Source organism: Amblyomma maculatum, chromosome 2 (assembly GCF_055883805.1).
Source record: "Amblyomma maculatum isolate TAMU_Amacu chromosome 2, ASM5588380v1, whole genome shotgun sequence".
In the NCBI taxonomy this organism is placed as follows: domain Eukaryota; kingdom Metazoa; phylum Arthropoda; class Arachnida; order Ixodida; family Ixodidae; genus Amblyomma; species Amblyomma maculatum.
In genome coordinates this window covers 75,687,505-75,759,593 of record NC_139345.1, presented here as the reverse complement: position 1 = coordinate 75,759,593, position 72,089 = coordinate 75,687,505, and the positions used below count along the sequence as shown (strand labels likewise).

The window sequence follows — 72,089 nt, the reverse complement described above, 5'->3', positions numbered from 1 at the left end:
GTGTATTGGTGCAAGCTTTTTCCTTCCAAGTTGCGACAGCTTGTCTTTTCATGTTACAATTTCTTATGCATAACGAGTAGCACCTGAAACAAACCTTTACATAAAAGTGCAGCAAGTCAGCAGAGCTGACATTAGCTAGAACCTGGAACAAAATTCCACACAGCAGAGAGATAAGCTCACCTCTGGGCACCCTCTCAAAGGTGGTGATGAGGAAAGGGTCCCCCCTGGAGAGCACGCTGCCGAACTCCGAGGCCCACGTGTCCCCACAGCTCTCAGCCAGGGCGCTGAGCACCGCCATGGAGAGAATGGTGCACTGCCAGCCATTGCTCAGGTCGACCAGCTTCTCGTCCATGCCACAGTCGAGCATGTAGAGCAGCGCAAACTCGGTGGCAATGCCACCATTGCACAGGACCTGGACCCAGTTGCGCTGCCCTCCTGCACGATTCGTAAACTGTGAGGACTGCTCCAGCCACATGTCTCACATTCTTTAACGTACCACAACACCCTGCTTCAAAGACAAAAAGCATCAGAAAACGAAAACTAAAAATCATGAAACGATTTTTTTTTCTATACATATATACAGCTACATGCCAGATACTATCATGCCTTACGACCCTCAATATGTCAAGATTAGACTAGTTATTGTACCACAAGTGCTCATAGACAACAGCTGGGAAAGATATAGCAATACACTTGGTACATAGCAGAATGTGCTACTTAATGACGTAATTAGCCTTTCTATTAGTAATTTTTTTTTGGCATTACAGGTTTACTTTAGTTATACATTTTGTGTTAGCACTGGTATGGCTTCATGCATAATATGAAAGCATTTTGTGTGCACACACTGCAAGCTCATATAGGAAGCAATACACTCAATATATTGCAAGACGTCTATTTGCCATATGCACATTTATCCAGATTATACCCTAACTAGCACTGGCTATGTTTGTTTTCTCTAACAGCATCTAAATATATAATTTGGGTTCTGCATTCTCGGATTTTATTTCAGGAAAAAATTTCGAGGGTGCCTTTCAGAGTTCATTCCTCATTAGAAATTTGAAGATCCAGGAGTTTCATGTTAAAAAACCTGGTAGGTTTTATTTAATCAGTTCCAAGTTGAAAGCAAATGCATTTTGCTGCTCAAGTATGTGATGCCATATACACTTTATTAAATATGTAAGTAATGACAACAGCATTCCATGATACTTTACATCTTGTGAAATACAAATGAATGATTTCCATTTTTTTTTTTTTTTTTCATTACGAACTTTAGAAATATGTTTGCTAAGTGCACAGAACATCAAGAACACCCTCTGGACACCTGCACTGGATATAGGAAAAGCTTGAAAATTAAACAGCAGGAAGGCCCAGTCCAGGATGCTCAATGCACTGAATGCTCAATGCAGTGCACAAGAGCTCTTGCACTGAATGCTCAATGCAAGAGCTCTATAGCAAGACAGAAAAGAGTGTCAGTTTCTCGCATAACAATGCCAAAAAGAAAATGGGTTGTGAACCATTCATTGAAAGTTTGTATTCTTGGAATAGTGATTTCTGTATAGCCCAAAAGAACTTAGCGCAAATTCTCGGACAAAGACACAGAAGAGGTGCATACAAATGACAAGCGCTTGTGTTCAACCCTTTACATTCGAGGTGATTCCGCCACAGCAAGATTCAGGTGTATTGTTTTTAGTCTATACCCCTACCACCCAATGCACTGAAGTTTGCTTGTCGTATACAGTCTCCTTTAAACAAAGCATTGCAGTCCTGCCAAAGGGTACCGATTTTCACTAACTCTTTGGCTCCTTCTCTCACCTCACTTTGTCCTATCCAAAATGAGGCATGAGCAGATCACTCGTGGTAAAATGTCCACAAGCAAACTATAGCCTTGAGATACGCAGTTGGACTGTTTGTCTGAGCACCAGCAGTAAATAGACACAACGGCGGCCAGCTTACAGAGCCACGGTAAGAAGTGCGAAGACACATTACATTTTTAGCCCTGTTCTTTTGCCCTTAGATGCACAGTATGTCCAAGGACACCATGCACCAAGATGTTCCAAAAGCCAGAAAAAAAGAAACAGTATTTTCAGACCAGGCTCTCGACTAAAGGTAGGAGTTTTTCAGATAAATTCAATTACAAAAAAAATTTTTGCTGGCGAGTACATGTTTTTTGGTTAAATCTAACCAAAAATGCAGAATCCAACATATTGTATGCAGTTTCAACATCATCAAGCAATTTGTTTTTTTATATTGATAGAACAAAAAGCACTCAACATGCCATATGAAAAAAAAAAAAAAAAAGAGTATCTGCTTTGCATGCAGCTATGAAAAACCTTGAGTAAAAGCTATGATGTTACCATGCAGGTGATGCATGTAGCATCTTTATGCCAGGGACAGTCATGTGCAAAAGTGGAGAGACCATGTGAACTATTACGATTACTGTGTTTCCATATAAAAAAAAAAAAAGAGAGAGAGACATGTCTGACCGAGATACTTGGGAAAGGAGGCAAGCATATCAGGGGAGCAACTTCAGAAAATGCTGGCATGAAGTTTTGTCAAATTCACTTGGGCTCTCGTATTTTTTGAAAGACCCTATACGTCAGGTACAGTTTACTTCCGAGGTGTAGTGATCAGCGTTACATGCATCTGTATGTCAGAAAAGAGGCAGCATGTCATATTTGAGCCTGGCTGACATTGAACTGCTAGCAAAAAAGAGAGCCAGACCTCATTTGCTCATGACTATATGCACTGTCTTGCTTCACTTACAGAACACGCTGCATATCCCGTTTTCATTGATGTAATGGAGGATTTGGCATCCAGCAACCTTTTTATTTTTCGCTAAACATTCAGCATCTCAAAGCATAGCTGAGTCCTCCTAAATTGAATTCTGCAGTACGATTTCTTATTCCGATGAATTAGACCATGGAAGCGAAATTGAGAGGGGAGTGAAAACTGAAGAATTTTGAATGCGCGGGCAAACCAAATAATCGTTGGTAATATATATGGATTCCTTGTGGTGGCACTGGGAATAGGTTATAATTAACATACGTCGGATCAGACAGCAACAGCGATATAGAGTTAAGATATGTGAAGCTAGGAGATCGAAGTAGTGAACAGAGATCTCATAAGGTTATTCACACACACACAAGGAAAAATTATGTGGCACATGAGAAAATGTTGCACTCTCCCATGCAGATAACCGAACCGCCTGCTCACCTTCTTAAAGTTAAAGTTAAATTGGTTCACAGGAAGGGAAAGGCGCAGTAACTGTCACACTTGCTCTGTGGACACCCGAACCGCGCCGTAAGGGAAGGGAGGAAGGTGGGAATGAAAGTGGAAAGAAAGAAAGAGGAGCCGTAGTGGAGGGCTACGGAGTAATTTCGACCACCTGGGGATCTTTAACGTGCGCTGACATCGCACAGCACACGGACGCCACTTCGTTTCGCCTCCATCGAAACGCAGCCGCCGCGGTCGGGTTCGAACCCGGGTACTCCGGCACAGTAGTCGGGCGTCTTACCTTCTTTGTGGTCAGATTCAAACTTCTTCTTCAGCTCAGACCTAAACTTCGTTGCTTGAGACGATGAAATAAAGAAAGCAAAAAGGCTTGCAAGAAACAGGTAGCTGCTTAAAGTCAGGATGAAGCCGACTACCATACCTGAAATAAAATTACGAAGAAATAACTGTAAAACCACTGGAACGTGAACACAGCTATTAAAATAAGAAGACCAACGTACTTACCACATAGTGCCCCTGAAATGTCAAGACTTTTCCTCTTGTATCCCCAAGACGATATAAGAATTGGGATGAACGCGGAAAAGAAAAACCGGAGAGGTGTGGGCGGTGCTATACCTGAAACCAAAGCTAGCGTAAGCACTAAACCAGTACCGTAGGCAAGTCTGCACAGACTATTTCCACCTCGAAAATTTAAAACGTGGCCAGAATAATTACAGATTAAGGTGCATTCGACACCAGTGCGTTCAGTTGTCTAGAAGAGATGACTTACTTTCTGTATACCAGGACGAAACCACTGACAGAGACCAAATGGCCAAAGACGCGGGTAGTGTCACAGCAAGAAGGATAACTAAAAACATGTTACGAATAAACAATGGTTTCGAACGTTACACGATCATTCGTAAGAGCGTCACCAAATACATCGCAGTGTTCAGACCACGACTGCAGAAGTTGACAGCCGCGAAAACGAAAACAATCGCGCTCGCCGCCACACGCTCGCATGCAAGCTGACAACACAGCGACCCGCAAAACGTAAGCAGCAGCTATGTTAAAGTGAGCTAGAATGGGGTAGTGGGCTCACGGGGGCTCCTTCCCTGACGCAGTCTGTGTTACATGCACTAGGTGGCGCCACCGCAGACTTCAATGTAGCGCTCTGCTGGTTGAGGGGTTGCGTTCTTGCGACCGCGGCCTTCTCGCTTTAGAAAAACGCACCGTCTTCGTCCACACTTTTTAGATTTGCATGTGGCAGCTATGCAGAGGTTGGATATATTAGCAAGTTGTGCTACTACTAGTGCTATACGATGAACTAAGAGGTTTCTAACTGCAAACGCGTGTCCGATTTCTCTCCGGAGTCCTTGGCGAAAAGTGAATTAAGGCGCTTGTATGAAAATGACTGCTGCGCTCGATTGCCCAATTTTCTGAGGTTTGTGATTCACGGCCGCGATGATAAAGAGTACAGAGACACGTAGGTTTACTTGTGTAACGTGTAAAGCTGTATCCGTATTCCTAATTGGCCGCAGCTGTCAGCACCTTTTTGTCGCGCCTGCCTTCTGGATCGTGAATTTTAATTTACTGTCGACGCTGTTTATGGAAGAAAGGTACATAAAAATTGCCACAAGTCATTATTGAACACATCTTAAAAGTTTGCAGTTGCGCACCCTCCGTCCATTATCAGCAGTTTAATCTGAAAATTTTCAGGTAACTGCACAATTGCGAATTAGCTATATTCGTGTAGACAGTGTTCTGATCGATAGGGAAGGACCTGACAGGAGCTCTACGAGTGTGAAAACAAGCATTTAGTAGGCATCTCGGGTTGATGAACGGCGGCTCCACTGCTAGCTTCCTTGACAAAAAGTACACCCATGTTAATCTTAACTGATGAGAAAGGCGAGGCGTATATGTTGTAAGCATCCGATTTCTCACGGTACTACTCCGAGTGCATCAACTAATTTGCTGCCCGAATGCAGTTTATGGCAAAAAAAAAAAAAAAAAAACTCCGTGAACATATATTTTCGAGAACTTGCATGTATACGGCGCAAATTTAAGAAGACAACACAAGAAAGAAAAGGACAGCGCATTCACATATCGTTCTTTTATTTATTGTGTTGTCGTCTTTGCGCCGTGTACAGTGGTTTTCAAGTCATGAATGATCGCCCCACATGCCGTCATTTTTCGAGCTTGCTCAAGAAGCAAAAGCTGAACTGACAATAGCTGAGTTCCCATTGTCGCGGAACTTTGCGCCGAGTAAGCGGTTAGCAGGCTTGTATACAAGCTTCGCAATTCAATTTCATTAGACTCTGTTTAGCAACATACTATACCCAGTATTGTGAAATATTAGCCTATAATCACGCACTTCAGCTATAATATGCTGGCTGTGGTCAGCAGATATACCAGCGTATTCTTGACGCTTAGTAATGCGTTGAATAAAGTTGTTTCCTAACTGGTCCTCTTTTTTGTTCACATTCGTGTGTGCTTCCTTGATGCAGCATGTCGACAATCCGGCTAGTTGGCCCTGCTTGCCCTTCCCCTGGCTTATTGTTTCCACAAGGCCATAGAATGAAATACAACTGAAAAACTAGGCTGGTGTACGTGTCAATGATGTGATCAAGTCATCGTGTATTCATATCCTTTAGGGAGTATTTATATTCGCCCCCATTATTTTCCGAGAGCCACATAGCTTTCGATTAGTGGCGCCTTTCCCGTAAGCATGTCCGGCAGCCTAGCACAATGGTTTTGTCATCGTGGTGGCTTCTTCGTATCAGAAGTCACATCGCCCACCGCAAAACAAAACCTCCGCAATGGCAAGAATACAGCAGCGAAGGGGAAGGCAGGCAAAGGCAAACGGCGGGCGGCACGCGGTGCCGCGCGCTGCTACATTGAAGGCGGCGGTGGCGGCCCCCTGCGGAGGCGCGCAGAACTAGAATCTGCTGACATAGGCGGCGTCATCGCAATGTATGGCGCCGGCTGAGGAGTGAGCCCACTACCCAATTCAAGCTCACTTTAGCTATGTGCCTAGAATATACTTGCTAGTGTGCCGTGCGGAGGGGGCGAGACTAAAACCCGCCATGAATAGGGTTTTTTCGGCTAAAATTTTGTCCCTAGATTTCCCCAAACGCATTGAACGCCATGTTTTTACAAAGTACCTAAATGCTGACTATTATGTGCCTAGTTGAGTCTGAATTTGTCCCCAGATTCGTGGCGGGCTGGCGGGCTTTTCGGCTCTTTCCTCGTTTCCAGAGCTTTTGAATTGACGAGCTGTGGACAACGCCGTCGTCGGCGCATTCGGGCAGTGTTTGTAAAGTCTCTCAGTTTATTGGCGTGGTTTTGCTGCAGCGGAGGTAGTGCAACGCACCCTTAACATTAAACCATTCAACTGCAAAAGTCGGACGTTCGATTCATGGGTACCGAGCAAATTTGCGATGTCTGCATCAACGATCTGACATCGGCCGTCGCTTCTCACGTAAGCCATTGTCATTGCTGTTGCTTTTTGACATAGTGCGCTGAGTGCAGCGGTAGGTGGGTGTCGTGTCCATTTTTGTCCGCGAAATCAATGCGAGAGGTGTCATTTAGCAGTGAATTAAGCTAAACAGCAACCTGGTACTTAATTGTTTTTGAGCTTGCAGATATGACAGATCGAAATTAGCGTGCAATTTGTCAATTACTTATATCTCTGTGGCATGGATGCCACCTTCTAGCTTTGGAAAGCAATCTGAAGACGGTGCAAAACTCGTGTGTTTTATCAGAACATGTATGGATATATAAGCAGTATAGCAAAAATGACTTTGGAAGGAATTAAATTGTTTCCAACAAAGCTTTGCGCAAATACATTTTTTTTTTTTTTCTATCAGGAGCTTGCGACAGCGCAACACAACGTAGGCACTATACTGTGTCAGCTTGCTGCTTATCTGCTTATCTGATTCTAATTTAAGATGATTAGCATTACCAGCATTTGTTGTTTTAGTGGTTATTTTATTACATATACAAAAGGAAAGAAAAGATGTTTGCCAGCCCCGGTATCTGATATCTGAAGCACCTGAACAGGGGCGGTGGAATTGAAGGGATAGCGAGGAAGGGGTAGAGGAAATCAAAGAGGTGAACGAGAGGGAGAAAGGACAGGGTAGGTAAAAATAAAAAATATATATATATATATACACTATGACACAATATACAGTAGTTCGCTTGAGGCCCAGAGTAACGAATGCAGCGAGCTGCCAAAATGCGGCCAGGAAGGTAGCTTGCTTAACTTCCTTCAGGTCACTTGCAGCTGCCTTGTTACTGTATATGTGTTAGTAGACTATAAACTTTGGCTGACATCTCATATGCAATGCTGCTTGGTAGAGCACTCACTTCATTTCAGTATTTACATATGTCCATGCCATTTTTTGTTTTTACTGTCAGGAGTCTTGGAGATGCAGCCGCTCATTTATTCTGGACAACTTTCGCATCCTTGGCTCCCTACATGTACAGTACATGTACCAAGGTATATATATCTGCATTATATTCAGTATTTTCATTTTATTTTTCAGTGCGTGAGTATTGTTTCTGCTATGGATAGCAATTTGTTAAGTGACTGAAAAACATTTATAGCTACAATTAAAACATATGAGTGTCAATCTGTGAGGCCACATTGTTGCCATTGTCGTTGGTATTGTCTGGACATGCCACACCCTATACCCAATGAATTACCTGTATAGTCATTCCACCAAACTGAAATTGAATCTGGGTTGCAATACACACTTATACACTATAATACCCCAGCACTCAACCCAACACTACGTCTCGCCTCGTAACTGCCACACTTGTTGGCTGCTTACTGCACCGAGCTACTCCAGCACTTACTGTTAGCACTACACACCCATATATTTTTTTTTATTTATTTATTTATTTCAAATACCCTAAGGGCCTTTGCGGGCATTACATAGGGGGGGGGGGATTCATCAAATAAACACAAATAATATACAATACAAGCAAAGAAAAAGCTGTAAGCAGAAATAGGCGCATAAAAAACCATGAACAATTTATGCAGTGACATCTAGATGCTAGAATCTAAGATAGAAGACATCTAGAATGGGAGCAGTTAAGGATAAGAGTAGATGGAGAATACCTCAGTAATCTACGATTTGCTGATGACATTGCCTTGCTAAGTAACTCAGGGGATGAATTGCAAATAATGATGACCTAGACAGGAAAAGTAAAAAAGTAGGCTTGAAAATCAATATGCAGAAGACTAAGGCAATGTTTAATAGCCTAGGGAAGGAAAAACAGTTTACGTTAGGTAGCGAAGCACTGGAAGTAGTAGGCGAATATATATCTATTTAGGACAGGTAGTAACAGCAGATCCGGACCATGAAAGGGAAATAACAAGGAAAATAAGACTGGGATGGAGCACATTTGGCAAGTACTCCCAGATTATGACTAGCAGTTTATCGGTATCGCTCAAGAGGAAAGCATGCAACAGTTGCATCTTACCTGTACTTATCTATGGGACTGAAACGTGGAAGCTAACAAAGAGGGTTCTACTAAAGTTGAGGACAACGCAGAGGGCTATGGAAAGAAAAATGGTAGAGATAACGTTAAGAGATAGGAAGCGTGCAGAGTGGGTCAGAGAAATAACTCAAGTCACTGACATTCTAATGGAAATCAAGAAGAAGAAATGGGCATGGGCAGGACATGTAGCGCGAGGAAAGGATAAGTGATGGTCGCTTAGGGCAACAAACTGGATTCCAAGGGGAGGAAAGCGTAGCAGGGGGCGGCAGAAAATTAGGTGTGTGGATGAGATTAAGAAGTTTGCAGGGGTCAAGTGGATGCAGCTCGCACAGGACCGGGTTAATTGGAGGAATATGGGAGAGGCCTTCGCCCTGCAGTGGATATAGTCAGGCTGAGGATGATGATGATGATCTAGATGCTTAAATTAGCATTACCTCATGGTATAGACATCTGCTCACTTGTCCTTGTTGTCATCCATGGCTTGGGCTTGCAACCTCAGACTGCTTGCTCCTTCCACCCTCGTAGGATAGTCGTGCATGGCGTGTGAGTGCCGTACATATAAACCAGTATCCTTCAATGCTCTAACCTCACCCAGTATTATTGAGCACTAGACTGGCTTCAGCATTTTGCGCTGCTCTAGCTTAAGCATCTGTTGCGAAATTAAATATTAGCAGCCACATTCTCCTGATGTTATTCTTGCTTTAAATGGACATCAGTATACAGAACAACAGAATGATGATGGGAAATCGTATTTCCACAGATACAACACAAATGGAGTTTTAGGCCTCAGGAAAGCTTGAAATAAATATTTAACTTGATCTCAAACAGTTCAGGCCTGCCATAGTCAAGCCCCCACTTCGCTAAAAAAAGAAAAGCAAACAAACAGCAACTGCACGCTAAAATGCAAATGCATATGGATACATTGACGTCATTTGAGAGGCTACACATTTCACGTTCATGTGACGCAATCGTGCGCAGCCACTGTCACTTCCTTGATACTGTCCAGACCTGTACCTGCTCATTGTGCCTTACGTTCCCTATTCCTGTGAACTGTTTCAAAGCTTTCTCCTTGTCAGCGGCTTGTGTCACCTTCTTCCCACGCTTACAGCCACTTTTTCCCTTGCATGCGACATGCTTGATTCCATGACCTTGAAAAGGCTATAACAAGTTCCTGCATGCACATGGAAGCAAATTTGTAAATATGTTGTAAGGCACAATGCTTTGGTGTTATACTGCTACACTTGTCTGTTTATTTGTTTATCTGTTATGTCTGGGCAAGTTCTGTTATGTCTTTTTTTTTTTTTTTTTTTTTTTTGTCCTGCTGTTATATGTGCTTGGTTTTTCCATAACCACTTCTCTTGATGTCATACGACTCGAGATGCTTGGGGCATTAAACCCCATAAACCAGTTACCAACCAACCGTCTCTTGGCACTAGCCTGATTTCTTTTATTCCACAGTTTTTCAGTGGCAAGAAAGCATTCTGTCATCAGTCTTTCCTTCCTCCATCCTTTTGATCGCTATGTGGTTATTTCTTTCCCTGTATCATATAAGGGGGACGCTCTCCCATGTATAGATAAATCAGCAACCGTGCGGTACCCGCTTATTGCAACATTCTTAACAAACCATATTCACTGCAGCTTAAATGTGGTGCTGTCATTATATCATAAGCAGAACAGGCCTCTCGGCACCCCTGCTCCTGACCTGAAGCTCCGGATTCTACACGGCCTACCCCGACGTGAAGCAACTTTGCTGTGCTGCCTGTGGGTTTCTGTAGCATTCACAAATTCTCATTCGTTTGTGATAGGTATGGATAATAGCCCTGCATGTGCAACCTGTGGGTCTGACAAGACTATAGGCCACATTCTTTGCGAGTGGACCACATACAATGCGGAAAGACAGTTTCTCTGCCCTGCACTAGAGTGTCTATATGGACACCCGCTGACAGAAATCAAGAATATATGCCATTGGCTACGGCAATCGTCTGCGGTGAAGACCTCCCAGGCACTGCTCTGCTTCATGAAAACCACGGGCCTGATCGGTAGACTGTGATTTTGCTGTGATATGGCTGTGATGTGACAGTGCTGACTTCATATTTCTGTAACTTTCTTTTACACATCACTTTTATATCCACTTACCCCCTTCCCCCAGTGCAGAGTAGCAAACCGGTTTCTTCTTCGGTTAACCTCCCTGCCTTTCCTCCTCTTCCAACACCCCTGCCTATAGTTACTCAGAACTTGCCTGTGCAATGAACCTAAACCTGAAGTTGCAAACCAAGATGATGTGAAAAGCAACATAAAGTACTGCAGTTCATGTTCAAGACTTTTATAGAGACTCCAATTATAGTTTGATTCAATGGCAAGTATCCGAAGGCTGTTTGCTATGCAGCACGCACAGTGTGGATGTTCTTGATTACATACAGCTCCCAAATTTATTAAACTGTCAGCACATAGAAACGAAAGAATGCGTCATTTCAAGCATTTAGTCGAGTATCGAGCACACTGGTGATACGTTCATGTTCTCCTTCTTTCCCCTGGCGGTCCGCGAATGGAATGGTTTAGCCGATGAAGTGGTTAATTGCTCATCACTAGATTGGTTCAGTTCACGGCTGGAAATTGTTCCTTGAGTACCCTAGAAATGTGTAGCCTGACCTCTGTACAAATATAGTGAAACATGTGTCTTCAGCGTGATTGTATTGTATCGTATCCTTCTTTTCCATTTCTTGTTCCACACTGCCATATAGAATTATATATAAATTAGACAAGTGTGGATTGCCAGTATTCCTGTCATTTGCTGTTTCTATATTATGCCCCAAACCTGCAACAGCCTCCAAAAGGAGGCTAGCAGTATGTATGAAATAAAATAAACCAGTTTAGAAAGCTTGTGCCTTTCCTTGCTTTTTGGACGGAATACAAGTTCTCGGGCCATACAAGATCTGCAACTGCTATGGAGGGTCGCACGGACAAGCTAGGCGCTGCCCGATCAGTTCATGTTTCATTGTCAGCATATTTTATGTATATACTGAGGGATACCCCCCCCCCCCCCCCCTTTTTTTTTTTTCTCACTGTGGCTAAGGCCAGACAGGAAAGGAAAGAGGACAGGCCACTAAAGGATAAATTTAAGAGAAAGTGTCAGGTCACTAGGGGTGAGTTGGCTCATTTTCCAAGGCTAGGGAACAGTGGCCTATCTTACCTTTTCTACCTAGCCTTGGCCACACTGCCATAAGTTGTCTCCGAGTGTAATTGAAGTCGAAAATGACTATTAGTGGGATTTGTTTTTATGCTATGTATGGCGTAAATTTTTTTCGTAGCCAAACTGAATCTCCCTTTCATGCCTGGCGTCTGCAAATCAACTCGTCGAATTTGCGCCTGATTTAAGCGAAAAACGCCACCCTCCTGCGCAAATTAAATTTTCAAAATTCGCGGCCATTATCATCATTATTGTTTTTGTAGCGTGTCGCGCCATCTGTTGTGTATGTACACCAAAAAGAGAAAAAAAAACAAAACATTCAAGATGGCTGCCTCCATGTTTTGCGCTGAGATGCATAAGTGACCGTCTTTTTTTGAAGATTTCTCGTCCTGAATGTTTACCCATAACAAAGTTTCACGGTCCTCGCTAATAAATAACACGTCCCGCATCCAAGGTGCTGCTTTTTCTTGCAGGTAAGGACATAAGACGTCAAAGGGCCGCCGCACGTCTTCGCGACGGCGCAATTGTTCCCGCTATACGAGATGTTGCGTTTTGTTGCGCCGGTTGTTTTGCGCTTTATGAAAGTTACATCTTTGTGCTTAGGTTCAGAAGTGTGCACCTAAGTGCCAAGGAATGGGTGACGCCGGGACTAAGGAGGTTGAATCAGGACAAAGAATGTAGGCTTTTCTCTGGCTGTCCAAACTCTATTCTGATCTGCTTACCGCTGTTTTTGCCCGAATTCCATCGCTTTTAATATAATTTATTAACCTTTTTTCCTCGCCCAGCACATTGATGAGCACTGTGGCTACGTAGGGCCCATCGCGCGGTATTCGAGGGAACTGCTTTTGATGGCATAGAATGCCACCACGGTAGGCAAGATTTCTCCTTTGGCTACTACTCTTGTCTGCACCCCTCGCTCTGTTGATGACATTCGAAACGGCACCGCATTTTCATTTACCTTATGGAATGAAAAACGCAAGCGGTTTAACTACTACCGAGACACTTTTTTGAGCGACTTTTATGCTTCTGAGTGTTCTTTGCTAGAAGCTCTCCGGCACCGATGCTTGCTGCTTGTGCTAGTGGAACGGTAGAAGTAGTGGCGTTCACGGTTTACATTGCTTGAAAGCAGTTTGTCTAGTGAACACTTCGCAGACTTGCAGCTTGTGTCAGCAATACGGCTATTTAATGCAGCAAAATAGAAAAATATTAATGCCATTGTCATGAGGCGAGCCCAAGCTTTTAAGAATGGAATTATCTAGGGGTTGCATAGCGTTTGACCCAACAGACAGATGACTCCACAGGCTGAGAATATTTAGTCAGCCATTTCCTTTCCTGTCCTGTGTACGTACCCTCTCTCTATTTTGTAATGTTGGTAATTTCCTACACCTAGAATAAAGCAGCTTGTGCTCTGCCCTGTGAACCATTTAACATCTGCTGTTCTAGACCTGCTCAGCACGAGTGCCAATGCTTTTTTGTGGGTAGTGCACCAATCAGGCCAGTAGAAGACTTTACTGCCAAATAGTGTCATAAGCTTGAGCTTATTGAAGGCACTGTGCAGCTGAAAAAAGCCATCTAGCAATCGCCATTCTTTGCAACTTTCAGGCTCCAGGGTGTTTCCGAAATGCAAATTTATTGAAGAACCCTAGCTAATTTTGTTCAAGCTTGGTTGCGGGGTAGAGTGCATCATTTTAAATGATGCACATTAGCCAGCTGGCAAGCTTGCACTGCAATAATTTGCACAATGCTAACGAATTAGGAACAGCCCAACAGCTTGAGTAAGCTTGAAGCATGCAATAAAAATGGATTCCTCGCAGTTAAGCAAGGTGCGAAACTTTTGATTATCGGTTTTCAGATGGGCATCTTATGCACAACAGCTGTGCAGGAAACATGGATTTCATGTTTGGCAAAAGAATTTTGGCTTTGTACACATCTTTGAATGAAGCTGAGCATTGGGCTTTTCAAAATGCATCATTTCATTTTTTGCATGTGCAGCTTTGTGGCCAAGCTTTACCTTAGCTTTGCAAACAGGTGCCGGCTTTGTCACTGCAGCCTCCTTGCACACAGCGCAGGTTGTGCACAAATGTTGCTTGTTTGCCAGGCAAAATCTTGTAGAAAATGTTTCTGCACCTGCCTACAGGTACACCAGCTGGGAAAACTTTTAATGCCGTAGATCTGTTTTCAGCCATGTTCACTTGTACCCTGCTGTGGTGGCTCAGTGATAAGAGAGCTTGATTGCCGATCCCAAGGATACAGGTTTACTCTCAGCTGCGGTGGCAGCTGATGGAGGCGAAATGCAAGGCAGCTTTGTACTTAGTGATGTCAGTGCACATAAAAAAACCCACGTGGTCAGAATTTTCTGGAGCTGTCCACTACAGCATCCCTCATAGCCAATAGACATTAAACCCCATAAACCGAACAGAACACTTGTCAACTGTAAACTTCCATAAGGAGAAAATCTATGCAGCTCAAAAGCAGGCCCTGTGGCTGCAGACAGTTCACCAAAATGTATATGCGAAATTAATTGCAAAATAAAGTACAATCCCTTTGTGCACGTTACATAAGGCATTGCAATCCAAGGCAAGCACAGATGGTGGAGGTAGGTGCAACTTATGTCTAGTTATCAAAAGGCAGTATTTCTGTGCATATCAGCTAAGTATATGGGGTTTTATTTCCAGGCTGTAGGAGGGCCACAATTTTAGCCTCTTGGGAACCTTTATTGTGCACTACTAATACTGCTGCATATCATACGGGCATTTTCGCATATTGCCTCTATTGAAGCAGCATCACTTTTCTGTAAAAGTGAATATTCTAGTGTCTCATTGCAGGTCTGCAATAATCATTGTAAAAATGTTGAGAATCTTTCAGACGACTGTGTACAAACTTGACTAACTACACATAACTTTCCGCATCCACAAAACCATATGCTGGCTTAGTCCTTTATCTCAGAGCTTCATTTGTCATTGGCAATTGTGCCAGTATTGCCAGTGACAAGTGGCACTTGTCCAACCTGCTCTTGCATTGCTTGCACTGCCAATGAAAAAGGAATAGATTTGGTAAATACATTGATTGCATTTTCAACTCTACAGAGCCATAGTTATCCATGGAAAAAAAATGCGCATTTCAGTCTTCAGCACACATTTTTGGCATGACAAAAGTCATTTTATGATAGTGCCACACACAAAGAGTGCCGGTGGCGGTGATGCCTCAACAAAAAAGAGCTCTTTCGTAAAGTAGTTTAGACAGCAGCTTCGCTGACAATCTAGAATTTGTACCTGACAGTTACTCTGACCCCGTTTGCGATTTGCGTACACTGATAAAAAAAAACAAAAAAAAAAACAACAAAGATGGCGAAGTGACAGCATGCTTTACTAATGAAGGAAACTTTTTAGAATTAGAATGGTATGAAAAACATTACAACTAAACCTGGCGATGTTAGTATGTTTTTCGGGAGTTAATTTGGTGGTTACAGGGTTAACGTGCAGCTAACTCCATATAATTAGCATCAATTAAATGCTGTGTATCTTGGGGACCATCATTAACAATGTCATGCATGTGAGCCATCACATGCTTGAGTTCATTAAACATACAAAATACGTAGGCACCTTTTATTCAGATAGCATTTGTACACAAAATCAAAAGCACCATGACAATGTCAGAAGCAGCTTAGGCATATAAGCACAGCCTATTTTGAACATGATGTGGAACAGGTTCCTTAGCCCTCATATTTTTCAAAGTCGGCTAACAAACAGATGTGCATTTGCAAAAACCTGCATGGCATGCAGATGAGCCATTCCTGCCACTAACAAAATGAGCCACTTCACAGATTTCCATATGGTCCTTCCAGGCTTTGAACTCTGCAAAAAGAAAGATTTTCCAAGTTGTCAAAAGTGAGTCTCAAAAAAAAGACAGCAAGAAACAGAACTCGTGTAGACTGGAAAATACAAAAAAAAAAAAAAAAGTACAGGTATTGCCAACACCAACGGATTGCACAAGTAAACTGCGTATGTTGACATCAATTTTTGGAAGCAGATTTCAGAGGCTAGGCTACACTGCCATGCAGTCAGCCATAATTACTGCTGGATGAATGTCAACATATCCAAAATGAGCTAGATAACTTCTTATCAAGTTGTCCTTTGTGTGCCTTCACAGAGGCTCTGACTAGGCTCAAACATGGCAAATAGACTTGTCCTCCACACTCATTGGTTCTTTACGATGCCTGTCACTGGAAAGGCCTAAAGCTTTTCCTATTGGTTCATTGACTTGAAAGAGAACATCTTCGGTGTAACTCCGCCTGGTTGGGTACTTGAAACAAAAGTTTAAGAAACACCATCACCAACCAAATTTTTTATTAGAACCCGACGTTTTGGGTCCAACTCGGTCCCTTCCTCAGGGGCGACTAAAGTTTGAGGCCCGCAGTAGCAGGCACACGTGGCGAAGTCCAATTGTGTAGCAGAGCCAGGGTAGCGTTCCCGGATTCCTGTTCACTACTGCAGCTGTCAGCCGGATGAACCGAAAAAAGATGTGACGTCTTTTGAAAGGATTGGTTCACCTCGTCAAAGGCGATTTTGTGGTCGGCGCATTCGCAGTGCTCGGCGAGGGGGGTTGCTTTTCGAGTTCAATTGCCGGGCGTGATTTTTGTGCTGCAATATGCGCAGACAGATTTTTTGTTTCGCCGATATAAGAGGCAGAGCACCCCGAGCACGAGATTTTATAAATAACGCCTGGTTATTTTTCTCTAGGAATACGGTCTTTTGGTAGCGGCAGAAAACGGCAGACTGTTGAGGTAGGTTTGTGCGACACACAGACGTGTTTGCGCAGGATGCGTGCAAGCGCCTCACTGGCGCCCGCCACGTATGGGAGCACAATGCGAGGGCGCTTCGTCGTTTCCGTGTTGACCGACCGTCTTGTCCTGCAAGCTCGACGGCGGAAAGCACATTGGTATAAAGGCGCGTGTATAGCCATTCTTCTTCAGATCGGCTAAGCATAGGCCGCTGCCTGCTACTGCGGGCCTCGAACTTGTCGCCCCTGAGGCAGGGACCGAGTTGGTCGCGAAATGTTGGGTTCTAATGAATAATTTGGTCGGCGATAGTGTTTCTTAAACTAGTGGTTCATCACACCGATTAACAAGCTAATGGCAGAAGGAGCACAGGTAACTTCTTCAAGAGCCTACATATGCTCTTTGCAACCATGTGTTCTTATTCCATCATTTACTATCAGCCAAAAAGAACTCGGTACTCTGTTTGACAGCATTATCTGCACATTGGATTCACTTTCAGTTTATTTCGTTGCAACAAGGTGCCAATCACGACAAAGGCACTGGTCATCGAACAACAGAATGCCCAGTGCTCAGTTTAAAGGCAACAAGGAAACAGAGGTAAACCTGCCAAGTACAATGATCAAGAACAATGTAGAAGCAGTGTTGTGTTGTGGCAATTATTCGAGGTAAATCTCTGTGCATCATCATTGTACAACAAAAAGAGTAAAGCTGCGTCCAGGTAGCGTAAAGCGTGAAAAAAAAAAAAAAAAAGCTTTGCGGTACGACTTCCCCCTCAAAGAAGCATCGGCCCAATGCTCTACATTGAATAGAAAGGTAGGCAAAAATAAACATCAAGCAAAATATAAATAGTGTCCATCAGTTATAATAGGGCTTTAGGCACACAACATACAATTTCTGGACGTGTATCACCCCTGGGGTACTGTCAGTAACATCTGGGGACAATTCCATAGCCCATTTCATCTAGATGAGTGAACTTGATTTGCGGAAACAGCAGCGTAAAATTTATAGTTTTCATTAAATCCACGATGGTGATTCAGCATCCAAACCTAGAGTCGGTCTGCTGGCTTGTAATTTTCATTGTCATTGTAGGTTACGTTAGGCATTGGTGCCTCGCTGGCTTTTTATGCGCAGCTGGGCGAGTCGTCGGGCTGCTTCTGCACGCCGAAGGTAGGCAGTGACACTGAGGCTGTCCTTTTCCGTTACATGTGGCATCAGCATGACATCGAGCGCTGTATTAAGGCGAAAGCCTTTAAAGGGAAACTGCACCGATTGTAGATTTTGATGAGTTTCAAGGAATCAAATGATTACAGCTTCCAGGTTAAGCATGCAAGATATCTTCGCGCTAGCATTTCAAACAATGGCGCAAATAGCGATTTAAACCGCTTCAGCTATCGAGCTTCTCCTCACCACACAGTGACGCTTGGGGGGCACATAATGACATCATTGACGGCACCAGTATGTTTCCCGCATGGAATGGCTTGGTTGGAAGAAGTAAAAACAAGGCTACCAAAATTGAAGGCCCAGAAACATTGTTTGATGGCATCAAAAAAGGCACCGCGTGATGTGGGCGAAGGTAACGTAAAGAAAAAATATTACCGTCCGTGATGTCATCATCGAGCTTCTACGCAGTCCTTCAGTGCTGTGAGGAGAAGCTCAAATTGTAATCGTTGATTACTTCATCAGTTTTAAAGATAGCACACAAACACTTTGCAAGCATTATCGACAGCTTATGGAGAGTCAAATTCTTGAATGTCGCAGAATTCTTGAAAAGTGATGCAGCTGCGCTTTAATGGCTCATACTGTCGGCGTTCGTTCGGTCACAATATAGCTTTCAATCAAATTACATCACCTGAAACCGAAACTAATGTCATCGGAAAGGTAAAAATCCTGCATCCACCGGGAATCAAACCTGCATCCCTCGCATCGCCAGCCTAAGCTTTAACCAACTGCGCCACGCCCGGGATCGTGAACTGCACATATATCTTGTCCACAGTGATTTGGTTTGGTTTGCGGGGTTTAACATCCCAAACCGACTCAGGCTATGATAGATGCCGTAGTGCAGGACTCCGGAAATTTCGACCACCTGGGGTTCTTTAACGTGCACAGACATCGCATAGAACACAGGCGGCCTTGCTTTCGTCTCCATTGAAAAGCGGCCGCCGAAGCCCGGTTACGATCCCGCATTCTTGGGAACAGTAGTCGAGCGCCGTAACCACTGCGCCACCCCGGCGGGCCCTTGTCTATAATGAGGATGAGTTAAAACACACATCATAATTCTCCTTGTCTGCATGATGCTAATGCGGCCACTCCCCTTTGTAGCGAGGGATCACAGAGTTCTTCATTGGGCCAATAAATAAAGGAGTAGAAAAAGAACAAAAACTATACCAACTGCTGTGCATTGGTCAAAAGTCCAGAAAAAAGAAATGAGGAAGGAAAAGGGGGAGTCCTTCAACAATCTTTTCGTTTACGCCACCAGTCAAGGCGGTGCTTTGTCACCTCTACTGCCCTACCCAGGGTGTGGACATCGACTGCAGACCAAGTGCTGTCGAAAGAGTCTCCATCAGTGCTGATGTCGCAGTTGTAGGGGGGAGGGCCACAGTTTCGGGCACTCGATCACAACATGCTGTATGGTTTTATCGGCTGCGTCGCACTCGGAGCACTTGTGCGCAGAAAACCACTCCGTGCCTCGCAGAGTAACCCGCTCCCGTCCGCTGTCTCGTGTGTTGTCGTAGATGTTCTCATTAGCGATCGTGTGTTTTGTGCTGGAGTCCACCGCCAGGGATGACTTCGCCCGTGCTTCGCTGTGCCATCTCTTCATTTCTGCTTCTCAAACCTGGTTATGGATCTGCTCTCTCCACGCAAGCTGGAATATCTTCAACAGGCCGGCTTGTGGAATTCCGTACTCCTATGCCAACCTTCGCGTTCAAAGCATCCATCTGGTGTTGGAGCACTTGAGTACGATGTACTTGTATACCTCGCTGGACCATCTATGGCGAAGTGCTCAGCCGGCGCTGCAAGGCAAGCTTGCGGTTGTCTCACATGCGACGATAGTAGTGCTGACAATGACGCTGCAATTAGTGATAATGACGATGACGGCATTAGCAATGATAACGGTGCATTTAGTTGCTGTGCTGACATTAAAGCGAGAAACTAGTTACATCGGCTTAACTTTCAGGCCGACTGACTGTTAAAGGGACACTAAAGACAGCCAAAGATGGTATGAAAATCTAATAAACTACATTTGGTGACACTGTCGCTGCATATCCGGCAGCAAAAAATCGAATAATTGCTGAGATATTGCGATAAGAAGTTGAGGTTTTTTCTTGTTCCCGCCGGTCGAATTCAAACTGTGGCCTCCAACTACGTAGTTGGAGTTGAGTGACGCAGACTATGACGTAAGCGGAGACTCCGTGATAGCTAGCGAGCCGGCGCGGCCCGCGGCGTCGCATCCCTCAAGGGCCAACTTGGCAACAGCGTACTCGCAATGACGGCCTCAGCCGAAATAAATAAAACGATGAAGAGAGTAATTTACCGAGCGATGGGCCCATAAAGGAAGAAAAAAAAAAAACATAGAGGTAATGCACAATACTTTACATGTTTCTCAAGCTTTTGCGCTCCTTCTTGCACTGTGTATAAACAAACCGAGCCCTCGGTCATCGCAACGCTTCCTGACATGTTTACATACAAATAAGATTTAGTTACCAGCAAAATAGTGTCCTCGCTGCTGCGCTTGTCAGTTTTGAAGCTTCGTCGCATTTTTTTCCTTCAAGGTTTGTGCTACAGCTCCGTGTTCAGCGAAAATTACGTCCACGGTAGCAGAACATGACCGAAGTGCCGGCGCCACTACATTTGCCAGCGCTGTGAAATTCCACATGTTAAAATGGATCCAGTGCACAATATAGTGCGCATAGGCATCCAGAACATTAGTTGCAAGACGTGAGAGCAGGCAGCATGCGCCGATGATCAAGAAGTTGTAATTTTTAGACCGGCAGCAGAAACATTTTACTGTAAATGGGGCCATGACATAAAAATTAGAAATATCTCCAAGGTTCTTGTGGCGCGGCGTAGCCGAGCGTTTAGTGCCGAACGTTACGGAGCAAGCAGTAGCGAGTTCGAGTCTCACCGCTACTGGCATTTTTTTTTTTTTTTACAAATCGATTTTTTTTTAATCTTTTGTAATGTATTTCTGGTGTTTCGTTATTTTTAGTTTTTACTTTTTACCCGAGGCCCTTTATTTCGCCGGGCGACGAGCGCAATATATCGACGCTCTCCTTGGTATGAGCGGCAAGTATGCCCCTTTTGTTTACGACGCCTGCAAATAGCACGTTGAAGGTCTTGTTGACGCAGTATATGTTGGTCAGATGTGCCATGATTTAGTGAACAATTGAATGATAATGCGTTTTTTCTTCGGTGCTTAGCATATGTATGCTTTTCGTGGCGTACGTAGCTGCAGTCAAGCGGTCAGGTCGCAGTCGAAGCGGCAACGGCGGCGATATGTTGGCGCAGAAGTGTGAACGAAGGAGTGTGTCGGCGGTAGCGGATTTTGCTCGCTCGTGCCTCCAAATGCTCAAATGGGAACCATCAAGGCGCATCTGCTGCTCCAAGCTCGTAATTCAGGCGCTGCAGGTTCAAACAAACTATCCGAGTGCGCACGAAATGCCTGAGCCGAAACATAACCAAAACTGAAGTGGGCGCCTGTGGCGCCTCCAAGTATATTTTTGTATTTGCCTTGCAACGTTTACGTTGTCTTTTCGTCGTCGTTTACGTATGATAAAAGCGTGTTATCATGTTTGAGAAAAAACGTACTACCGCATTCAAACATTCAACGTAATTCGCATTTGTCAGCCTCCGGGATCCCTAGCGCGTCACGTGATTTGTAGTTGCGAGCCTCGGCCGTTTGGCTGTGGTGGCGATACCTGTATTTCTGTTATTCTTCTTTACTACCTTATAACAGCTCTGTTTTCAGTAAGAGTGGTCTTTTTGTAATCAGGAACTGTCATTCTATCGATGCAAACCCACTTCCTTTCTCTCTTTAGTGTCCCTTTAATGCATGCAAGGAGGACAATGCCACGGACAACGAGAAGTGGGTTTTTTACACGACAGATATTATGATGTGCTTCTCGCTTTTTACAACGATAATTAGTCTGAAGAAGCCTTTGGCCCTTTGCTTCGGCGTTGCGAGTCAGGTAGTTAGTTGCTACTATTATCCACTTGTTGCTAGATGTCAATGTCGGGAAATGACCTAGTAAATCCATGCCAATCTGTTGGAATGGCCTCGCAAGTGATTGGTTTGGTTGTATATCCTGCAGTCTTGTTAGCAGTGTTCGGTGGCGTTAGCAGTCGCAGCAACTCCTGACATAGTGCGTGACATTAGCAGATAGACGAGGCCAATATGGGCCAATATTATTTAACCTGAATGCGACTCAGAGTAAAATCAAGTTTAGACGCCCAGCTGTGGGCTCATCATGAGGTGCCTGTAGGATTTCATCGAGAAGGCCCACAGGGACAAGTAAGTAGGCGGCCAGGGTGCGAACGCCATTATAAAGCGCAAGGGAGGCTAGTCCACGTTTGAACACTCTTAAGTGGCAAGGATGACTTTCCTTCAAGGTAGTCGAAGTCTGAGTGCTGAAGTTGCGTGAAGTAGGCCCCAAAATAGCATCGTTATTGTCTTCTTCCAGCACTTTTGGACAGGGGCTCATGAAAAGCAGTACCATGTGTGCGTGGCCAAAATAGGTGTTTAGAGCAGCTCTTGGAGCAAGCATATATGCTTTTTGGAGCAGCTAAATGGAGCAGAAAGCAGGACAGACATTCTGAAACAGCTATGGAGCAGAAATGTTAATGTTTTATAGCAGAAATATCGGCTTTTTGAAGAAACTTCAGAGCATGTGGTCAATTAAATCTCCAATAAGTCATAAAGGCCTTTCTACCCTTCTTGGCAGCAGAAATTGTGCTGCTTACAAACAGGCCCGCTGTGTTCTGAAGATGTTTTACTGCAGACTGACTGTAACCAACATGTGACCAGCGTGCAGTTTAAAGGCCCATTCACGATTGAGGATTGCAAAGGGTGTGCGATTAAGGAACCGCTCAGATTGACCGATGTTCACACTTGCAAAGGCAAACCGTGGGTCGCTTTCCCAAATTGGCCTCATTCAGAACGAGACTTGTCGACCTTGACTGCTCACCAAAACAGAAGCCGGATGTAAACCGAACTTCGATTCATATCAACTGTGTTGCTGATTGGTTACCGATTTAAGACCAGGAAGGAAACGTTGGACATGTGCCTTTTTATATATGGGAGCGCTTGTTGCTAAACAAGCTAACTCTCAAAACGTAAGAATAATGTGCTTCAGATTGTATGCTTAAATAATACAGCATGAGCACATCTACTTCGGCCTTCTCGACAATCTCTAGATGAAGCCCAAAACAAGTCCAAGGATCGCTAAGGTTGCACACTATAGTGAAGGCTTGCCAAAGTAAAAAAAAAAAATATGCGAATGAAATATTTTTGCTGAAGAAAGAAAAAGGCTCTCAGTGACCACAATCCACGGCATGCATGCAAGAGTGCTGCAGTCACCATGAATAGCAGAAAACATGGGGATGATATCGTGTGACGTCAGCGCCCAAGGTTGCCAAACCATAAAGCTGCTTTCGCTATTAATAATAAAAATTCATTTTAAACTATCTACTGCACTGAAATCTCAAATTTCGAGGATTTATAATTAACGTGAATGGAGTGAAATGCAATAATCAGTTTATGCTCAAATTTTAGCTGTCATGACCCCTTTAAGTGAATATAAATAGTTCAAGCATATGGTACCAACATAAGAAACACTACAGAATTATATGAAAATGTCACTGAACTACGAGCACGTGAATGATTAAGCTGCTAAATTTGAAAATAATACACAAGACGCGGGCAGAGTCATTAAACAGAGCCCTAGAATATAATTTTTTCCATCTCCTCACCTTCAGGTGCATTATCTGCTCTGGTTTAGAGCTCTGCTCTTAGTTTAGTGACTTCACATAAAAACAGAACCTCATCTGGACATAGAACTTCTCTATGCGAAGAGTAATTTTTCTGTCATTTTCAATTTTTCTGTCCAGGCTCGGGAACCTCTGGGCTTTTCAAAAACATCGCAAAATTATGAATGCTGCTTGTCTTAATCTCAATTATTGAAATGAAATAAATAATTTAAAGAAATCGAATTTTCCAGCGTGTTTACGAGCTTTGCAAGCTCTGCAGACATATAAAGACCTCGGGGGTCAAAATTTGAGATGAATTCGTTTTTTGTTTTTTTTTTGCACATAATTTGCTCAAAATTAGATACAGAATAAGTACTACATTTTGATTTGTGCCTGAACTTTCGAGCCACATATCTTGCAATATACCGGGTGCACGAGGCATTTGAGGATGCAATGTTGGCTTCAGGCAGAGAATATCTCCAGCAAATATATATATATTTTCACCAAACTTTAGGAGATATTTCTCTTACTGTTTATTTTCACATTACTCAATGAATGCGCCACTTGCAGCAATAACCAATTCAATTCGGCTTCGGAAATGGCTGCATGCACGGATCAGGTGGTTCTTAGAGGTACTGCCCATTGAGTTCGCAGTGGCGACATTCAGAGTTTTTTGTATTATGTGGCCTTTTGTCGGCTTCTCTCTCAACGACGCCGAGTGTATTCAAATCTGGACAACTAGGAGGCCACAAGTTGGGAGTGATGTGGTTATTGGAAGTTGTTGGCCAGCCACTCGTGGGTGACGCAGGCGGTGTGGGCGAGAGCCGAATGTTGCTGAAAGACACAAGGTCTTCCTTTCGAAACAGTATCAGTCCAGGGCTTCACAACGGTGGCAAGCACCTCTGCGTACTCGGCAGCATTAACGCGGAGTCCTTCTGCAAAACAGTGTGGCAGCATGACATCACCCTTGTTGCCGACGGCTGCTGACACCATCACAGACAGAAATTTTGTGTGCAATGCTGTCGGCACCTCATTAGCGCTTCCGCAAAGCCATCTTTCATTATGGCAATTAGCTTTTTGGTCTTGATCAAGTTCTTTTCATCTGAAAGAAAAAAAAAAGCATTCCAGGCTCTTCAACTTGCCTAGCAAGCGCTTGGACCAAAGCAGACGATTCTCCCGAGCTTTACCAGAACAGAATTGCGGCCTGCTCATGACACAGAAATGGTACCTCACGTCCTCGTGCACAGCAAGCCTGGCAGCTGACTCTACGACATCGAGCTCCTTTGCAATGTCCTACACTGACTTCTCTGGGTTGTCACTCACGATGACTTGCAGCCTCTGAAGAAAATCAGGTGTTCTGACGACGTCTGACCACTGACTGTGCTTTTTCCTTTTCGCCACAGATGCCACGTCACCGTCACAGCACACCAGTTCTGTCCGCACTTTGTTAACGAAAGGCTTCGCAACATTCAGAAAGTTGGCAATTTCCAAGTCGCTGTGGCGCACGGCCAGTGCGATGAGGACTGGATGACGTTTCATTTCCTGTGTCAACTTGTACGCTTCCATTTTTCAACAAACTGCGCAGTATAAATGATAAGGGGTCAACCAACAAGAAGCCGCATGCCTAGATACATATGCTGAGCCTGCTGGTGTCTATGGCGATAAGGAGTAGTAACCTCAAATACCTCATGCACCCAGTGAGCTACGAGACTGCTATAACTGTGCCTAGTGACGGGCAATCAAAGTAGCTTCAACGTCCTCGAGCCTTCCCTCGTGAAGCAAGTGGTCAAATTCATCATTCGCAAAGAACACGCAGTGAGCAAAAAAAAAAAAGAGAAATTACACGCTCTTAATTTGTGTTTGAAGTTTTCAGGTGCAATCAAATCCATTCGCTACAACCCATCATGCTTCGAAAATCTTAATGAAAAGCATGGGTAAAAAATTGTTCAGAGTGCAATACGAAAGACCTGCAGTAGACCTGCAAGTAGTGCTAAAGGAACACTGAAAGAAAAAGTAGGCTTGCAGCGATGGTATACTGGCTCCTAATCACAAAAACACCACTTTCACTGAAAACAAAACTCTTATAAGGTAGAAAAAAGAGAACAGAAATGCAGGCATTGCAGAAATACAGAAATCGCAAATGCATGCACAATGACATGTAAGGGATCCCGGAGGCTGCCTAACATGTATTATGGTTGCATGTTTGAATTGTTAACTTTTGTTTCAAAAATGGCAAAAAGACAGGCTAAATAATGGGAGCCAAAAATAAATTTGCACTTGGCAGTGCCACAGGCAGTGAGTTTCGTTTTGGTATGTTTTGGTTCTTTGAAGTCACAGCTATGCATTTGGCATCACCACATGGTTTCATTTTTGATATACATGCTTTGGTTTACAAGTGTGGAGCAGCAGAGTTTTCCTCTGATGAAGTTCATGCCTCAGTAAGCGCTTCTCTATTGAAAAATCTGGGATGAAATGCACACAGGATTAAGTTACAACTTACTGGGCAGAATAAACCTGCACAGACCTGAGTGGAGCTGGGAAAGAAAAGAAAGGCTGGAAAAAGTAAGATTTAAATTGCATGGGTGCTTAAGAAGAAAAAAAGCGACAAAAAAAAAAAAACGGCCTCGAACAGGACTTAATCCTAAGTCCTTTGGAGTTTTAACTGAATGTCTTAGCCATTGTGCCACACGAACAGCTGAGACCTCTCGCATTACATTACTTGTGTAGTGCAATTGCATTTTTTTACATACATTTTTCACTCACCGCTAAACAATTGCATCCCAAGTGTGCTGAATGCTTTTGCTGGCTGTTAATAGTGTCACCAATGTCTCATATCTATGATAAGCATAGCAGTTTGCCAAACTATCTCGTAATATTTCTATTTCTCGATTTTCTGCTGTGCCAGCGTGCATGCACAGACCTTACTGGCATCTGCAGGGCAGCGACGCTAGAGTACACCACATAAGGTGTAGACACCCAAGGAAGCATTGAGCGAAAGGGAGCTCAGTTGGTTCATATCAAGAAATACAATAGTGAAGGAAACGAAATAAATTGAGCAAAACAGGCCCTGTGTACCCCTTTTTTCTTTTAACTTTCTGCCACAATGCATTGTTCACCCCTTGCTGCTATTCAGAAAAGACCATCTGTAGCAGTCTTTACCCGTCACTCGTGATGGTAGCTCGGCAATGTCAGTGGCCGCATCCATAGCTTCGCTAGCTACAAACTTTGCCGCCACGCCGGCACTCGTACATTCTATCCTGTTAGTCAAGTGACCTCAACTCTAAAAAGCACCGCATGCTCTGTGGGTGCAAAGGTCAAGATTCACTGCGAGAACTTTGCAGTCAAGCTCAGGATCTATGCCTGGTGCAAACAAATAGACGGCTTTGGCGAACTGTAGCTTTAATTTCAGCTGCTACTAGATTGCACTGCTCGCTATGCATCAAGAATCACGGAGTCTATGTTTACACCATCATTTGCATCATTTTCCCAAGTCTAAATCCCTTGGAAGGAAAACAGACCTCTTCAACTTCAAATCGAAACATCTCGGCAATAAATGTGTCTTGCTGCTGGACAAGTGACAAAAAAGTCACGAAACACTGCACTACTGGAATCTGTATTGTGATGGGTCCCATACTGCAGAAAATCTGGCATCCATGAAAAATTATGGGCATGTATCTGGCAAGTGGCAGGAAGGTGACGCAGCACTGCAATGACTGTCCGTCAGGTTGTGTGACAACACAAGGCTACATGACATGACCAAGTCAGCAGGTGCTGCCACACAGGGTGCTTTTTATGGTATCAAGTTAAAAAGGAAAACAAAAAGAACATCGCTTGGAGCAATTACGCACCACTATTTGTTTCTTGCAGGTGTATCCGTGACAAAGGTTTGTGCATGCAGGGCTACCTCTGGAATCACTTGAGGCAAATCCTTGAAGCCTTTGTTATGAAATACTAAATATTGCAGAGGTTCAGCTCTCTTTGAACCAAGTCAAAAGCGTTAGCCATCGGCCGGTGCCGCATTTGCAGCTGCCGCTTCAGTCTTCGCTTGATTCCGCATTTGGTAAGCTTCTCGGCAATAGGCTAGTCTGGCTTCTCGTTCGATGTCTTGGCAACCTGTCTGGCATGGTTGCAGTCTCTGTCTTTGGCGCAAGTGGATTCCTCTACACCACACTGCCCCCTTTTGTCATGCCGCCTGGTGAATTCACCCAACACTATGCTCGCGGTCTCGACTGCACTTACCCAGAAATGTTTTAAAGCAACGAACAGAATATGGGCGCACAAAACACAGACAACAGAACATGTTGGTGCCGCTGCAAATGAATGAACAACGAAATAGCTATTAGAAATGACAGCAGTGCCTACTCTGCTGGCAGAAATCTTGAGCAAAAATTTCTCATCAATTGGCCCTAATTGGCTATACAAGGCCATGCGACATTTTCCCATGAAAATAGCAGTGACTGAAATTTTTCATACTTTCACAATCATCTTCTAGCAAATAATGACCTCCTTTTGTTTCGTACTACATGCGCCATAGTGTCAGCAAATAAATTCCAATGCTGTTTGTACAGCAAGCGACTGCAGGCAAGGGACACGTCTGGGTGATATTTTTGAGGTAGTCGTGTAACCAAGTTTCCAGGGCAAAAAAATTATGGCATGTAATTTCTTCCTAACAAAGATTGCCAAAGTACTGCCTGCTGAGAACTTATTCTCGGCAAATAATTTCAACAGTGTATGGAGCAGAGCATGAATTCGGGCAGCCCGAAAACCTGGGCCGGGCTGGAAAATTGCCGTTTTTATGGGTCTGGACCTGGCTCGGGCTTGACATGCAGGCCTGGGCTTGCAGCTTGCAGTGGCGGAACGAGGCCAGGCTGGGTAAAGCTGTGTATGGCTTCTTTTGGAGATGGAATTCCAGCACTAAAATCATTCCGGTGGTTTATGAATAAACCACTACTAGTACATATGTTGACAGAGAATGAGAGAAAGCTCATTTGTAAACAGAGTTTAATCAGTGCCACTCGGTGTTTTGTCCAAGTAATTTAGTACGAACGTGCCGGGCTGCATTCAATGACACAAGTGAAAAAAGTTAAAAAGGAAAGGCTCAAAACTCGATAGCGAACTGTACTACAATGGAGGTGTTATGAAGTGCTGTAACCTGTCATGCATGACACAGCCCGTTTGCATAAGCACGTGCCTACTGAAGTACTCAACACCATCAGCTTAGGATTTCTCAGAAATCAGTGAGCAAGAGGGTAGCTTCTAACCTCTGTGTTACCGCTAACGGCTGGACATTTGAAGCCTCATAACAGCCCCTGAACAAGGACCTTCAATTGACTGCTCGGCAGGCAGCCATCTGTTCATAAAAATTCTGACTGTCTGCTTGCCCCCCCCCCCCCCCCCCCCCCCCCCCAAAGAATGTCTCTACGCTACAATAAATGCTGTAGGATAAGAGCTTATTGCCTTAGGAATCTTTACATATCCAATAACATATACATGCAAAATGAACAGACACTACCGCTTTTCGTCTCCACAGAGACGTGACAATGTGGCTGTGATTTCTTCAATGAATATGTAAATTTTGTTTTTTTCTGCCCTTGCCCACTCATGTTCCTGGGGCAAAGTTGCCAGGGGCAGTCTTTGTAGGTGATTAAGCAAAGAACTTGCACCAAGAGCCAATTGCTTATAAGGAGTCATAGTTAAAATGCCCGTAATCCATACCTTTTAAATGTACATTGTGCTAGATAGCTTTACATAAAATGTCTTGTCAAAATATTCTTCACCATGCCTTTGCTTCTGTCGGTGCTTTAACTGTGCCCTTCTCTACCAAGAATATTTTGCAAGGTTTGTCTCTCATCTTGATTTATTGTTATGTGCTAGTTAAGCAATACATTTTTAAGGCGTCTGTTCAGACTTACTTTGCAGGTTTGGCACAGGCCCTGTCGTGGAAGCGCAGGCCGGGTCCGGGCCATGTAATCATTGCCGATGGGCTTGGAACCATGGATCCGGGATGGTCTTCAAACGTCGGCCAGGGAAGGGGCTGGAAAATCCAACCCGTGCAGGGCTCTAGTAAGGAGTGTAAGAAACTAAAGGTACAGGAAAAAAAAATCACACACACATAAGGGGAGTTCAGTAGCGAGTTCATTACTTCGAAGCACCGCTACGTGGTCTCCGTGCTACAATGGAGTTGTCTAAACGGTATTTACGTTATCATTTCTGTTGTCTCAACAGAGCTTATCCTTTTGTCGTACCCGACGCAAACTAGGCAAAATTTCATCAAGGGTACGCATAATATCATCCATATAGCTGCCGCTTATAGCTGTGAAAGGTTCAGTGCTAGTTTCGAGCTTTTGGTGCTCAATATGTATCACTAGTTTCAAGCTAGTGATGCTCGAGCGATATCATAGGCAAGTACTTCACCCGGATGTGATCAAAACGAACAGCGTATGGAGAATCGGGGCCAAGAACGTAAAAAGCATAAAATGAGCTTCGTCGCCCTAAGCAGCTAATCACTGACGAGTGCCGTGAGTATCTGGTTGATAGAGACAAAGCATCAAGCGCCAGTTAGCAGCATCATAAGAGAGTGCTAAATTGGCGCGTGCTGCAAGTGCATACCTTGGCACAAATCCCTGCAGTATGTGACAAATAAGAACGGTAAGCGGACAGCATATAACCACGAACATTGCACGCAAAACGGGCAGCTAAAATTTTAACATGGCGGCACCTTCATTGGCATGCTTTGTCCACAACTAAAATCTTTTCACAGACCGGGCACTAACCTTTCTGTACCGAAGCCGCAGCAGATGTGCCAGGGTTGTTCATGGCGCGCACACCAGTCAGTTCAATCGCACCCGTCCGCGCAACTGGCACAGTCTCGTTTACTACAACAAAAGCCACGGCGCCAAACCGCCGCCGCGGCACCGGCGGCATCGCCAAGCAGGGTAGATGGCGGGCGATGAGCGGTGGCCCGCCGGCACGCCGTGCCCCCAACTAGGGACAATCCGACCTAGGGATTGCTAGGGATTCAGGGCGGCTGTCCAGCAAAAATCCAGGCAACACTGGCATTATTCATGGCGAGTTTTAGCCGCTCCCTGCGGGGGCGGAGGTGGCCGCGCCGGCGATGCCTTCCAACTTTGGCCGCCAGGGGCGCTGCTCATCGTAAAGGTGCCGTCGACGCCGTCGGCCGCCGGCGCGCCCTTGATTTGCCGCAGTTGCGCTATAGTGCCTAGAATATACTGGCTATTCTAGGCACTATAGTTGCGCTGGCCGAGCCATCGCAACTGCGGCTCTCTCTCGGCGGCGTGCACAATTGTCGCAGGAGAGAGTCGAAAAGCTTTTTTGACGTGATACGTCATCTGTCGAGCAGTGAGACAAGCTCCATCCCGGCCGTCGGCGCGCTTGCCTCGCTGCCCGACAGATGACGCATCATGTCAAAATAGCTTTTCGACTCTCTTCTGCGAAAATTGTGCACGCCGCCGAGAGCAGTGTTTTCTCGATTTCGGAAAATCTAGGCAAGTGCCGATGTTGAATCACTTATCAGATAACGTAGACGATATTTTGCTACTTTGTGAAAGTTATTTCAGTTCGAATGGGGCAGTAGATTTTGCATAGGAAATTTTAAATCCCAGCCCCCAAATATTCAAGGCCCTGTATGTTCGGTGTGCCATCGGACGCTGCGCAGCTTGCGTAGTGGAAGCGGCTGATTAAAAGACAGGACCGCAAGTTGACTTCAACGTGTGTTGTCTGCGAAAAATATTTTGAGGAGAGCTACATCGAGAGAACGTTCAAAGTGACAGTAAACGGCATCGTCAACGAGTGCGAGCTAGACCACGCCTCCGAAGCCGTGCCAACGCTATTCGACCACCATTGTCCGAACCATCTTCTGCCTAAGAAGACATCGAAAAGAAAGTTGTGGAACCTCTGTGACCAACCGGCCGCTAAACGACAAAAACACAGTGCCAGTAATGCCAGTGGTGCAGACGACAGCCACGCACCGTCAAGGATGTTTGACAATGCTTCCAAGGAGCCGGCAGCAGAAGAGCCGAGCGAGAACTCATGCCCGCAGCAGCAGACGTGCAGCTTTGAGCCTCGGGATCCGTTTGACTCAATTTACATACCTGCAACTTGGACCAAATTAACCGAAGCACCATGCTGGATCTGTAGCCTACGCGCGTTATCGAGCCGAAAAAAAAAAGAAAAAGAAAAAAAAAAAACTTTGTCACATTTGTACATAGAAAAAGTGATAACTTTTGGAAGCCTGAACGCAGTTTTGTGGACACGAAAGTGCATATTCTCGGAAAAGAAAAAAACAAGCACGTACAATACAACAATATATCTAAAGCTGAAGATAGAGATATATAGGTAGACTGCACTGCATGATATGGAGGGTACGTCAAATTTGTTCCGAATGTGGCCTGCAACCAGCTGATTCAGGAAGCACATATCATTCATGAGAATATATTTTGCAGAAAAAGTGTCGCTTGACCGTCAACTCTGAAGGGGTTAGCTGCGCTTAATGCAAATACCAGCGGAGGCTTACTCAAGATGCGCAGAAAGAAGGAAAAAGCATGCAACTATAGCCAAATAAATGCTGCAACATTTCTCGCGCTCTGAGAAGAGCTAAGAGAAAACTGGCATGGAGCGCAGAACAAAAGTGGCTCTATTGAAAGCGCAAAATGAGGAGCTAATAAGTGAGTCTGTGGTTGAAGCTTTTTTTTTTTTTTTTAATCCCGTGCGTGGCCTTGACAATTGTGACCGTACAATAACCGTTCGGCTGCTGAAACCGCGCGACGCCGAAACTGGTGAAGAAGGTAAAATTAATTATAAATTACTTAGCGATGGTAAGCGAGAAACCACGTAGAGAATTATACAGGAATGTCTAGCGCATCATTAGCAAGTGAAAAAAAAAAAATACCACCAAAAATTGGTATCAGACTACTTTAAAATTATTGCGGTGTCATATGTGCGGCCTTTCTCCGAAACCTTTAACGGTGCATTGCTATATTTCTACTTGTTTATTGTTGCTGCGCCTTTTTGCTCAAATTTTACTATATTGTAGACTTTGTAAAAAAAACAGAATCAATATGGTACAATCACCACTTTTGTTTCTTGCTTTTCCTTCTGTTACAAAAGAAAGCACACCGCATAATAATCATTTATGTATGAAGCAACAATTAAGTGACTTCCTAATAAAACAAATGAATAAAGAAAGAAGAAAAACTGAAGTCAGATTCAGACTGCTTGTGTTTATTGTCGCATGCGATCTTTGAAAACATGCGCGCGTGCAATATATGTTACGAAAAAGCAAGATCGCCCTTATTTTCTGTAGCATATACGTGACGCTATAAAACGTCACTAACCTGATATGTATCACCTTAGCAATAAGCATGACTGAATTGCAGAAACATCGACGTAACCTATCCGAAAGCATGAGGCCCGTATACGAATTCATAGCACTTGACTGCGGCATCGCGATATACCATGGACCATAAGAAAAGACCGAAGAGTAAATAAAATTCAAAGTTGGATTAATGAACAGTGTAAAATATTAAGGGTATTTTCTGATACCTGTGTCACACGGACAATAACAGTCGTCGTCGATCCGTTCCGGGTTAGATCGCGATTGAGAATATATAGTTCCCATAATTCGGGACAACCACCTGGGATATGAGCTGACTGAGCGCTCACTCAGAAGGAAGATGCATACGATACCTTATATCCGCAATCGCGATGCGTGGATCGCAATATGGCTCTAGATCAAATAAAATCGTCATCGGAATATTTCATAGCAATATATTAAATCCGGCCCGGAATCGATCCAATTCGTGTCAACCAACGTGTCAACTCTCAAATTTCTTCTCTCGCTGCCCAGTAAACACCAACCCATCTATGAGACGGCTATAAACTGTCTTGCCAAGACAAGCAAGATGCCCGATAGATGTCTCAGTAGACCTCTGAGATGGCTACTAAACGTATATAATATGTCTTGACAAGATATACAAGACATTGCCAGATGTCTTGATATTTCTTGTAGTGATCTTGTAGCTCAGCTAATGCACCCACTTTTTTAGGCTACAAGACGTCTTGCAAGATATCTCCTAGAAATCTGGAAGACAAATAACTTACTAAACGTAAGTCAGTCTAGCAGATAGCTATAAGGCATCTTGCCCAATACAAACAAGTCACCTTATAGACATCTGAAGTGGCACCGAAGACAGCCGACAGACATTTAAAAGATGCTTTGACAAGATATGAAAGATGTTTTTATATGTCTTGGTACTTCTTGTAGCTGCCTTCTAGCTCAGCTAATGCACCCACTTTTTTAAGCTGCAAGACGTCTTGCAAGTCATCTAGAGATCATTAAAATAGATTCTGAATGTCTAAAATGAGCTCTAGAATCTCCTGCAATGCTCTAAATTATTTATTCCCAGCTATTTCTCGCAAAACAGTCTGAAATGCTTATGTATTTGCAGAGGTTTTCAACACCACTGCCAGACAAAAAATAGTCTCATCAGATGCTACAACTAAAGCTGCATTGCCGTCACACACCCACAGTGCTCTTTCACACATTCAGTTATGATGCAAGCTAAACTGATGTACAATTGTAAATCATTAATTCTCAGCACTACAACTGTTTTCTAGTAATGAGAACTGTATGTTTTTATTACAAAGCGTGCCACATTTCACTGTTAATGGCCATCAGGTGCTCTTTAGAAAGTTTGGTAGTAACTGCACCCAATGCTAGAAAATGAGATGAGTAAACTACAGAGCTCTTTAATTTCCTCAACATTATACATTGCAAATAGGCAACTTAAACAATCTCATGCATGTTAAAAGCAAGGAAAGCCACAAGCAACAGTATGCAAATGAAAAAATGTGGTTCTCTGAAGCCTAATATTGTACCAAGGAAGAAAACACCAGAAAGAGCCAACTCATGAACACATGACATGTAAAGAATGATGCACATTGTCATTCATTCTCACAGACATTAAAACTGCAAACAGTAAGTGAGAACTGTACACATTCTTTGTTACAAAACATGCCACACTGTATGGTGGACAGCCATGGTTGGGTGCTCTTTGGGAGATTCGGCAATAACTACAAAAGGTGCTAGGAAACAAAATGTGTAAATCATATATTTGATTTTTTTTCAACAATGTGCTACGAAGTTACAAGCACAGAAACTAGACACTACAAGTGGTATGAAAATGACAAAATAATAATGCAGTTCTCTCCAAGCTTAAAATGATCTGTTTACAAAAGAATGACAACATCCATACTCCAAACAAGAACAGGAAATGACTAGAAATAAACAGGGCTAGGTATGCAAAAGTGTACAAAACTGGTTGAGTGGTTGAACGAACTATCTGCATAATGTTTGTACAAAATAAAACAAAGCAACAAATTCGAATGAAAAAGCTTCAGTATACAGAAAAAGGCGCTTTCACAAAGGACCATCATCACGTGTTGCATTTCATACTATATGTGCATGCATGTCACCAACTGAATGCTGGTCATACATACATCTTGTAGAAACTGCACAAACACTTGAGCAATAGGCACGACATCAAATGCATTAAAATATCTACACTGCAAAAAAAAGGAAGCCAAGACTGCTTCACTGCTGCTGTTCCTGTTAGCATGACTAGAATGCACTGAAAAAAAAATGCAATGGATGCATGCCTGTCATAGTTACATTCTACTATCATAACTAAAAAGTACTAAGAAAAAAGGTAGCAGGTAAGGGTCATACATCACTCTACAAGAAACACTAGAAGGCACCATAAGGAAAAAAAAAGGAAGGAGCAAAAGGTTCGCATCCCTGTCATTGTACATACCAACCACTATATTCCATATCAAAAGCTGTTTGCAGCACTACAAAAGATAAGGGCAGCATGAACCAGCCATGATGGCACCAACTGCCCTTACCTTTTGTAGTGCAGCAAACAGCTTGCGAGGAGTACAGAAGGCACAGCAAAAAAAAAAAAAAAAAAAAAAAAAAAAAAAAAAAAAAAAAAGAATAAAATTCGGTGCTGCTCTTCACATTCTGCTGGTATAAAAAGAAGGAACTGCTGAGATAGTTGGTTTTCAGAAATAAAAAAGGTATTTAGCATAACACAGACACACACAAGAAAGAAGACACCACGTGTACTTACTACAACTGTTTATTTAGGGGAAAGCAGTCGATGCATAGCTTTCACTGCTGATGTGCACATGTACAAGGAAACAGGAAAACAGCACCAATCTTATCAAAGCAGGTATGAGAAATATCTGTTCAGCCTCAAAGAAAAGCTGGAGTGTCACTGACACAGCTCAAACCTGTTTAATGTATAGATGGTATCCTCTGCTCCCTGAAAGCTTGCTCAGCTATGCCATCACATAAGCTACGAAAGCAAACAGGTCGGCTGTCAGAAGAGACATGGCCAGCATTTCGTAAAGTGCACCACCATCTATAAAATTCTACTATCATGTAGAAAAATCTTATTTTGCACAAGCAGGATTCTGCGTCAATGGCCAACTTAGGGAACATGCAAAAGACATTAACAATGAAGGTGAGCGACTTCTCTTGCACCGTAGGGTTTGCACCAATTGTGAAAACTGTGGGTAACGGCTCATGAAACACTAGAAGCCCTTCATATAAAAAAGCAGGTTACAGCTGTGTCAGCAGCAAACTGGTTTTTCTTATGAGACTGAAGAAAAATTTCTCACGCATAGTTTGACAAAATGGTGCTGTTTCCATGTTGCCTTGTACCCGTGCGCATCACCTGAGTAGGCTGTGTATATCGGCTGCTTTCCAGTTGTAAGTGCTGATGGTGTCCTCTGTCTTGTGTGCGACTGTGTTACGCTAAATAGCCTGTTATTATGCATGGAGAAAAGGCATTGAAAAAAAAACAAGGTCTGAATACCACTGCCACCATTCTGGCATGAAAGCATCGTAAAATGAGGGAGCTGGCATGGGTTGTGCATCTGTTATTCTGTACAACCCTAGAGGGCAGAGAAAATTGAAAAAAAAAAGAAAACTTCTGGCGCTATCAGATCCACTGCAGTCAGTTACAAATTAAGAATGAAGGGGCGAATATCCCTAAAAGGAGGCTTTTCTGCCAATCAGATCATTCTCAACACTGGTACCACTTCAGCCCTTGTCCACAGCTAACTAGGCTGGGCAGCTTTTTCTTTATCGGTACTGAACACCAGCTGCACTGCCTCTTTTTGTCACCTACTGCCATGAAAGGGGGAATTCCTTTGTGGCTCAATTGATTGGGAGGCTCCTCTCTGTCAATTGTTGGAGGCCTACCTTTGCAAAATTACAGCTTCAAACTTGAGTTGTAAATGAGCACAGAAGGTGCCTTGATCCCAGCTGCTTGCTATTGTGGCACTGTTCATGGTGGCTGTGCAGCGCCTTTAGATGTGGACTTGGTCTTTGTCACAAGGCAAACACCAACCACTCTTTTGTGACGTCGGCAAAACTAAGTTTCATTGGTGTTGAAGGCTTTCCATGTCACACCTGCCAGGATTAAAATCAAAAGCACGATTTAGATATATGAGCTCCCAAACAGAAGGAAAAAGTCCCACTGTTGGCAACTCTAAGTTTTTGGCACAGTCAAACCATACCTGTGTATTCAGTCAGTAGCCCGCGACTGCCCAGTGAGATGTCAGTCCTGTGACCCTCATTGCTAAGTTGTGTTTGCAGCACAGACAGGAAAAGGATAGTTGCTAGGCAGCCGTGGAGGTGGTGGCAACCTGCAAGGTGTTCCAATGCTTTAAAGATTTCTTGTGAAGTTTAATAAAGCAAATCACTGACTACAAAACATAGGATAAGAATTTAACCTCAAAATATGTCACATAAGGTTGAGAGTACTGAGTACACAATAGAAATATGTTTAACCAAGACACGCACTAGCAGCACAAAATAATGCTGAGTATAATATATGTATATTAATAACTCCTTGATGACCTCGAAGGCTAAAACATTTTCTTGTCTTCACCAACAGACACACCTTAAGAGAACCACCATTTTCCTGATTTATACATTTCTTTTTTTTATTGAGAGTCACTTTCTATGCTGGGTAAGGTTCCTGCCTCTGAGTTTACTAAGTATTTCATTCGACATATGTAGAGAAGAAATAAATCTATGTATCATGTATCTATGTATGGATGCATTACCTATGTATGTATTTATGCATGTATATATGTAGGTACCTATGTATGTATGCATCACCAGGTTTTCCTAGAACAAATGAAAGCAATATTTTAAACAGTGAGCATGCACCCAGAGCAAAAAAAAAAAAAAGAATGCATAGCTCACTTGCTTGAGCTGTTGGGTAAGTGTTTTATTTACATGAAAATTCGCGCAGACACAAAATAACAAGAGCACCAAACACAGACACAACAGCACAATGTGAAAAAGAGCATTAAATTCTAAATTCTAAAGTTAATTCTAAGTTAAATAATTCTAAAGTTAAAGCTCAGCTACTTTGGTCATCTGATGAGAAGAGAGGAGTCGCTGGAGAAAGATTTGATGCTGGAAAAGGTTGAGGGTCGCCGGAGAAGGGGTAGGCAGCGAACGCTATGGTTAGATGGCATCCTCGAGGCACTGCAGATGAAGTTATGTGATGTTAGGAAGATAGTGAGAGACCGGGAAGCGTGGCGTGACATGGTCCATAGGGTCACGAAGAGTCGGACATGACTGAACGACTGAACTGAACTGAAATTAAATGAAGGTATTTCACCTTTGATGCCAAACACCTGCGCTTCGGGAGGAGTCCATATGCTATCAAAAGGTTTGCGTGGAGTCACAGCTTTGTTGTTGAGGACAGCCAGAAGGCATACACTGAACCCATTTATAACATGGCTACATTCTATACGCCTTACAAGTAAGTTATGATTCAGTACTCTCTTTTCTTTTCCCAGTTCTGGATAGGAAGAGTCTGTTGGCCCTGAAGCAAGAAAACAAATGAAATTGATATGTTTTTGTGTATTATAATAGGCTTTTCGTTATATGAGGTCCGTCCAAAAGATTTGCTTTCGCTTTCTTTCTGTACCAATTCAACTGAAGCTTAATTTCTTAAAACATTTCCGCCAATAAAAAAAAAAAAAAAGCCTGAGGACCAAAGCAAATAGAGCACCAGCACATCACACAGCATGCAGTTCAGGAACTTAAAAAGAACTAAATTGTGCTTTCTGACTATATGAAAATGTAAAATCACTTAATCACGGCAATGTAATGGCTGACTGTAAACGTTTTATGAACTATTAAAATTAAATCACTGCAGAATGTTTGTACGCCGTTCCTATCTCGCTATGTGTTTCAACTTGTGCCTGTGAACAGGCCGAGAGTATTTTGCTAGCAGATGGGAGAGTCGCTGTGGCCAGAATGCACCTTACCCTCCCCTCTAAGGCGGCTTATTGAGATCGTTCTCTTTCTTTTTCGCAACCGCGGCATAACATAGCGCGTATAGAGCTCTGTAGGCTGAGAAACAATGCACGGCTTCCACTCGACGGTGCGTATTTTCTGCATCTTGCTGCAGAGTGAAGGCCACACTAAGCATGCAGACTTTCGTGCTCAGTTGTGTTTCCTGGGAAAGCGTTAGAACCAGCGGCAATCAACGAAAGACGTCGGATCGCCAAGCTCATTTTGAAGAATAACATCGCGAGGTTCCGCCGCCAATGGCAGTTCACGAAACGCGGCGAGTGGAATTACAAGCGAAAAACCTTCCTGCATGCACAAAACTGTAGATGCGCCATAAAACCGCCTTTCGTACTGACTAAACGGTCCGCGCGCGCTATCTTGCTCGCCCATACAGCCTGCGCCGGCGGATGCAAACAACGGTCCTTGCAGCATTTTTATCGGAAAAAGAAAACACTCAGTCACTTTACTGCTCCATTAAGTGATTCATTTAGAAGAAACAATTTCTTACTCACCAAGCGAAGCTTGCCTTGCAGCCAGAAGTAGCAGCCGCTGTGCGGGATACATTTTCAACGCAGTCACAAACCAACGGTCTAACGTGCAGACACGACTAGACACGACGAAAATTTGAAATGGTCAGCCGCCGAGCAGCGCATTGATACAATAACTTTAAAAACAATAGAAATCTGAAATATATTTCATAAAACAAGCTATACAAGTAAAATGTAACTGTTGCTTATGACGTATTTGTTTCAAAACGGTAAATACAACCTGCGTCTTGCGTAATTATTTTGGCGCACTATTTTCTATCTCGCTGTAAAGAGGAGGGGTGCGAAAAGGCCACGGCGCGCGCAATTTGGGAATGGCGGATCGTGCATAGCTGGCGTTCCGTATTAACATCGGCGCAGCAAATCTTTCCTCTGTGCGAACTACTGGCTTTTATCTCACACGGATACATCGCTAGCTTACTTTGTCGTTGTGAACACTCGGAGTTTGGAGTCTTCCGGCGGACTGGACTGCGCCCAGTGAGGTCGAACACAGTACGCGTGTGGCTATCGGCTGCAGAAATGAAGGTGTCAGCGGCTTTTGTACATTATGTTCAGATACCCATCGCCTAAACAGCATTTCTTGGTGCCATATTGGTCCTGCATGCTGGAAACAGCCCAAATTGCATGCTTAATTCAAAAGCGCAGGCACTTTGGATACAGTATTTTGCAAGCTGAAAAATTGCTAGAACAAACCTTCGACAATTTATACTTAGAGTATGCAGAACAGTGTTGTCCAGTTAAATTGTGTACATATTGCACTATAGGCGCATATGTGACCCTGAAACGTCTTGTTAGGAAGTATGGTAGACTTCTGAAGCAGAACTCTAGAAGACATCTGGCGTTAGCCGGCTAATAACTGTCTTGCGTAGCTGAAGACATAAAAATTCTTCACTAGACAGATTCCAGACATCTTGCCGATGATGTCTTCTAGACTAGCACCAAGCAACGTCTTGTAGATGTCTTTGATAGCTCAAGATATATGTGACCAATATAGACATATCAAGACAGCTACAGGATATTCTGTGCTCAGTGGGTGGATATCAGGAAGTCAATATGTGTTCTGCTTAAGACCTTATCCGGTCCGGGCTGAATAAATAAAACAGTTAGACATATAGCAGACATGGACCAGACAGTATTTGTTAAACGCTTCCTCGAGCGCTTTTTGAGCGTATGATTTTCTCCGCACAGTACTAGGACGGTACGATTGTGTTCCACCAAGACTGTTTTTAGACAAAAAGTGCGCTCAAACCGTCAAGAGACAGGTTTCGCAGTGAGAAAAGCGCAGCGCGCTATCCGGACCTACAGCGTGTTGCACAATTAGAGGCGCGTTGTAGAATGCTTCTCCCAGCTAAACTGTGAAATCCTCGCAGTTCAAATTTTGCACAGAAATGGCATTTTGTCGCTAGTATTTTTTAATACCAAATTTGTTTGGAGTACTTGCTTAATTCAGAAGCCAGATGTTCGCATCTTATGCGGCGGCGACGACGCCAGACGAGCCGCTGCCCCAGCGATGGTACTGGTGGCGCCACCTCATGTTGCTTACAACAACTCTGTAGCAGGAAAAGAGGGGGGCGAACGTTTTGGCAGAAGGTTTAAGTTGTTGTAAGCAGCATGAGGTGCCGCCACCAGTACCATAGCTGGGGCAGCGGTTCGTTTGGCGTTGTCGCCCGCCGCATAAGATGGGAACATTTGACTTATTTTGATTGAAGCAGGCAAGCACCCCAAACAAATTTGGTATTAAAAAATACTAGCGACAAAATATGATTTCTGTGCAAAATATGAACTTCGAGGATGCCGCGGTTTAGCTGGGAGAAGCATTCTACATCGCGCCTCTAATTGTGCAACACGCTATATATGCCATAGGGCATATATAGCATTGCAGATGAAGCTATGTGATGTTAAGAAGATAGTGAGAAACCGGAAAGCGTGGCGTGACATGGTCCATAGGGTCACGAAGAGTCGGACACGACTGAACGCCTGAACTGAACTGAACTATATATGCCGCTTATGCTGGCAAGGCCGCGAACGCGGAGCGATAGCACGGATGGATGGATGGATAAGGCTGAACCCTTTGAATCGGGCGGCGGCGCCACAGGCCGCCTAGCCGTGAACAGTACTATATAGTGTGGACCTATTCTTGCCTTCCTTTCAGCCACCAATCAGCTAACCTTCGTTTGGTTATTTCTACCCTTTTAAAGTCTATTTTCCCTTCATTATCCTTAAACCCCAATGCACCTTAGCTATCGGTAGCACCGCCCCGCGGTGGCGGCGGGAAGGCGTCACTCACGCCAGCGCGCGCCCTCGGCAGACTAGCCAGTATATTCTAGGCACTTTACAGCAGCTGACGCAAGTACAGTGTTTTAGTAGACGCAGGTCAGCAGTCGGCAGCGGGCGAGACTAAAACACACCATGAATAGGGTTTTTTCGGCTAAAAGTTTGTCTACCCGTGAGATGTGCATGAGATGTGCACGCACACTGGCTGGGCTTGGGCTTGGCTCGACTACACTTGTTTGTGTGCCATACATTGCATGTACATGGCGCCGTCTGCTGCGACCCGGTTGCAGCAGCGAAATGCTTCCTGCAACCGGGTTGCAGGAGCAAAATGCTTGCTGCAACCCATGACGTCTTACCCGGTTTAAGAAAAACGTCACGTCCGGCTATTGTTTTGTGGGTTGGTTGGTTGGTTCATAGGAAGGGAAAGGCGCAGTATCTGTCACACTTGATCTGTGGACACCTGAACCGCGCCGTAAGGGAAGGGATGAGGGTGGGAGTGAAGGTGGATAGAGAGAAAGGGGGGCCGTAGTGGAGGGCTACGGAGTAATTTCGACCACCTGGGGATCTTTAACGTGCGCTGACATCGCACAGCACACGGACGCCACTTCGTTTCGCCTCCATCGAAACGCAGCCGCCGAGGCCGGGATTCGATCCCTGGAACTCCGGCACAGTAGTCGGGCGTCTTACCACTGCACCAGGTGGTTGTTTTTAGTAGCAGAATGGCTGGTCGTCGGAGCCGTGGGAGCTGCGTCGCCGTGCCAGCCGTGCGCTCTCGTGTTGTACGGTACGTAAGCAATTTTTTCTATTTTTTAGATATTTCAGTATGCATGTATTGAGTCATTGCCCGCTGTCTGGAACTCTACATTTAGTTTTCAACTTCCCTGCGCCCAAATGTTCTGTTGACGACCATTGAGCCTGCTTGGCCGGCAGTGGGCCCGAACGGCCCAAAGGTGTATTATAGAAAGTTTCAATCGAAAGCTCAACGTAGTTCTACACCAATGAACATGCGGTTAAATACCGTTTATTAGGCCAACCGCACGAAAGTCTCAGTCATGTAAAACACGCCTGACTACCAGTCTTGCGTGCGCCTAAAAAGGGCGGGAAACTTGGGTGAGCTTTCCTCAGCGGTCTGGATGAATATTTATTGATTGTAACGTCTTTGAGCTGATGGAGGGACTTGAGGAGATACTAGGACATGACAAAACAACGCGTAGAAGCAGGAAAGGCGAGGATCACACAGGCCTGTGTAGGAAGCTTTTGTTTCGGTGCACCACGACGTACTAACCATTTGTGCGACGTGACCCTTTGTGTGACCCGCATTGTAATGACGCGGTGCAGAATAATGATTTCATACCTCATTTTATGACTGCGCACTGTCAAGTGTATGCAGGGCCACTTTCTAATTACGGTGAGGTAAGCGATTTCGCCTTGTACTTGTCTTAATTTCTTTTGTGTGTGTAAACATCGCTTATAAGCTGACGTCTAATATTTGTACACAGGGACCTTCCTGATATGTGTTTTGGAGTCTAGCATGGGCTTGCTGGTTGCTGAGGCTGAACAAATGGGACTATGAAAGGCGGAGGCAGCATATGCTCCAACGCCACAAGGTGAGCCCTGTACTTAATTTCAAAACAATTGCTGTGCCACCGGGACTGGTCATTTGTTTTAATTTATACATGGGGAACATGGCACAGGTCACCAGTTTGCATAGAGTGCATAAAGGATTCGAATAAGCAAGCATCCCTGCAGCTTCCTGCAGTTGCGGTGTCCAGCTTGTAGTTCGCAGCCTTTCTTTCTCAGCTGCAATTAATGCATCGCAAACAGTGTACAATGTAACAGTTGATTCAGACTAAGAAAACCAGACTAGCTCCAAAAACAAACAAATGTTTGCACGAGATGGAAGATCAAACCACGCTATATTGTCTTCTCAATTCGCTGTGAGAAACTAGCAAAGCTGCCTTCTTTAACGAATGGTATTCCTGCACAGATTGGTTGTGTCGCTTTTTTGTGCGTGTGACAAAGTTGCTGCAAGAACTTTATTTATTTATTTATTTGGTTACTATCAGGGCCGTTGAGCAGCTAAAAACAGTGACAGCTTCTCCGGGCACCGATATGCCTACCAGCCGATTGTGGCAGGGTTGCTTCACATTAATCAAAGCAGCCTAGCAAATGAGGCTCACTGTAGCAGCAAGAATTGTGAGCACGCCCTCGCACTCACTTGCTTTGTCATCTCCTGCATCTTCTGGCGCAGCAGCGCCGTGCAGTCTCTTTCCGCTCATCAGAGATGATCCTTTTATGCCAGGGGTCTTGGAGCACGGCCAGCGAAGCTGCGTGATGCAGTCTGCCCAGCTCAATTTTCAGCTAACGTTTTGAAAGCATTACCACCAGCCCTAATTTCAAACTAAAATAAGCTCAGACTTAGTACCCAGTTAGTACGCATTCATTTTCAATAAGGCGTTGACCACTTAATCTGCATGAACTTTCATTTGACATCACTATGCCTTCAAAAGCAAGGAGCCAGACATCCTGCCTTTTCTTTTATTTCCAAGTGTGCTTTTTTTTTTTCTTGCTGAGGATTATAAGTGTGGTATTTATTAACAGGTATGTCATTTCAGTACCTCTCTCCGAGTGATCCTGAAACTGCTTTTGTCGGGCATTCAAGCGGAAAGGAGCACACGTTGCTTTTCTTTTGCAATAATGGAAGGGCTTGGTCTGGAAAAAAGAAGTTTTGCTTCTTTTTGTTCATTTTATCGTTATTTATTGTACTTTGTTTTCTGTTGTTTTGTTATTTTCTGGCTCCTGGATCATGAGAGAAAAGGCTTTGTCAATGCGGCCCACGTAGCAGTATGAGTTTGAGACCGCTGCTCTATGCCCATAATGGCGTGGCTATCAATGGATTTCATAATGAGTTTGTCTGAGGTAATTGTCAAGCAAAAAACTACCATATGCCACTGGTCGGCCCGGACACACAACCTCCACATCATGGTGTTAGAATAGAAATGCGTGAGCGGGCTGCTCCACACCAAGCAGTAAGTGGCGATACCGATGCGCTGATTTCTGTAGGCTGCCGAGAGACTGCGTTGACTGTTGGTGGCCGCGGGTTCGCTGGTTGCCGCAAGGAATGGCAGTCAGTTCTCAACTTTCGCTGACGACCCCGCTCTACGCCTTTCTTCGATCATGGTATATTCTAAGTTGTAATGTAATGTGGAAAAAATGTGCATTGTTCTCCACTGTGATACAGACTACGTATTCTGCAATGAAAAATGTCAGCTTTTTTCGGTGCGAAAAGATGTCGAACAGCTTCAGCTATGGCGGCCGGCATACCAAGATAGGACCGAGCTATACAGTCACTGTTTGTGAGGGGCATTTGAAGCCCAGGTTTGTGTCCAAAACATGGATGACAGAGTTAAATGGGCATGTGCTACAAAGCGTTGCTCGTTGCTAGCAAAGGAAGCGGTCCCCACGATATTCTCTGCCGGCCATGCCTACCTTTCAGACTTCGAAAAGTAGAAAGCCACCCACTGAAAGGCAGCCCCAGGAACCGAAAAAATAAAAGATCGTCAAACCTTGTGTAGAAGTGTCAGGTGAAGGTAGCACGTGCTTCACACGACACTGCGTGGGCATGGGCCGGCCCAAAAGCCGGCTGCGGCTCAGCCCACGGGTCGTCTGGGCCGACTCGTGAACATTTTTGCTAGACCCGGGGTGGACTTAAACGTGCGGGCCCGAGCCGGATTCGGGCTTGTACACAGAAAGCCGATGTCCGATTTATAGTCACTTTGTCAGAGGTAAAAATCCGCGGCGTCGCAGCAACGAAACGGATGAAATAACTGGTACGCTCCGAGAAAAAGGTTTAGTCTTCATAGCTTATTTATTTACTTATTACGGCACTGCGGTGGCTTAGTCATTAAAGCTCTCGAGTACTGGGCTGGGATACCCTAGTCTGATCCTAATTGGGAGACAGCATTTCGGTCGGAGCTGAAAGCATGGCAGGCATATGCTATAGATGACAGTTTCATTGAAGAACCCCATGTTGCCGAAGTGATCCGAACGCCTGTGCTACAGCATCCTCATACCTTGAGCCGGTTGGGGACCATTACTCCAGGCATAGCTTTTTTTTTTTTTTTTTTTTTTTTTTTTTTTTTTTTTTTTTTTTTTTTTTTTCCCCCCGTTGTGAGAAAATTCAAAACCAAACGTGGGTATGGTTTTCATTTTTAGCTGTTGATTGGAACGTCTCATAACAGAAATAGCCGCAAAGGCTTGATAGAGTTTAGAAATCTCCTTGACGTTGAAATCAGATAAATCTTGAATGAGCAATGTTTAAATGAGTCAATTAATGTCGTAAGCAGTTAGACGTGCGCGGGCCCATTGAACGATTCAAACGAATATATGAAATTACTCCCCTCTGTGACTGAAGAGCAGCAGTCAGACACCGCTCTTGCATGTTTTAAAGCTTAAAATGCCATGTGCGGGTTACTCTAGTGTGGTGCAGCGTGGCATTCGCCTAATAAATTAGAGTAACGCTGGATGAGGCTGTTTAAGCTATCAGCGAGCACAGACAGTCTGGTCTGCGATAAGGTGCTTCCGCATATGGTCAGTTTTGTATACCACTGGAGACTAGGAACTGGAAACCTCATACAAACCACTGGGAAGGGCCAACGTGTGAACGCTTTATGAGGTTTGACCTTTTCCAAGGTTGCTGTTCAACACTCGGGACGCCTCAGCCACAGATACAGTCTTGCTGCCGCAACGGCGCCCTCTTTCTCGAAAGGGGAAATTGGAGGCAGGGGGGGGGGGGGGACCTTCTACATGCAGAATCAGCGAAGAGCATTGCAGCCAGAACACATGCCGGCCCTGGCGGCGGTGCGATAAATATAGCTATGATATAACAGCGCCTCTCGCACACCACAGGGCGGGCACGCCGCCTGAGCTTCTTGTCTTTCTTCTACCACCGTCGCCTCCAGTTCACAGATACATTAAATTGGGAAGAGTATTGGTTTTCTCTTTCTTTGACGGAGGTGATACCTACACTTAACGGCCGTTTTGGCATGGCGTGAAGACTACATACACATGCAATTGGCTACCTTGCGTTTCCTCGAGATTTTAATGTTATATTTTGCTGCACGCGGTGTCTAAATATTAAAGCCTCCTCACAAGAAATCCGATTACTTTCTCTCTCTCTCTCTTTTTTTTCTTTTTTCGGGGCCCCCTCGAAAGTTTAGACTTGGTGGGGAAGGAGGAAGCCGCTGTGGCAGTGTAAAGGGCAGCACACGAGGAGCTCACTGACTGCCGGCGTCTCACAGTCTGGCACACACCTGCGTCGATCGGCGTCTGTCTGCGTCCCATTGTCGGGGGCACTCCCATGTCGAACGCGCCACTGCGCGCTGTCGGCAAGACGAATTGGAGAAGCGTAGTGTAGATGGCTAGCGAGGACTTGGTCTGGGCCACACCGTCTGCGTCGCAAGGGCCGTTGCGCGCTGTCGGCCAGGCGAAGGGGATGACTGCGTGGCCGGCTTGAGGGTACTGACCCAGGCGGGAAGACGCCGAGATTCACTTGAACCTTTTTGTTTCCCGATTGCCCGACTTGGGCTGCTGTCGCCGTCTGGCCAAACACCCCGCGTTCCTTTCCGGTGGGGAATTCTTGTCACAATAGTTGAAAGCGGCAGCTCTCGCGTTTGTCTCGTTGTCGCCATCCTTAACAGGGGACATGGCTCTTAAAGCTATTTTTCCTACGTTTTTCAACAAATTTGATAAAACCTGGTATTCTGATTTAGCTTCTTGCACTGATTTCAAATATATAATTATGTTTCCAATTGGCCAATTAGTTCAGAAGATAAAATGAAATTGTTTATAATTTGCGGGAACAATGAAAAAATAACCGCACTACAAAAAATTCACGTGAACACTTTGCTAGGTACTAGAAAGCATAACAATACAATGTTACGTGCACTTTTGTATAACAAATATTAGCGATGTTATAGCAGTTTAAAATTCACTGCTCCAAATGTGAGTGCCTTCCTGTCTGATTTAGAGCAAAATTGAAAACTTTGAACTGCTATAACATCGCTAATATTTGTTTAAAAAAAAAGAAATGCTCCTAACATTGTATTCATTATGCTTTCTAGTACCTAGCAAAGTGTCCATGTGAATTTTTTTGTAGTGCTGTTATTTTTTCATTGTTTCTGCAAATTATGAACAATTAATTTCATTATCTCTTGAACTAATTGGCCAGTTGGAAAAATGGTTGCATGTTTGAAATCAGTGCAAGAAACTGAATCGGAATGCCAGGTTTTATCAAATTTGGTCAGAAATTGGAAAATAATTTTAAGAGCCATGTCCCCCTTTAAGCAGAAGCGAAATGCAATACAGCTGACATATTTCGTGGTGTGTTTGGAGACTGTAAACGGCCTAAACTAATGCATTCGTTTTCAGCTAATTTCTAAGTCTAGAGTTATCATGGGAAGACGAAAGAGTCACACTGGCCGTACTGCCCGAATCCGTGGGTCTCACTGCCTGTCGGAGGTTGGGCACACTACGAGCAGTGGCGTGCCGCGCCGGCGCGGCTCGTTCATACACAACCCTTCAGACACCACGCTCCACATCATGTTCTACTTGGCACTTGCTGTATTTCATTTTAAACCAGCCAAAAGACGAGACAGAGAATAGAAGCGAACGAGATGAGGCTGGCTTCTGTGTCTCGTCTTTTGGCTGGTTTAAAATGAATGATTACCAACTCGCCCAGTCGTTAACCTTGTTGCTGTATTTACAGGGCATTCCCACGTCTGCTGCTGTGGTTTAGTTTAGCACTGATGAACGCTGTCTATGTTGGGATACATGCAACATAAATAGCTTGAAAGTAAAAGATTGCACAGCCATTATTGTAGCTAGTTTGTAAAGCATGGGATGCATAATGTGGAGGTCTCGGACCTCAACAGTGGCATGTTTCTTGTTTTTGTTTTGTTTTCCTAGTTTGCAATGAGTTATTTCTCATTTGAGAGTAGATACACTGCTAATTGCCATTCATCACCAATGCAGATTTTGTTTTTATTAGTTAATTATATGCTTTCCTCAATTTTTTTCTTTTCTGCTAAATAGAAGAACATGAGCCTCTCATAGCCTGTGTTGCTTTGGGACATTAAATCCCATAAGCCAGACCAGCATGAGCCTCGTTTCTGGCAGTCATAGATCTATTTCATTGAACCTCTTTGTTAATAATAAGCTTGTCAAACATACGTCAGACAAAAACATACAGTATTATGGGTGTGACACCATGAAGGTGTCAATCATTAGAAATGTCACAAGTGTTGGGCAGGCATGGAGGGCCCATCATTAACATGTTAAAATTAAGGAAGCTCCGGTGCCACTCAAGCGAAAACACGAGAAGCCACTGACAGAAAGCCGTGGAGTAGGGCATCTGGAGGAGGAAAGGGCTATCCTTGAGTGCAGTCTATCCTCACTGAAGTTATTACTGATCAGTGCCTTGGAAATTTTATCAGAACAGGCATGGATAAAAAAAAAATTATATCCACAAGATAAAGAGTGGAAATGTGCTGCTTATTGATGTGAACTCCGAACTAGTCTAGTGGTGCTTGAGTACATCATAGTGGTATAGTCCACATTTCTCAAGCTAAAAGAGTCATGTTTTTAGTCAAACTTATCGTTCGGGCATCAAGTATAGAAACAAGCATTGCATTTTCTACTAGTTTGTTCCAAATTGTTGCTAAGGTCATTTGTGTTATTTTAAACATCTATACATGTTTTGGCTGTTAGTCTTGCATTTTCAGCAATGCATTGATCTTTGAATAAAAATCAAATAGGTTATTTTGGTATGTCAGGTATAAAAAATTCAGCTAATAAAATCTTTTGACTTTAGAAACGTGACAATTTGAATGTTTCAAAACTCCCGTTTTATAGCTTCAAAGTGCTCGAGCCTGCTTCCACCTCTCCAAGTTGGTTTGTGGTTCAGGTCATTATTGACAATTCTGCATGACTGAATTGATGTCTTCAATTTGGAGTTTTGGGGAGGGTTGCATCCATTGGGAAGAGTGAAAAATGCTGGCCGAAGATAAGGAACGCTGCATTATGAAAATTCCGATTGCTATTGGGCAACCATCTCATGGATGATGGCACTTGAAAGCGTTTTGACTGGAGGTACTCTCACTGCTTGGGCTAGGCCAGTGCAGCACTTCATCTTACAGGAGCATATGCACCTAATTTTGGTCGCATTTTGCTTGTTAACGACATGCAAAACATTACTCTGTACAGATCATCACCTGGTTTTTATCTTCAACCGCTAAATAATTTATAATTGAATTTTTGTCATCTGTTTCAGGGTGTCTATACTCCATTAACACACTGAATGTTAGTAGTGCTGCTACTGCACTTAAAATCAAGTGTTGGTCTCTGTTTGCAATATTTTTTAGCTGCTTTGAGAAGTATGATGCTCATGGACAGCCTCCTTAACAACATGAACTGGTGTATTTGTGATGAGGACCATATATCAGACAGCCAGAGGTTTTATGATGCTAGCATTGTAGCAACTGTTGTGGTCCTGTAGTTCGGTGAGGGATTTGCCCATCTTGTGGTTGTTGCCCGTTTGCTGTGGCCACCCTCAAAGTAAATAGCTATGGTCCTGTCACATAGTTTGAGAACTTCTTGTTACTTGTATGGAAATTACTGTTTGGCACAAAATGACTTATGGCGGCCATCATGTGCATTATAGAGGGCGAGCGACTACATTTCGGTGGAACAGTTCCTCATTCTTTTTCACAGCCCATAGGAAGGATTTCGCAAGTTTAGAAAAATGAAATGTTCACAGCTGAGTCAGTCGCAATTCTGGAATCATGCTGTGTAGTCGACAAACGCTACAATCCGAGAGCAATGCATGTCGTCTAATGAACAGTGCAAGCGAAACTTCTTGGGTGCAGCAGCAAATGAAAATGTGCACACATGGTTTTCAAGATGTCTCAACGTTTATTTATATGCTTCACAACCTACCAAAGCCCGCACGCTTGCGTTATACCAAAGCACAATCAGCTGTCTGTGATGTCTGCGGCCAGTGTTGATAAAGTTCTTTACCACCCATGGTGTCCATTCCTGCTGTGCATATGCACTGCAGTGATACATTGTCACACGCATGCAGAGAGCACTAGTACTGGCCTTACTTAGGGTAACCTTTTCGCTGTTTTGGCTTTTCTCATTCTTGAGCTATGCTACAGGGTGCACACTCTTCTTCTTGTCTGGTTCCTTTGACGAGTCATGAATTCAGCATTTGTGCTTCTTTCCTTTTTGAGGGTGTAGTGACCATATGCAAATCCACTATTAGAATATATGAGCTGCTGCATTAGCTGCAGTCCTGCTATCTTTTTATTTAAATTTGGTACATCTCTGAGTTTCTCTGGGTGTTTTGTTATTGTTCTGAGCTTGCATTCTTTTGTTTTTTCTCCTCATGACAGCCGATCCTGCACGTGACTGATACTAGTCGAGAGATCACAACAGCTGCCCACCTTTCAAAGCATGGCATTCCCTGGCCCAAGTTGACTGCTCCCTGTGCTACTGGCTCAACAGTGTACTCACAAGTCTGCACTTCACTTACGAGCGTAATGGCAACACACACACGTTGGCCATAGCTTCTGTGTCAAAATAAAGTATTCCTACTTATGTGCCTTTTCATTCATTATTAACGCACATGATTGGAGTAATAAACACTCCAGTGCCAAAACACCATGTTGACACACTCATTTATGTTTAGACTGCCTACCTTCTGCATTACTTCTCTTTTTGTAACCTACCTAGTAAGGTAAGTATTTACTGTATGTGTCATAGAACCACATGTATTTGTTATTCCTTTTGAGACGGGAAATAATCCGCAAAACCAGTGAAGTAAGAAAAGTTCACAGATATATTTCGTAGACAATTTTTAGAGGTAAGCCCAATGAAGATGTTTCGAACTGCAGACAGGGACTGATGATAAAATGGCAAAGTGGGTGGTGTTTGTTGAATTGCATAAGATTTGTTTAATTCAGTATTTTGCAGATGAGCAGCAACTTTCTTAATTGCAATGCTTACTTACACCCATACTGTCACCTCATGTAATGCTCAAACATTTGGCAGTGCTAATCACTTTACTAAAATATTGAAATCTTGGCCCTTCAAAGTGAATTGTGTTCAATAGCGAGGTGACATGCTTGTAGCAATGAGATTCTAACCTTGGATGCCCGCTTAATACACTATTGCTGTGCCTCTATGCTACTGGGATGGTGAGGCAGCATACTAAAAGGGCATAAAAAGCGTGTGCAGTAATTCTTTACATGTAACAATAGTTGAAGCCCTCGCCTAATTTAATGTGACTGCATTAAAAGGCCATATTTACCAAAAACGGCAATTTGAGCGACAAGGATGAGTGGCAGATAGTATGACCGGATGGATTGGTCTGTGTGATGTGAGGACCATGGTATGGTCCAGCTGCCTACCCAAGCAGCTCCTTTGACATGAGAAAAACTCATTGCCTTTCAGAATCCCGTCAGATGTGTGAGTTGGGAGTTCATTTACATAATGTGGTAATTAGTAATTTTACAAATTGGTATGTGTGATAAAAGTGCAAACTAAGATTGGTGAGCCAACAAGTAGCCAACTAAATGTACAGCGATGAGGATACAGGAGTCGTAAATGCTGTGGCATTTTTTCCTTAACAGCGGTGCTGAAGTGCCCCCGAAATATTTATTGCATTTGCTCAATTTATGTGTATTTCAGTTTCTGGTATAACCTTTCCCACACCTTTAGGCACAGTAATTATAAGTAAAATCGGCAGTTAAAAAAATAGCATTGCCAAGATGACAGCGTTCCAAAAATTGAGAAATAGTAATTAAGGTACGTATAGCAACAAAAGTTGCTACACTGTACCATCAGCATACACGTGTGATCCCAGCCATTTTTGGAACCATAAATGCAGTATTAACTTCAGTAGTTTATCAATTCAGTTTCGGACTATCCTCATGTTTGACAAGATTTTAATGATGAAACTTTCAGCTTAATGCCTCCAGTAGCCTGAGTATTCTGAAGCATAGCATTGTTGCCTTACTTAATTACTTGGCACACTTTCCAATTTTGCAGTGAGAAATGTTCTTAGCTTAAAACTGAAAAATTTGGCAGTACTCTGTCAGGGACGAAGCAAGCTTTTGGAAAAGGAAAATAGAGTAAATGTCTCCGAGTAGACACCTCATATGTTCACTGTGAATGAAACTAATGAGCAAAAAAAAAAAAAAGCATATGCTTTCAAGCAAAGTATTGCAATGCTTAATATTACATAGAATTCCTCCTGGCACATATAGATTTCATATTTCAAGCTGCCAGTTTCCATCATGCAAGGACGACATCTGCTAGTTTCTATACAGCACCTTCGTGCTTTCGCACTGGCAAGCCATGTTTTGCGAGAGGGTACCTTTCTAAGTGGACTCAGCTAGGCTTAACCTGATTTCCATGAAATATATATGGAAGGGTGCTTAAACCAGATGCTATCAGGCTTTAAGTATACCTGCAGGTAAGGGCCCTGCCAATTACTATTTTTAATAAAGAAAATTTGATATATCTTCGTCACTTAGTGTTTGTCATATATACTCCCTCAAGCACAATTAATGTGGTCTAATCGAGCTGCTTGGTTGATACTAAAAATGAAAACGCAGCACTGACACCAAACATGGACGGGCTACTGCTCAATTAAAACGCCCGGAGAGAGTGCAACGTAAATCAATTTAATCGCTTTCACTTCTTTCTTGTCGACTGCGACGTAAAGTATCGGCAGCACTTGAGCAGTGGTCACCTTTACAAACCAAGCATGCTATGCGTCTGGTCATCGACTGGCAGCTGTCGGCCGGCGCATCGTTGCCGTCGATTCTCCTAGCGACGCCACGCCCTCCGCGGCACGGATTCAACCCTCTTTCCAGTTTGGTTGCTAATGGCCATCAATTTTCGCTGATTATTGCACTATAAGCAGGTAAGCCATCTCTACTAATTGAGCACATAAATAAAATATTTTATCGAGTTTAGTTTACAGCGCAGCCCTATGGCAGTCGCGTAATCGGCGAAGCGAATAAAGAGCACATCAGAGGATGAAAGTTCGGCGATTCACTCTGATGCATATCTTACGCACTGGATTTGTGAGAGACCAACATGGAATAATTTGAACAAATTGTTCTATATAAACGGTCATTTGGCTGCTGGATATATCATTGCTTGTAAATCCGGCAGCGCAAAATATATAGTAAAAAAGAATTACTTCTTTTTCCATATTTTATGTTCACAACAAACATATGCATAACCACGCACTGAGATCAAGTGCCACATGAAAATTCGCGCTTCCACTTCAGTTCGAATAATAGCTCTCGAGGTCAAATGTTCGAATGAGTCGCGTTACATATGCTGTGTATGCAAGGTGGGTACGTGGGGGACGAATTAAACTGCACTGCAAAATATGGTTTGGTTTGGTTTATGAGGTCCCGAAGCAACTCGACCAGGCTATGAGATACGCCGTATATAGTGGAAGGCTCCGAGAATTTCGACCATCTAGCTGGGTTTTTACCGTACCGCGCAGTACACGCGGGCGCCTTGTTAGTATTCGCTCCCATCGAAAAGCAGTCACCCCAGTCAGGATTGAATCCCACACCCTTGGACACAGAAGTCGAGTACGCCAACTGCACCAGCACAGCGGGGGAGGGGGGGGGGGGGGGGACTGCAGAAGACACTGTTGCGTTGTTGGGTGCTTGGTTTTGCCCGCGGCTGCTACATTTTTGTGACATGGCCATGCAGTCCCGTTCCACCTAGCTTCCACTGGGCCATCGCAATTCAATCTCGACTTCCTATAAAATCGCAACCATGCAATTCCTGGCACGAAGTCGCCCCCTGGTCGAATTAGCATGGCTTACCCTGCTCGAGTCGCTCGTTTATACACGCTGGCCAACAAAGACGTACGCGTTCTGTTGGCTCTTAAATGATCACAACGGTGCACTGCAATGCCGATCGACGCCACGTACACGCTTACGGGCGGCATGCAATTCGTTGCAGCCTCCGCTGCTGCGGGTGCGAGTCGTGAAAAAAGAAACTATGCCGGGACTGCGGGCATTGCAGAATTAACATGCAGTTTCACGGGTTGGTTCGGCTGGAGGCTTTTAATTGTGCCCGTGTATGCGGTGCGATAACAATTAATTAAGCAGGCGCTGGTATATAACTGATAATACTTTTTAACTAGTCATGCGCACTAGCGCCTCATTTACTAACAGCTATAGGTTCGCTGAGGTCGCAATTATAATATCTATATCAGTTTTTTAAATTTTGGAAACACCATTATCGTCCCCGCTTTTAGCACATGAATTTAGGCCGCGCATGGCAGAAAACGAAACCTCTCGGTCGAGGATAATTTAGTGCGCGCGGCATATATATGTACGGGTGTACGTTGTACGATCGCTTCGCTAGCCATTCCTCCCGGGCGCTCCCGAACATTATGAAAGGAGTGACATCCGCGGCGGTGCGTGGCGCGTATTCAGCATGCATGACTAGCGTGGCGATTTGCGCTCACCCGCTGTATAGTTTCGGTTTCGCCTGTGTACGGCCGAAACTACCCGAGCAGGTAGCGTAGATGGCAGCGTACTGCTCCGAAGTTGTCACTTGCTCCTTCGTAGCGCACAGGAGGGACGGCAAGCTTCGAGAGCAAGGTATACCCGCACATATGAAACGGGCTCATAAGAGAGCCAGGTCATAGCCTCCTCTATTTTTTCGAAAAAAATAGAGGAGGTTATGGCCAGGTACGCGCTCGATCATCACAGTGGTTTCAATTTAGCCCGCGCATAAAAATTTCTTGCGCTAAATACGCCAACAGAATTATGTTTTGGGAAAGTTTACACTGATATAGATACTGACATGGGCGTCGGCATGACCCCCTGCATGGTGCCAAAGGATTCTTATTCACTGAAACTGCATTCAGAACACAATTTGTTCATTCTAGAAGGACAAACTCGAGGAAGTTTAAATTTTGGGGCTTGTGTTATTAAATTAAGGAAAAAAAGTATGGGAGATGGAATAAACCCCACCCTTTACAACCCCCTTTACTGATACATTATCACCAGGTTTGATTTGGTTGTTTAATCTGATGCAAAAATTCATAAGAATAGCAATAAATGGACAGCAGAAGACAATTAAGTAGTTCAGTTTGGTAGTTAAAATCTTAAGGGTCACTGTATAAAATGCTTTTTGAAGATTAAGAAAAGGTAGCTAATTTTATTTGAGTTGAACATGCCCATGCTTCTCATTTAGTGAATCCGTATATACAAAGCATTTCTCATCACCTGATGGGCCAGCTCATCAAGACACTTACAGTAATTGTTTAACTGTGGCTGCTTCCTCTTTGTACGAAATAAAAAACTAACTTGAATTTGAGGCAAAAATTTCTAAGAAAGGAAAAGGCGCGAGTACTGAGTCATCAAAAGTGCCTTAAAATTGAGATACTCGCTTAAAATCAAGAGACTTAGCTGCAGTATATGCAGCCAAAGAAGAAACAGAAAAAGGCTTTTGAAATGCCAAAACTAGTGATTTTAATAGCACCCCCAAAATTCAGCAAGAGTACTGGGCAATTTTAGAGCGTATGGTTAAAGCAGAATTCATTTTACCCAAATTTAATACTCAAGTTGGCTGTTCTGCCAATGCCAAATTTTTATAAAAAATTTTAACACTTAGCACAAAAAAAGCCTAGCCTTGAAGGCTTTTGCTTTCTTTTCTAGAATGCTTTCATACCTTCAGTTAGAAATGTTAAGAGAAGCAAGATCAAAAGCGACCATTCAGAGCTTCATTGGAACTATCCAAAATATAAGTTATGAACTGCAAAATAAAACGACCCAAGTTTAAGGTCTAATTGTGTTTTTTAAGTTTCGCTCTCAGCTATGCTGGTTTCTGTAGACCTTTCCTCAACTCTTTAAACTGTACTTCAAGACCTAGTAGAAGTAGTAGTAATAAACTTTATTTGGCTACAAAAATGAGTGCCAAAGAGGTTTGCAACTTATAGAGCCAGGGCCATCTGTCACTTCGACATGGAGGACTCCAGCCAGGTACACCAATTAAAAGGAGGAGATTCAAGATGAATGGGGGACTGAATGGCAATGGTGAAAAGGAAAAGCAGTGTTCTAGGTTAATGCAAATGAGAGATATAGTTGGGACAAGATGCTTTAGGTGGAAACGGTAAAGAAAGAAATGCGCTGGGAGAAGGAGGAAGAAACTTTAATGACACGGAGTATTAGGCACCGAGAATGTCCTGAGTACGGATCACCAAAGCCAACCAGTCCGTCAGCTGATGCAAGACTAGCCAAGCCCACCAGGTCGGGAAACAAAAGTGAGGAAAATGAAATGTGCCGGGATGGTGAGAAAATTTGTTCCCATTTTACGTTTGACATGAAATTTAGTGACAGAAGAAAGGAAGAGGTGTCAAAATAAGAATGAGATAATCTCGAAAATGCCTGGAAAGCAGCTTCATTCATCAAATTGACAGGTTGAAAGAAGCCGGCTATCCGGAACATGGTGTCATCTCAGTTGCTGAAGGAACCTATAAAAAAATGAAAACAAACAGCAAGGAAGCTATGCCTAACACAGCGGACAGAATACAACAACAAAATCTGGTTGCAATACCCTATCTGCACAGCATATCGCATGATTTGAAACGAATAGGCAAAAAAGTAAATATCGAAGTAGTTTTTACAGCTTCGGAAAAGTTATTGAAGCTTTGTAGGATCACTCAAACTTGTGGTGTGCAGCAACACGCATGTAGCATAAAACACCAGACTTTATTTGTACCCTGCAGCACAGGTGTGGTGTACGAGATCCCACTAAGCTGTGGGAAATGTTACATTAGACAAACGGGTAGATGCCTCAATGAATGGCTCTGAGAACACAATTATACCTATGAAAAACTTGCAAAAAAGAAAAATCTGCGAAGGAAACGTTGCTTTGCACTGCAGCAGGTGCACAGGTTGTATGCCCTGGCTTCTACAGGGCTTAAAGCCAGGGGGTGTGTCAGAGACCCCCCCCCCCCGTAATATTTAAGAGGGGTCTGAGATCCCCAAAAGCTTGAATTCAAGCATGAGGACTGTAAGAATACAAACCAAGTAATCATTGTTTTGTTCTTGTCAGTGGTGTAATTGGAAGATTTCTTCTCTATCGTTTCAACAGTTTCACATTGAGTATTAATAAAAACCAGAGATGGAGAAAAATAATGATTTCTCCCCTTTGTATAAAACGATTTGCAAAACAGGCAACCAGCCACTTTCTCTCTTTATTTCCCTTTCCACCAATGCTCGAATCAGTACAGACCCCCTCCGATTGAGCCAGACTTTAAGCACTGGGCTTCACAAAACAAAGATTATTGGTAGAAGCAACAAGCAGATTACAAGAGAGATTCTGGAGGCAAGAGTCATCAAACAGAAAAAGGGCTTGTGCATCAGTGCACCTTCAATAATGCTCAGTGAAAAAGAACTTGAGATCCTGTAAGTAGCGTAGGTTTACTCAAAACGCTTAGTATTGTTATATCTTTTCTTGTATGGCAGTTTCCGGTTCTATATCGTGGTTTTTAAGGCTAACGACACGACTTAATCCTGCTCATTCATACTTTACATTTTGACAACAGAAGCCCATATACAGCTCAACCTGGCTTTTTCATTTGTCTTCATCGAATGTTTAGCGGTGAGGCATGTGCTTGCTCATGGTGTATACTACTTCACTTGTGTTTTGGATTTTTGTGATTTCTTGTTTATTGTTATTTATTTTTTTTGTCAGTGCTTTGTTAGGAGAGAAAACTGGTATATGTGTATATAACGTTTTGACTTCGGCTGAGTCACATGTTATGAAAATGTGCATAAATTCCTCCGTTTTCCAATAAACCTCAGTTGACAGTCAGTGCTGTGTTCATCTCCCTACCTCTGATCACATATACAGTTCATTCCCGCTATAACGAAATTCACGGTGCACGAAAAAAAATTCGTTCTCGCGGAACTTCGTTATCGCAAAAATTTGACGTGAAACGCAGAAAGAATTGCCCAAGCAGCAGCAAAGGCGTTTAATGCCAAAAATCTGTAAGCTTGGTTTGCTTACGCTTCACGGCGAGCAACGCCGTCACGCGATTTTCGCACTCGGTCAGCAAACCCATTGCAACATCGTCGTCTCGGACAGCAACGAAATTCCTGATGACATCAAAAGCGTCCATCACCTGTACGGCGGTTGCCGCAGCCGGCGCTTCCTGTACGTCGTCGTCTTCTTCATCGGAAGAGTCCTTATCATTCCGGGCAGCTTTTATGATCTGCTCATCACTCACATCTTCGTGAACAACAACACAAGCGTCAGCGCCGATGTATTCGTCGAGCTCGAGATTAGGCGGCACGGTTCCTATTTCTCCCAGCGTTTTCCAGGCGGCCGCGATCCCCGGAGCCGGTGACGCCTCTTCGTCGTCGTCTGTAACGCCTGGTGTTAGGCCAGCAGAGTGTACGGGTCGACCTTCGGCAAATCCGGCGTGCCTGAAACAGTTCACAATTACTGAGCGCCCCAGTGTGCTCCAGGCAGCAGACATAATCTGCAGTGCCACGTACAAGTCCACCTTCGTGTCTCGGCCGGTTTCAGTGTTAAAAAGCAGCCGCTGAATTAACCTCCCGCGGTAAGCGCGCTTCAGGCTAAGAATCACGCCCTGATCGAGAGGCTGTAAGACAGACGTGCAATTGGGAGGGAAAAACCTCAGCTCCGTGTTAGTGAGCTTGACTTCGTCGGAGTGATGCGCTGAACAATTGTCCAAAAGCAAGCAAACTTTACGGCCCTGCCGCTTCATGTCGCGGTCGAATGCCATCATCCACTCGGTGAAAATAGCGCGGGTCATCCATGACTTGTTGTTCGCCTTGTACTGCACAGGTAGGCTACGAGTTCCCTTAAAACAGCGCGGCTTGGCACTTTTGCCTATGACTAACGGCGGACGCTTGTCCGAGCCATCCATGTTTGTGCAAAGCAGCACTGTGATGCGTTTTTTGCTGTGTTTGCCGCCGTGACAGCGCTGCCCCTTGAAGTCGAGCGTCCTAGCCGGCAACATCTCGTAGAATAGCCCGGTCTCGTCGGCGTTGTAAATGTCTGCAGGCGCGAAGTTGCTTAAAATTCCGGCCATGTTACTCGCCTTCTAAGCAGCTGCTCCGTCCACGTCTGCTGACATTGACTCGCCGCACAACACTTTTCCAACGATGTTATGGCGGGCCTTGAAACGGTTTAGCCAGCCAATGCTGGCTTTAAAATCAATGCCAAGTAGGCATGCATAGTTCAAGGCTTTCTGCTGGACGATGCTTCCGGACAGGGGGACGTTGCTGGCTCGTGCTTCCACAAACCACGCATGCACTGCTTTGTCCAACTCTTCATGGAGGGGCCGCGTCACCCTTTTGTGCTTCGAGGATGTGCCTGAAGCAAGTGCCATTCTCACGCTGTCCTTATTGCCTAGAATCGTTGACAGCGAACTTGCAGGAATTCCGAAGTCTTCAGCAATTGCCGCTTTCTTCCTTCCGCTTTCTGCTTGGGCGATTATTTGAGCTTTTTGCTCAAGGGAAAGAGTTTTGCGTTTTTTCACTTGCGTTGCCATCGTGTCCTGCGGATGAAAACTCGTCGTTGTCGAAGAGAAAGGCAGCGAGTGAACAACGCGACCACGACACAAAGCCAAAATGGCGGAACTGCAATCACGTGATTTCATGCTTAATGTGGCCTTGGATTTGACTTGGACTTCTCGCCAATAAAACTAGTTTCGGTTTCGATTTTGAACGCGAAAATTTCGTTGAAGCGGAAACGCTCTGCAAAAATGGTTCGTTGTGCAGAGAAATTTAGGCCATTAATTCTTATAGGATACTCGCGGGGAATAAAAAATTATTCGTTGTCGCGGAAATTTCGTTGTGGCGGTATTCGTTGTGGCGGGATTCAACTGTATCTCAATCTCAAAGACCTCATTCCAATAGTAACATGCACAAGTATTGATACAGTCATAAATTTATTACAATGAACAAGACTTTGCTGTCAACCATGATGAACTTGACTTTCTGCAACATCTAATGTCAAAGTGAAAGTGATCGCTCCTTCTGCTTATATGCTTTACTTATTATTAAGGAGATTATTAAGTTGGTTTAGACCTCAAGGCAGAATATTAGTTTAAATAGTTTAGTCACACAAACAAAAAAACACGGAAAAGAAATTATAACCGAGCTTTTTCTTGGTTGAAGCGCCGTATAGAGGAAGAAAGTAAATATATTTACACAGGTGGAAGCAGGCTCAAGCATTTTAGAACAGCTCAGGGAGCAGTAATAAAGTAACTTCGGAGCAGCTTTGAAGCAATAAAACGAGAGTTTTGGAGCAATCACATTATGTCTTGGAGCAAGATTCTAGACTCGCTTTTAATAATAGAATTCTAGCTTCCTCACTTAACTCTGACTGTCGAATATTTCGAAAAAAAAAAAAATCACCTCCAGTGTCGAACTATTTCAAACGCTATGCGTTTAGCGCAATACCCGTACTGCAAAAACGCCGCGGGACGGCATACAGCCGCAGCACCTGTACGGCAAAACCAGTCAAAGGGTTAAATAGCAGCAAATGGAATGCTGCCTTCTACACTTCATAATTGAAGATCGTTTAACTAAGAGATTTATACTGTTTTGTAAGATTCAAAGGTGGACTTCACCACCTTGATGCACTCAAGTATTGCCACTAGTTCGAAGTTCACATCAATGAACAGTACATTTCTGCTTTCTATCTTGTGCATATTTTTTTTGATCCTGCGCCTGTGCCGATAAATTTCTGGGTACTGGCCAGTAACGCCTTCAGGGAAGATAGGTGGCACTTTAAGTATAGCCTTTTTCCCCTTCAAATTCATTACTTTATGGCCCTCTGTGGCTGCTCAAATTATTGCTTGAGCTATCTTAGTTTTAGCACACTGGCGATAGGCCCTGTATGACTTTCCAACACTTTTGAAAACACATTTAGTGACTGGCACCTAAGTGGCATCACCTCCATAAGAGTTCCAAGTGTGCTTTTGTCTGTCGTAGGCATGACAGGCTAGATGGTGAAGCACCTGCTTGTATTCACAGCAGAATCGCTACAAACAAACCGTGTAGTTCGTTGCAGCTGGACAAGTTTCCAATGGCTCGTAGTCATCATCGGCCAGACTATACCAACTGCAGGGTGAAGGCCTCTCCCATACTCCTCTACCTGTGCTAGCTGCATCCACTTTACTCCTGCAAACTTTTTAACCTCACCCGCTCACCTAACTTTCTGCTGTCCCCTGCGACGATTTTCTTCCCTTGGAATCGTTTATTACCCTAAGCGAACATCGGTTGTCCTCTCTACGCATTACACGCCCTGCCCATGCCCATTTCATCTTCTTGATTTCCACTAGAATGTAATTAACTCAAGTTATTTCTCTAACTCACTCTATGTGCTTCCTATTTTTTAACGTTACACCTACCATTTTTCATTCCATAGTCATCTGCGTTGTCCTCAACTTAAATAGAACCCTTTTCGTTAGCCTCCATGTTTCAGCTCCATAGATGAGTAAGTGTAAGATGCAACTGCTGTATACCTTCCTCTTGAGCAATACCGCTAAGATACTAGTCATAATCTCAGAATACTTACCAAATGCACTCCATCCCAATCTTATTCTTCTAGTTATTTCCCTTTCATGATCTAGATCTGCGGTTACTACCTGTCCTAAGTAAACATATTCGTCTACAACTTCCAGTGCTTCGCTACCTCGTAGTAGTCTGGTGCGCCTGCTTCACTCGCTGATCTCATTTCCCTCACCACAGGCGATTCAAAAGGCCGGAAGTAGGTGCTATATCAAGAGCACAGAACATTTTCCGTAACGAATTCCTCAAATTTGCTTATAAGCAAACATTATGCTGCATACTTTTTTAGTATATTAAAATTTTATACATATTAGGCTCGGGTGAGATGCATTACACCTCTGCTACCGGTGTGCTGCCATCGTTTTGACTACACCAACCACATACCCTGTATACAGAACTCATAACAGACCATTGCCCAGCTGCGCTTCTCATAGTCGCTTAACTTAATTTTCTCGGATTGCGGTTCTTGCTGTCAATACCAGTAATGGCCCACTCTGCGGCAAAACCGTGCTCCACTAAATTTAATGTCAGAACATTGATGCAGTCGAATTGGAGCAATTTTGGAGCAAGGAAAGCAGGCTGGAGCAGAATGAAGCAAATGGAGCAGCACTTCCACCCCTGCATTTAGGATGAATGCAAAGAAAGGAATACTGCAATCAAATTCTAAATTCTAAGTTCATTCTAAGTTCAAAAGGCAAGCCACCATGTCAGTGTTATCACTCAGTATCCTAATTTCTAAGTTCAATATCACAGGAAAGACAATTGTGCCAAGCTCAAGCTTAACACTGTTCAACATGATCCAGTTACATATATATATATTCCTGCCGAACATAATCACAGTTCCCATATTGTAAGGAATCTTTATCAACCATGCTTTTATTTATGTGTTTATTGATACCTCAGAGGTCCTAATGCAAGACTTTACAATGATAAATGGCGATAGGCTGGTGGTATACATGGCTATGATTAGACAGGTTCTTCGATGGCAGTACTGAAGCTTACAGGATCACTGATGACGGATGATTCCAGTTGTGAACAGTGCTTGCGAAAAATGACTCATGAAATGTAGTTGTGTGGGCATGCGGTGAAACGCCACTTTTACGATGACCTGTGTGAGGTGTTCTATACACAGGTTAGCCGAGACGACTGCCATGAGGTCTTGTATGAAAAGCTTGTGATAAAGGCAGGGGCATGAAGTACAGTGACTAGAACAGAGACTGTAACAGAGATTTCATGGCAGAGATGCTGAAGGAGTATTCGAGGGAATGAAACTGGTGGCATGGTTTTTAACAGGCTCATAAGGTTCAGTAAAGTTACGGTAGTGTAGATCAACTATATGATTGGTATATTAAAGTTGTGATCACACAAGGTTTTTGTAATCTAGTAATTTTACACAAGAAGGTGCCAGCCATGGGTAGGTTACGATAGAGGTATCCAACAGTTCTATTAGAGTAATTAGTTACAAGGCTTACAAGGCAAGACAATGTTAAGCCATTAGTGAGGTGAACACCAAGGTACTTAAACGAATTCTTTGAAAAAGTAGTACTAGTGTTAATTTTGTAAGTAGGATGTGTTGTTTTGGCAGTGGTGAGAAGAAATCAACAGTTTAAAGCTTCTCAGGGACGGAGGCCACATAGCACATCACTATTGTATGCGAATTAGATATTGATATAAGGCAGAAGCGTCGGACGAGTTGGTTACAGAGCAGCGAAGTACACAGTCATCAACTAAAATGTGGATGGTAGAAGTTACTGAAGGGAGATCGTTAAGAGTAAGGGACAGTGCTTTGTGGAACACATAGCTGAAAGAAAACTTTGAGAAAGAGGACTGGGTATTAGCAGTAACAAACCGCGCGCGGTCGGTCAGAAAGCCTTGGATCAAACTAGTGGATAGAGGTTTGTTCAATTCAGGCAGCTTCAGCAGAATGCGGGCAATGTGAAAAATGCGTGCAGACAGGCGACGCAACTTGGGAAAAGCGGTAAAAGAAAATCGAGTACCGAACCTGCTGGATATTTTTTTCGAAGTTAATATTGAGATATATTGACGGCGAAATGCACCATTTCGGCTCCATATTAGTGCCTATACCCTGTGCGATTCAGGGAACGTAGGAACGGGTGAATGCTAAATATTTTTTACACACTCTTGCACACTACGCGAACGCGCACACCTCGTGAATAACGCGAAATAGAAGTGTCCTTTCGCTAAGGCAGTTTTGGGAAAACTGCTAGCAGCTTCGAAAAGACCCGTTTTATCTGGAGTGTCCGGCACTGCAAAAGAAAGAGCACATAAACACCCTTCCAGAATCAGCCAAGCGATCACATACGGTGATCACATAAACACCGCAACCTTCAAAACGAAAGCCAAGACCACCTACACATTGAGAATATTCTTTTTCCATGGCAGCACAAACCAAATCACGATCCCCATACACAGGCCTTTTACATACGCTCTTGGTTTCTACTATGCCACACTGTGCATCATTCATGCTTCAAAAATAAATCCAAGACGCCCTGTTCGTAAGGCAACACGCAAATATGATTTGTTGCAGAATGAACGGAGAGATCAACGGGGTCCGCAGGTAGGAGCACTCTTTCAACTTCTGTGGATGCACGAAGCCTCTAATGCGTCTATCGCCTCTGTCGTTAATAACGTAATCCATGAAGAAACTGCAAGATGAGCACTGAGGCACGAAATGTGCACGGAGCAAAAATCGCGATTCACACGACCACACATTCCAAACGTCGTTAACAAACACACGACATGTGATCTGCCTTGGGCTTTCCTGCAAAAACACCAATCCGAAAGTAATAAACAAAGTCAAGCCAATCTATGGGCCCATGTACATTGCTTGTCTTGGCCAACGAAAGCGTTTATGTAATAAATAACAATAAATAAACAATTTTTTGCAAACAAAAAATTTTCGCGCAGTAAATTACTAAGCTTAAACATTAGCATAAATTATTAAATATTTATTTCATATTATTTTGCTGCGTTCAGGCGGCGCTGGCGGCACCACAATCAATATGGCGGGACAAAAGAAACACGACGACATGGCTCTTGTGGGGCTTTATGGAGCTTTTTCGCACGTTATGCCTTCCTTGTCTTGCGACTTGCCTGTGCTCGTGTGCATTTTCACTTTCAGTGCCTGCGTGCCGACTTCGCTGCCGCGTTTCACGTGCGAACTCAATCTTCCGACTGCGTGCACTGTTCATCGCTCACAGGTAAGTTGCTACTGCTTTGGTGACCTCCCTTTTAGCTTGTAGGCATATCTCAGACTGCCGCATCTGGAACCACATTCGATGCGCCACGCGTTTTCTGTTTATTCCTTGCTGCTTTGTTAATCATGCATTTCTTTGTCATTAACGACTGGCCATGCATTTTCGCAGCAGAACAGTGCTGCGCTGCCCCGCATCACAGAGAGCTGCTTGTGTTCTGATCAGGAGACAAATGCTGAAATTATTTTGCCTGTTTGGCGGTGTGGTCACCGCGACAGTGCACGCTAACGCCTAAGTTGTCACGCCCGTGGCAAGAGCCGCATCATTAGGTCTGTGTGACCGATTAGTGTCATTAATCGTTTGCTCGAAGTGCGACTGAAAATTCGTCTAGTTTGATAGCCCATAGGCCGCCGGCTCGGGCCACCAGCCAGCCATCTCGCTAACTGAACTTGCTCAGTGTATGTGTGCGTCCTTTGCCATTCCGGTTTAGCATTTTGGCGTTTTGTGTGTGTGTGTGTGTGTGTGTGTGTGTGTGTGTGTGTGTGTGTGTGTGTGTGTGTGTGTGTGTGTGTGTGTGTGTGTGTGTGTGCGCGTGCGTGCGTGCGTGCGTGCGCGTGCGTGTGTAGGCGCGCGTGTGCGTGCGTGTCATCTGCGTGGACTGAAAATAGTTGGACGTTAAGTATGGTGAAATTCGTCGCCACGACTGTGTGTGCTGTTTTTACTTTAGAAATCAGCAGTAAACGTTTTGCTGATGAAAATTTCTAGCACATGCCAAGTAAGAGATAGCGTTTGCAGCGATTTCATTTCCTTAAACGCCAGCAATGAGTGTGCAAAGAAAACTAGTTTCAATGACATGCATCTCGCTCAGCTGCTGGCAAAATACACACTGACCATAAATTGACCCTCATTGATTGGAAACTTGAGCAGTGAAGTGCAACTCAGTAGTGTCTCTTCAACAGAGGCACTCAGAAAATAATGCCTTTGGCTTGGCACTAGTGCGTGTTGTTATGCTAACTGCGCTATATTCTTGCAGGATGTTCTACATCATCGAATTCAGCAGTGCGGGCGGAGTTGCTGCCGTCCCCAAAATTCTGGGTGCAGAATGGGGAAACTTTATGGCCGCCATACCAAACCCCGTCTCATTGCCCAAACGCTATAAAAGACTGCGAGGAGCCTGGAGAAGAATGGATTGCACACAAATGCTGAATCTTGGACGAGGCTAGTACATCTTTTTTTGTCACAAGACAGTATTGTGATTATAGAGTACTGTTGGAGCTTTAGGTTCTTGGTTGTGGCAGTGTACAAAGGCAAAGATGCACATAAGTTAAGCACTGCCAGAGGGGAGAACTTCGAGCCAAAATGGTGAAATAATCACACATCATCTTAATTTAATGACTCTTATCAGTAATCGTGTTTGTTGCTAATTGGCTCAAGGTTCCTGTTATAGTGATATTGTTATGCTCTTATTTCAATAATATTGTTGCTAGGCAGTTGTGAACGTTGCCTTTTCACGGGTCTGCTTACTATTTTCATTCAGTTTCCCTTTAGCCGTGTCATTCAATCTTTCTACACTGAACGCAAAAAGAAGAGAGAAGAATGCTGAAGAGGTGTCAGATTTGACAAATGATGAGGAACGGCTGACAAAAAGGCCAAGAAAGCCCACCAAGAAGGCGTTGTATGGAAGTATGAGTCCAGTTTTGCTGCTAAAATGTTTTTGCCTGATATGTTTACACTTTCTATATTAATCATGCATATTCCATTTGCTTTGCTGCTATATTTGTGAATGTTAATTTAGCAAGCCACTATTGAAATAACTAAATTGAATTATTTTTAACTGCAGTGTCGGATGAAGATGGCAGCAACGTCCCAACAAAAAAAAGGAAACAGAAGGCTCTGTTTGTTTGTGAGGAAAGTGAAAGCGATGAAAGCTGCGATAATCATCGCCTACCATCTACAGTTCCTACACAACAAGCCAAGCAGCTACCATTCGTTGGCCATCCTCCACCGAGACCAGCACAAGTACCAGTGAGCCCAGCAGCGCAAGCAGAAAGCGGCATCGAAGGTAAAAACTTGCCTTGTGCCTGTAGTGGGTGTTGTAAGCAACGTTTTACTGTGCAGTGCACATTATAGCTCTATATTTGTGGTTTTATTCTGGCACAAATATATGTTTGGCTAGTTTTTAAATTCTGGCCAGCAGTCCATTTTTGCTGCTGCGTTCTAAAGAACTTTCTAATTTTTTTACTTTGCTCATTTCAGGGCTTTGAAGAACCTTGTGCAAATGGTGTGGAATTATTGAGTCGTATAATAGATTGAGATGCACAATTCAATGTAGGCATAAGCGTGTTCACAGTTCATAACAGATGTAAGGGGTTTTGTTAATTTGTAGCAAATATCAGTGTCTAGGTTTACTGCCCTAAGTCTGTGATATTGTTTTGTTTGCGCAGTGGCCCTCCGGCAGTCTTGCCCGTTGGGCAAGGAAGTGGACCTGAGATATGACATTGGCGACCATTTTCGCCACGCACAAGCACGCTGCAAAAAGCGGTAGGTCTATTATGCTGTGTACGAAAGCTGGACTATCATTTAGTCTGCTTGTGCATCAAGCTGTGCAAAAACTGGACTTGTCACAGTCACTTAGCTTTCCAGCATATCATATGGGACAGCATAGGGAAAACCTATGGGACATAAAAGTAAACTTCTAGGATATAGTGTAAGGCCATCAATGTTGCATGAGCTGTAATTTTGATGGTTTTAAAAGTGGAAATTCAGTGGGTGTCCTGGTGTTTTTTATTTTTGTACTATCTGTCCTATAAATATTGGCACGCTCCGCACACAAGTAATTCTGGTCCTGCAAATTCAGTTTTAGATGTCTGATTGCTTTGTAAGTGCTGTCTTGAATTTTGGCTGAATAATAATCTTTTTTGTTTTTGTTCTTTTAATTTAGTGGCCTATTTCATGGAATGGATGACCTGGCAGCTATGTGATTGCTCGTCTCTTCATGGAATTGCTGACTCAACAGATGTACAATCATGCCAAATAAATTGTGTAAATGATCTCACATGTGCACCTGACGTAATTTTTGCACTGTAGTGGCGGTGCGGCAAATCAGGCCTAATCATTAGGCCGAGCCGACGCCTGCGGCACCGGGCTCCGGGGCTGTGACTTGTGGTTGTGGGCCTTTGCGAGGCTGAAGACAATGGAGTACTCCGTTGAGGGAGAATCTATAACGCCCGAAGAGTTCGAGGCGGGAGAATGGACCTGGGTTTTGAAGGCGCAAGATCGATTCAAGAAGTCTGTGTACGGGGATCACTCCGAGAGTAGGCCTACCGAGAAACAGGCGGGCAGCGACGGGCGCCAGGCGCACGGAGCAGTCCAAGTCAAGCGGGGGAAAGCGCCGGTGTGGAAGAAACGAGGACCGTTTCTGAAGATGCCAGCCAAGGATTTCAAGGTTGTGTGCCGGCCCAAGAATTGGGACTTGAGTATAGTGACGCCGAGGGAGCTCGGATGTGCCTTGAGAGCGGCAGCGGAGCTGACGAACGCGACTGCAGTGGAAGAAGACCTGGTTCGGGTCAATGAGACAAACAACACGATGACGGTGAGCACGCCGTGTATGAATCGTAGTGGGGCATATGCGAATGTAAAGACGCTCAAGCTGGGCGGTCGTGACCTTGAGGTCTCGGCGTACGTGGCGGCGCCGGAGAACTCTGTGCGCGGAGTAATTTACAATGCGTACAACGAATGCCCATTGGCAGAAGTTCGCGCAGGATTCTTGAAGAAGAACGAAGACATGGACATTTTGGATGCCAGACCTTTGGGCAAGTCAAAGGCGATTCAGATCACTTTCGGTGGGAAGCGCGTTCCCCGGCAAGTTATTTATTGGAACTGTCTGTACGCTGTGATCCCGTATAGAGAGTTAGTCGAGACCTGCTATAACTGCAGACGAGTGGGACATCGGGCGGGCGTTTGTTATCGTCCGAAGACTAATCTGTGTCGCCGTTGCGGGAAGGAACATCCTGCACCACCGGACGGAGAGTCGCTGACCTGCACGCCGGACTGCATCGTATGTCATGGGGCGCACAGCACGGGAAGCCGCAACTGCAAGTTTCGTCTAGCCCGTCAGCAGCCGACGGGTCTGCAGCACAGCAACGAGGACAAGAGCCAAACTGGCAAGGAAGAGCGGCGTTCGAGGCCCAGGAAGCGGTCATCTAGTGGTGCGAGAGGCGATAGCAAGAGAAGGGACCGGTCAGCTTCCTTCCCGTCACTGCCCGGACCCGAGTCTGGCAAAGGAGGAGGGCAAGGTTCCGGTCATGGAAGAAGTCCAAGTGCCACAAAGAAAAAGGTGAGCTGGCCAAACGCGGGCTCCCAAAATGAGACTGCTCGAGAGAAGGAGCTACAAAGGCAGGTGTTGCAGCAAGCCGAAACTATCAAAAAGATGGAAGCTAGGATGGCAGAGATGGAACGCGCGCTTAAAACCGGCAGAGTAGAAAGGGTACAGACGCCGCTGGCCCAGGCCCCACAGAAAGCGGCGCAGGCGAACGCTTCTAGCGTGGACGATAACTGTACAGCTATGGATGTGGAGAATCGGGGGACGGTCAAAAGGCCGCCGCCAGCAGATGAGGGAGCTCATGCAAATAGAATAGCAGAAACTTCGGCGGCGGACACGCCGCAGCCAGTAGTTAAAGTCACTAGCCTTAGGAGGGACATGCTTACCCTTGCGGAGAGAGTAGGAAAACTGGAAGAAAGACAGGATAGGTTGGAAGGTCGGGTCGACAAGATCGAAGACAAACTAGGCAAGATTGAGGAGCGTCTTGACGCCTTCACCAATGACTTAAGGGGTTTCCAGACCCAAGTAATGGGTATGTTTAAACACCTAAATGCTATGCTAGAGGCTAGATTGCCTCCCGTAGTCGGCCAGGAGCCGATGTTAGTGAACCTAGTGCCTCACCATGGCCCCTCGCCAGCAAATTGAGGTTTGACAGTGGAACTGCAGGGGCTTCCGTCGCAAGCGGGGGAACCTGCAGTTGCACATACAAAATCTAGATAGTAAGCCGGACATTATAGCTTTGCAGGAGGCTAGCGGCTCGGTTAAATTACCGGGATTTAAGACATTTACACCACCAGAGATTGATCGAGGGGGCGTATCGAGCGTCTTTACGGCCATGCTGGTCCATCGTAACACCACAGTGATTCAGCATACCATAGATAGCAGCAGGGAGGACTACGTCCTGCTGGAGATTTTACCAAAAAGAAAAGGCGATAAGAGTCTCTTTGCTCTTAATGTATACTCTTCTCCAAAAGATAAGGGGGTGGGCTTGCAGACCTCCTGATAAAGACGCAACGGCTAGCGGCTAGGTCTCAACTCATCGTGGTGGGGGATTTCAATGCGCCTCATCCGGAGTGGGGCTACATCCGAGCCAGCCCGAAGGGAAATAAGCTTTGGCAGGTTGCCCAGGACCTGCGATGGACGATCTTGAACAACCCGCTAGATCATACGAGGATAGGCAACAGCGTGAGCATAGACACCTCTCCAGACCTCACATTTGTGAATGGTATCCGGGATGCAAAGTGGGTAAACACGGGACAGCCACTGGGAAGTGATCACTGTATCCTTTCCACGATATTTAGTGCTGCTAAGCACAAAGACAAGGTGAAAGGAACTCGAGTGACGGACTGGGACCGATTTCGGGAAGTCAGGAATGACACAGTGACCGGGGAAATCGAGGACTTAGGAGCCTGGGTTGAGGCACTCAAGCAGGCCGTGAAGAGTACCACAAAAGAGGTTCCAGCGGAGGAGGAGGGCTCTACGGCTGACTCCAGATTGTTACACATGTGGGAAGCACATGCGAGTCTCCTTCGGAGGTGGAGGAAACAAAGGCATAATGGTGTGCTCCGTAGAAAGATGGCCAAGTTAGAACGAGAAATCGAAACGTACACATTGGAGTTGCAGTGCAAACAGTGGGGGCAGATTTGTGACCGGATGAATGGGCGATTCGGATGCAAAAAAACATGGCAGTTGTTGAGGCACCTTTTAGACCCGACGGCAACCAAATCTGCGCAGAAGGGGCAAATGGCTAGGTTAGTGCATCGGTATCAAGGCACGACTGGGGAGTTTATATATGAACTCCGAAGACGTTACATAAACGCAGAGGCGGGCGGTTGCTTGCCGGATTACTCGGGAGAGGAAAACCTTGAATTAGATGCAGACTTTACGGTGGCGGAGGTGGAGTTTGCAATGGGTCAGCTCCGTACCACGTCAGCAGCGGGTCCGGACGGGGTTACTAATAAGATGCTGAGGAACCTGGATTTCAAGTCAGTAGGGGCACTCACGAATTTGATGAATAAATTTTGGGTGG

General features: G+C 44.3%; 2 protein-coding genes and 1 long non-coding RNA gene across 3 annotated transcripts in view; 2 read left to right on the top strand and 1 right to left on the bottom strand.

Annotated features, from left to right (window-relative positions):
- The window catches only part of LOC146199049 (transmembrane protein 19), a 22,351-nt gene extending 18,061 nt beyond the window's left edge, over nucleotides 1-4,290 (bottom strand). Inside the window, exons 1-4 of the mRNA XM_084594536.1 lie at nucleotides 4,001-4,290; nucleotides 3,736-3,846; nucleotides 3,515-3,652; nucleotides 181-435 (exon numbers count right to left, since the gene is read on the bottom strand). Coding sequence (XP_084450662.1) covers nucleotides 181-435; nucleotides 3,515-3,652; nucleotides 3,736-3,846; nucleotides 4,001-4,088 — 592 coding nt within the window. The 5' untranslated portion in view covers nucleotides 4,089-4,290. The remainder of the gene's footprint in view (nucleotides 1-180; nucleotides 436-3,514; nucleotides 3,653-3,735; nucleotides 3,847-4,000) is intronic.
- A 38,205-nt stretch (nucleotides 4,291-42,495) lies between these two features.
- On the top strand, nucleotides 42,496-51,521 carry LOC146199048 (uncharacterized). Its single transcript, XR_014705038.1, has 3 exons — nucleotides 42,496-42,648; nucleotides 43,364-43,471; nucleotides 51,317-51,521. It is a non-coding gene; the product is annotated as an uncharacterized LOC146199048 (long non-coding RNA).
- A 14,036-nt stretch (nucleotides 51,522-65,557) lies between these two features.
- On the top strand, nucleotides 65,558-68,795 carry LOC146199047 (uncharacterized). Its single transcript, XM_084592699.1, has 5 exons — nucleotides 65,558-65,745; nucleotides 66,773-67,422; nucleotides 67,580-67,801; nucleotides 68,184-68,280; nucleotides 68,681-68,795. Coding segments are annotated over exons 2-5 (360 nt in total). The 5' UTR covers nucleotides 65,558-65,745; nucleotides 66,773-67,421; the 3' UTR covers nucleotides 68,721-68,795.
- Nucleotides 68,796-72,089: the final 3,294 nt, after the last annotated feature.

Coding starts and splice junctions, on each gene's coding strand:
- LOC146199047 (XM_084592699.1), top strand. Junction 67,802..68,183: donor AGCAGAAAGCGGCATCGAAG/GTAAAAACTTGC, acceptor TTGTTTGCGCAG/TGGCCCTCCGGCAGTCTTGC. Junction 68,281..68,680: donor CAAGCACGCTGCAAAAAGCG/GTAGGTCTATTA, acceptor CTTTTAATTTAG/TGGCCTATTTCATGGAATGG.